General features: G+C 48.3%; 1 protein-coding gene across 1 annotated transcript; it reads left to right on the top strand.

Annotated features, from left to right (window-relative positions):
* Positions 1-18,649: 18,649 nt before the first annotated feature.
* Positions 18,650-44,598, top strand: EAPP (E2F associated phosphoprotein). Its single transcript, XM_069209105.1, has 6 exons — positions 18,650-18,855; positions 29,995-30,176; positions 32,102-32,212; positions 40,086-40,206; positions 40,521-40,643; positions 43,884-44,598. The coding sequence occupies exons 1-6, from the start codon at positions 18,755-18,757 to the stop codon at positions 44,146-44,148; spliced, it is 903 nt and encodes a 300-aa protein (XP_069065206.1). The 5' UTR covers positions 18,650-18,754; the 3' UTR covers positions 44,149-44,598.
* The last annotated feature ends 27,177 nt before the right edge of the window (positions 44,599-71,775 follow it).

Genomic DNA, 71,775 nt, shown 5'->3' with positions numbered 1-71,775 from the left:
ACTGGTGATTAATAGGCTTAAATACTGAATAATACGTACTGGTAATGAATAGGCTTGTACTAGTGGATGAATGAGCTTGTACTAGTAATTAATATATTTGTAATTGTGATGAATAGGCTTGTACTTGTGGTGAATGGGCTTGTACTAGTGGTGAATGGGCTTGTACTAGTGGTGAATTGGCTTGTTCTACTGATGTATGGGCTTGTTCTACTGATGTAAGGGCTTGTTCTACTGATGTATAGGCTTGTACTAGAGATGAATGGGCTTGTACTAGTGATGAATGGGCTTGTTCTACTGATGAATGGGCTTGTAATGGTGATATATAGGCTTGTACTAGAGATGGACGGGCATGTAATAGTGATGTATGGGCTTGTACTAGTGTATGAATAGGCTTGTAATGGTGATAAATAGAGTTGTACTGGTGATGAATGGGCATGTACTGGTGATGTATAGACACGTACTAGAGATTAATAGACACGTACTAGAGATTAATAGGCTTGTTCTAGTGATGTATATGCTTGTACTAGAGATGAATAGGCCTGTACTAGTGATGAATGGGTGTGTTCTAGTGATTTATATGCTTGTACTAGAGATGAACCGGCTTGTACTAGAGATGAATGGGCTTGTACTAGTGATGTATGGGCTTGTACTAGCGATTTATGGGCTTGTACTAGCGATTTATGGGCTTGTACTAGTGATGAATAGGTTTGTACTAGTGATGAATAGGCTTGTACTAGAGATGAATAGGCCTGTACTAGTGATGAATGGGCGTGTTCTAGTGATTTATATGCTTGTACTAGAGATGAACCGGCTTGTAATAGAGATGAATAGGCTTGTACTAGTGATGTATGGGCTTGTACTAGTGATGTATGGGCTTGTACTAGCGATTTATGGGCTTGTACTAGTGATGAATAGGCTTGTACTAGTGATGAATGGGCTTGTACTGGTGATTAATAGGATAGTACTAGTGTATGAATGGGCTTGTACTAGTGTATGAACGGCCTTGTACTAGTGTATGTATAGACTTGTACTAGTGATGTATAGACTTGTACTAGTGATGAATAGGCTTATACTAGTGATGAATGGGATTGTGCTAGTGATGTATAGGCTTGTACTAGCGATAAATGGGTTTATTCTAGTGATGTATAGGCTTGTACTAGTGATTAATGGGCTTGTTCTAGGGATGTATAGGCTTGTTCTAGTGATGTATAGGCTTGTATTTGTGATGGATAGGCTTGCACTGGTGATTAATGGGCTTGTTCTAGTGATGTATAGGCTTGTACTAGTGATGTATAGGCTAGTGCCAGTGATGAATTGGCTTGTTCTAGTGATGTGTAGGCTTATACTAGTGATGAATAGGCGTGTACTAGTGATGAATAGGCGTGTACTAGTGATGTATAGGCGTGTACTAGAATTAATAGGATTGTACTAGTGATGACTAGGCTTGTACTGGTGATGAATAGGCTTTTACTAGTGATAAATAGGCTTGCACTGGTGATTTATAGGCTCGTACTGGTGATTTATAGGCTCGTACTGGTGATTTATAGGCTCGTACTGGTGATGAATAGGCTTGTACTGGTGATGAATAGGCTTGTACTAGTGATTAATAGGCGTGTACTAGTGATGAATGGGCTTGTTCTAGTGGTGCTTAGGCTTGCACTAGAGACGAATGGGCTTGTACTAGTGTATTGATGGGCTTGCACTGGTGAATACTAGGCGTGTACTAGTGATGAATAGGAGTGTACTACTGAATAATATGTACTAGTGAATAATAGACTTGTAGAAGTGAATAATAGGCCTGTACTGTTGAATAATAGGCTCGTACTAGTGGTTAATAGGGGTGTACTAGTATTAATAGGCTTTTACTGGTGATTAATAGGCTCGTACTAGTGGTTAATAGGCGTGTACTAGTATTAATAGGCTTGCACTGGTGATTAATAGGCTTGTATACTGAATAATACGTACTGGTAATCAATAGGCTTGTACTAGTGGATGAATGAGCTTGTACTAGTAATTAATATATTTGTAATTGTGATGAATAGGCTTGTACTTGTGGTGAATGGGCTTGTACTAGTGGTGAATGGGCTTGTTCTACTGATGTATGGGCTTGTTCTACTGATGAATGGGCTTGTAATGGTGATGTATAGGCTTGTACTAGAGATGGACGGGCATGTAATAGTGATGTATGGGCTTGTACTAGTGTATGAATAGGCTTGTAATGGTGATAAATAAAGTTGTACTGGTGATGAATGGGCTTGTACTAGTGATGTATAGACACCTACTAGAGATTAATAGGTTTGTTCTAGTGATGTATATGCTTGTACTAGAGATGAACAGGCTTGTAATAGAGATGAATAGGCTTGTACTAGTGATGAATGGGCTTGTTCTAGTGATGTATATGCTTGTACTAGAGATGAATAGGCTTGTACTAGTGATGTATGGGCTTGTACTATTTGTACTAGTGATGTATGGGCTTGTACTAGTGATGTATGTGCTTGTACTAGTGATGAATGGGCTTGTACTGGTGATTAATAGGATAGTACTAGTGTATGAATGGGCTTGTACTAGTGTATGAACGGCCTTGTACTAGTGTATGAATGGGCTTGTACTAGTGATGTATAGACTTGTACTAGTGATGTATAGACTTGTACTAGTGATGAATAGGCTTATTCTAGTGATGAATGGGATTGTGCTAGTGATGTATAGGCTTGTACTAGCGATAAATGGGTTTGTTCTAGTGATGTATAGGCTTGTACTAGTGATTAATGGGCTTGTTCTAGTGATGTATAGGCGTATACTAGTGATGTATAGGCTTATACTAGTGATGTATAGGCTTGTATTTGTGATGGATAGGCTTGCACTGGTGATTAATGGGCTTGTTCTAGTGATGTATAGGCTTGTACTAGTGATGTATAGGCTTGTGCCAGTGATGAATGGGCTTGTTCTAGTGACGTGTAGGCTTTCACTAGTGATGAATAGGCGTGTACTAGTGATGAATAGGTGTGTACTAGTGATGTATAGGCTTGTACGAGTGATGTATAGGCTTGTATGAGTGATGTATAGGCTTGTACTTTGGTGAATGGGCTTGTACTAGTGATGAATAAGCTTGTTCTAGTGATGAATAAGCTTATACGATGTTCTGTCTTCCTGAGATTTTCTTGGAGTTGAAGCTCCGGAGCTCTTGTGAGGACTTTGAAGAGTGAAGTTGTACCCAGTGATGAGACCAAACATTGGGGAGGTCTGTGTGAGCAAGCCAGGTAGGTCCTGGTGACAAAGAGGACTTGCAAATGAGTGTGTGAGAAGAGGTCACAGCCAATAGATGTGGGTTTGTGGGTAGTGTGTGCTGTTACCAGCACTAATCAGTGTGTTTGGGAGAGGGTAGTGTAACTAAATTAAAATGTCTACCTTAGATAAGTGATGATCCATTAGAGTGGGTGTTCAGGTTTATGAGATGATGGGCTGTGGGACTGGGGAAGGATGGTGCAGGCCGCTTGCCTCTGAAGCAGGATTGCTGCCATAAGATGTAACGAGCATGGCAGGACTGGCAGAGTGAAAAGGCAAACAGTGTACGTGATCCTGGTTCTGTGGGGGGGGGGGAGTGCAGAGCTTATGTGGACACTAACAGCAGCAGTTGGAGATAATATCATAGCAGATAACCTTTAAGAAAGATGTCGCCGCACTCGAACAACCCATCCACCAGTGTGGCAAAACTTAAGTAATTCTGCATCTACTTAAGAAACAATACATCGAGGTCCTTGTATATTGTACTTGTCATCACATAACCTGTCCATATATTTTTTTTACATCAGACCATTATGGTAATTGTAGTTCAGCTGGTCCCACTACACTTTTGTGCTCGTTAGAAGTCTAAAACGTTTAGGTTTTGTGCCAATGTGTATTTAATAGCATTTAAAGACTATAGTCTTTATAACTTATGTGAGACAACCTAAGTTCCACTGTAGTGATGCACTCTCATATAAATAAATCCAGGATCTGTAAAACGCTGCAAATCACCCGTGAGGGTCTCAAGGCGCTGAATTATGGGCACAGGGAGATTAAGTGATTTGCCCAGAATCACAGGATGTTGAGCCGACGCTGTGACTCGAAACCTGCTTCCCTCAGCTCCAAAGTCTGCAGCTCTGGCCGTTACACCACATCCTATCGAATGTCCAGCATCCTCGTCTCTCCTGTTTTGCTGGGAAGATATATAATCTAGACGGCTTGCACCGAGGGGACTCTTACCTTACAGAGTGGGTTTTCAATCCACAGGTCCCTCTGACACTCATCCTGTGAACATACCCATGCACACAAACTAAATACTGCACTTTTCTAAAGCACTTTAAGAAGCTCGATGGCTGCTGAAGGGTTGCAAGACTTGGGGATGCATCTAAATGTTTAATAGATTTCCTAGAGTAAAAATTGGCAGATATTCTTAGTGTTTTTGATGCAGATGTATGAGATATGGGTCCCCTTTGAAGTCGAATGGTACCTCGTTTACTAGAGGGGTGGGTAGAGGCTTTGAGGGGAAATCTGTATCCTGCAGCTGATGTTCAGATACAACAGACATTCAGATTGCCAATCTGGGCTCAGGGCAGTCAGTTTCTTTTTCTTCAGAGAATACAGAACCTGTGGTGCCTCTGTCGTCCTAGGCAGAGCCTAGCCCTGTAGTTCACGGCAGCACAGGGCCATACACAGTACACACATTCTTTAAAGCAAGTGTTTCACAAGCATTTCGAAAATACAACCGAGAAGATCAGTTATGGGTCTTTGGCAAGCACACCAAAGGACCAACTTATCAATTATGAGTTTGAAGGAACAGGCAAGTTATGACAAGCAGATCTCACTCGGATTACCTGCACACAATGAGTATCAGGCATGTAGCTGTGTCAGACAGGGCTATCTCGAGGATTTTGGTGGCCCGGTACACACGTATTTTAGGGGCCCCTATTCATAACAGCTTTGACTTTATGATCCAGTTTCAGCTCTTTCCTGCCCTCTTTGGCCAGGTCACTGACCGTGCACAGGCACACTCGTCCAAATTGTTAATGTGTTTACATCTAATATTCAGGGATAGTGGTGTGTCCTTTTAATACTGTAACAGAGCAGCAGCTCACTAATATTACAGCAAATAATCTCTATGACACTGTAGGAGGCTGGACTGGCTTGTAGTGAGTACCAAGGGGTACTTGCACCTTGCACCAGGCCCAGTTATCCCTTATTAGTGTATAGGGTGTCTAGCAGCTTAGGCTGATAGATAATGGTAGCTTAGCAAAGCAGCTCAGGCTGAACTAGGAGACGTGTGAAGCTACTACAGTACCACTTAGTGTCATATGCACAATATCATAAGAAAACACAATACACAGTTATACTAAAAATAAAGGTACTTTATTTTTATGACAATATGCCAAAGTATCTTAGAGTGTACCCTCAGGGAGAGGATAGGAAATATACACAAGATATATATACACAATAGAAAAAATATGCAGTATAGTCTTAGAAAACAGTGCAAACAATGTATAGTTACAATAGGATGCAATGGGGAAACATAGGGATAGGGGCAACACAAACCATATACTCCAGAAGTGGAATGCGAACCACGAATGGACCCCAAACCTATGTGACCTTGTAGAGGGTCGCTGGGACTATTAGAAAATAGTGAGAGTTAGAAAAATAACCCTCCCCAAGACCCTGAAAAGTGAGTGCAAAGTGCACCAAAGTTCCCCTAAGGACAAAATAGTCATGTTAGAGGGAAAATGCAAGGAAAACACAAATCAGCAATGCAACAACGATGGATTCCTGACTGAGGGTACCTGTGGAACAAGGGGACCAAGTCCAAAAGTCACAAGCAGCTCGGAGATGGGCAGATGCCCAAGAAATGCCAGCGGTTGGTGCAAAGAAGCTCTTACTAGGCTGAAGAACTGTGAATACTGCAGGAACGACAAGGGCTAGAGACTTCCCCTTTGGAGGATGGATCCCCCACGCCTTGGAGAGTCGTGCAGAAGTGTTTTCCCGCCGGATGGACGCCAACAAGCCTTGCTACACGCAAATCGTGCGTTTGGCGTTTTTGGACGCTGCTGGGGCCCAGGAGGGACCAGGAGGTCGCAAATTGGACCTGCAGAGAGAGGGGACGTCGAGCAAGACAAAGAGCCCTCACTGAAGCAGGTAGCACCCGGAGAAGTGCCAGAAACAGGCACTACGAGGATGCGTGAAACGGTGCTCGCCGAAGTTGCACAAAGAAGTCCCACGTCGCCGGAGACCAACTTAGAAAGTCGTGCAATGCAGGTTAGAGTGCCGTGGACCCAGGCTTGGCTGTGCACACAGGATTTCCGCCGGAAGTGCACAGGGGCCGGAGAAGCTTGCAAAGTCGCGGTTCCCAGCAATGCAGCCCAGCGAGGTGAGGCAAGGACTTACCTCCACCAAACTTGGGCTGAAGAGTCACTGGACTGTGGGGGTCACTTGGACGGTGTCGCTGGATTCGAGGGACCTCGCTCGTCGTGCTGAGAGGAGACCCAAGGGACCGGTAATGCAGCTTTTTGGTGCCTGCGGTTGCAGGGGGAAGATTCCGTCGACCCACGGGAGATTTCTTCTGAGCTTCTGGTGCAGAGAGGAGGCAGACTACCCCCACAGCATGCACAAGCAGGAAAACAGTCGAGAAGGCGGCAGGATCAGCGTTACAGAGTTGCAGTAGTCGTCTTTGCTACTATGTTGCAGGTTTGCAGGCTTCCAGCGCGGTCAGCGGTCGATTCCTTATCAGAAGGTGAAGAGGGAGATGCAGAGGAACTCGGCTGAGCTCATGCATTCGTTATCTAAAGTTTCCCCAGAGACAGAGACCCTAAATAGCCAGAAAAGAGGGTTTGGCTACCTAGGAGAGAGGAAAGGCTACTAACACCTGAAGGAGCCTATCACAAGGAGTCTCTGACGTCACCTGGTGGCACTGGCCACTCAGAGCAGTCCAGTGTGCCAGCAGCACCTCTGTTTCCAAGATGGCAGAGGTCTGGAGCACACTGGAGGAGCTCTGGACACCTCCCAGGGGAGGTGCAGGTCAGGGGAGTGGTCACTCCCCTTTCCTTTGTCCAGTTTCGCGCCAGAGCAGGGGCTAAGGGGTCCCTGAACCGGTGTAGACTGGCTTATGCAGAATTGGGCACCTCTGTGCCCAACAAAGCATTTCCAGAGGCTGGGGGAGGCTACTCCTCCCCTGCCTTCACACCATTTTCCAAAGGGAGAGGGTGTCACACCCTCTCTCAGAGGAAGTTCTTTGTTCTGCCATCCTGGGCCAGGCCTGGCTGGACCCCAGGAGGGCAGCTGCCTGTCTGAGGGGTTGGCAGCAGCTGCAGAGAAACCCCAGGAAGGGCAGTCTGGCAGTACCAGGGTCTGTGCTACAGACCACTGGGATCATGGGATTGTACCAACAATGCCAGGATGGCATAGAGGGGGCAATTCCATGATCATAGACATGTTACATGGCCATATTCGGAGTTACCATGGTGAAGCTACATATAGGTAGTGACCTATATGTAGTGCACGCGTGTAATAGTGTCCCCGCACTCACAAAGTTCAGTGAATTGGCTCTGAACAATGTGGGGGCACCTTGGCTAGTGCCAGGGTGCCCTCACACTAAGTAACTTTGCACCTAACCTTTACCAGGTAAAGGTTAGACATATAGGTGACTTATAAGTTACTTAAGTGCAGTGTAAAATGGCTGTGAAATAACGTGGACGTTATTTCACTCAGGCTGCAGTGGCAGGCCTGTGTAAGAATTGTCAGAGCTCCCTATGGGTGGCAAAAGAAATGCTGCAGCCCATAGGGATCTCCTGGAACCCCAATACCCTGGGTACCTCAGTACCATATACTAGGGAATTATAAGGGTGTTCCAGTAAGCCAATGTAAATTGGTAAAAATGGTCACTAGCCTGTCAGTGACAATTTTGAAAAAAATGAGAGAGCATAACCACTGAGGTTCTGATTAGCAGAGCCTCAGTGAGACAGTTAGTCACTACACAGGTAACACATTCAGGCACACTTATGAGCACTGGGGCCCTGGGTTACCAGGGTCCCAGTGACACATACAACTAAAACAACATATATACAGTGAAAAATGGGGGTAACATGCCAGGCAAGATGGTACTTTCCTACACAACCCCCCCCCCCAAACGAAGGACAATAAGACTAGCCATTACCTGATGAGTCTTCATTGTCTAAGTGGAAATATCTGGAGAGTCCATCTGCATTGGAGTGGCTACTCCCAGGTCTATGTTCCACTGTATAGTCCATTCCCTGTAGGGATATGGACCACCTCAATAATTTAGGATTTTCACCTTTCATTTGTTTTAGCCAAAGTAGAGGTTTGTGGTCTGTCTGAACAATGAAGTGAGTGCCAAACAGGTATGGCCTCAACTTCTTCAGAGCCCAGACCACAGCAAAGGCCTCCCTCTCAATGGCAGACCAACGCTTTTCTCTAGGGGTCAACCTTCTACTAATAAAAGCAACAGGTTGATCCTGGCCCTCAGAATTAAGTTGTGATAGGACTGCCCCTACTCCTAATTCAGATGCATCAGTTTGGACATAGAATTTTTTAGAGTAACAAGGGCTTTTCAGGACAGGTGCAGAGCACATGGCCTGCTTCAGCTCCTCAAAAGCTTTCTGACAGTTTGCTGTCCATAATACCTTTTTAGGCATTTTCTTGGATGTGAGGTCATTAAGAGGGGCTGCAATGGAGCCATAGTTCTTAATGAACCTCCTGTAATACCCAGTGAGGCCTAGGAAGGCTCTCACCTGAGTCTGAGTGGTAGGGGGAACCCAATCAATAATAGTTTGGATTTTCCCCTGAAGTGGTGCAATCTGTTCCCCACCAACAAGGTGTCCCAGATAAACCACCTTACCCTGCCCTATCTGGCACTTTGAAGCCTTGATAGTGAGGCCTGCCTTTTGCAGGGCCTCCAAAACTTTCCAAAGGTGGACCAGGTGATCATCCCAGCTGGAGCTAAAGACAGCTATATCATCCAAATATGCTGCACTGAAAGCTTCCAGCCCTTGCAGGACTGTGTTCACCAACCTCTGAAAAGTGGCAGGTGCATTTTTCAGACCAAAAGGCATTACAGTAAACTGGTAATGTCCTCCAATGGTAGAAAATGCAGTCTTAGATTTAGCATCTTCTGACAATTTGATCTGCCAATACCCTGCAGTCAAATCAAAAGTGCTTAGATACTTGGCAGATGCCAGTGTATCTATAAGCTCATCTGCCCTGGGTATAGGGTGAGCATCAGTTTTGGTTACCAAGTTGAGACCTCTATAGTCTACACAAAACCTCATTTCCTTCTTTCCATCTTTAGAATTGGGTTTTGGTACCAGTACCACAGGAGAAGCCCATGGACTGTCAGAGTGCTCAACCACTCCTAGTTCCAACATCTTCTGAACTTCTTGCTTTATGCAGTCCCTGACATGGTCAGGCTGCCTATAGATCTTACTTTTGACAGGTAAACTGTCTCCAGTATCTATAGTGTGCTCACACCAAGAAGTGGTGCCTGGCACAATGGAGAAGAGTTCTGAAAATTGTCCTAGGAGATTTATGCAATTATCTTTCTGCTCAGCAGTAAGACAATCAGCCAAAACTACACCTTCCACAAGAGCATCTTGTTCTGTGGAAGAGAAGAGATCAGGTAGAGGATCACTGTCTTCTTCCTGTCCCTCATCTGTTGCCATGAGCAGGGTGAGATCAGCCCTGTCATAGTAGGGTTTCAGGCGGTTGACATGGAGCACCCTAAGGGGACTCCTGGCAGTGCCTAAGTCAACCAAGTAGGTGACTTCACCCTTCTTTTCAACAATTGTGTGGGGTCCACTCCATTTATCTTGGAGTGCTCTTGGGGCCACAGGCTCCAAGACCCACACTTTCTGCCCTGGTTGGTACTGAACCAAAACAGCCTTCTGATCATGCCATTGCTTCTGGAGCTCTTGGCTGGCCTGAAGGTTTTTACTGGCCTTTTTCATGTACTCAGCCATCCTTGATCTGAGGCCAAGTACATAATCCACAATATCCTGCTTAGGAGGTTTTAAAGGTTGTTCCCAACCCTCCTTTACAAGTGTGAGTGGACCCCTAACAGGGTGTCCAAAAAGAAGTTCAAAGGGGCTGAAGCCCACTCCTTTCTGGGGTACCTCCCTGTAGGCAAAAAGGAGGCATGGTAGAAGGATATCCCATCTCCTGCGGAGTTTTTCAGGGAGTCCCATAATCATGCCTTTGAGAGTTTTATTAAATCTCTTCACCAGTCCATTTGTTTGTGGATGATAGGGTGTTGTGAACTTGTAAGTTACACCACACTCCTTCCACATGGCCTTTAAGTATGCAGACATGAAATTGCTTCCTCTGTCTGATACTACTTCCTTTGGGAAGCCCACCCTGGAAAATATTCCCAGGAGGGCCTTTGCCACTGCAGGAGCTGTAGTGGTCCTTAAAGGAATAGCTTCAGGATATCTTGTGGCATGGTCCACTACCACCAAGATAAACCTATTGCCTGAAGCAGTAGGAGGGTCAAGGGGGCCAACTATGTCAACCCCTACCCTTTCAAAGGGAACCCCAACCACAGGCAGTGGGATAAGGGGTGCCTTTGGAGTGCCACCTGTCTTGCCACTGGCTTGACAGGTTTCACAGGACTTGCAAAATTCTTTTGTGTCCTCAGACATCCTAGGCCAATGAAACAATGGTACCAATCTGTCCCAAGTTTTCATTTGACCCAGGTGCCCAGCTAAGGGAATGTCATGTGCCAGTGTTAGGAGGAACTTTCTGTACTCCTGAGGAATCACTAATCTCCTGGCAGCTCCAGGTTTAGGATCCCTATGCTCAGTGTACAAGAGGTTGTCCTCCCAGTAAACTCTGTGTGAGTCACTGACATCCCCATTAGCCTGTTTGACAGCTTGCTGTCTGAGACCCTCTAATGTGGGACAGGTTTGCTGTGCCACACTCAGCTCCTCTCTGGCAGGCCCCCCTTCACCCAAAAGCTCAGCAGTGTCTGCTTCCAGCTCCTCTGGTGTAGGTTCTGCACAGGGAGGGAATTCTTCTTCCTCAGAAGTAGAATCCACTGTAGAGGGAGGGATAGTAGGAAGTGGTTTGCTTCTACTAGCCCTAGCTTTAGGGAGCACTTGGTCCATTGTTCCAGGATCCAAGCTTCCCTGTCCTTTTTGCTTTTTGGCCTGAGCCCTTGTCAAAGCAAAAATATGCCCTGGGATGCCCAGCATTGCTGCATGGGCCTCCAACTCCACATCTGACCAAGCTGATGTCTCCAAATCGTTCCCTAATAGACAGTCTACAGGTAAATCTGAAGCTACCACAACTTTCTTTGGACCAGATACCCCCCCCCCCAGTTGAGATTTACAACAGCCATGGGGTGGCTTTGTGTTATGTTGTGAGCATCGGTTACTTGGTACTGGTGTCCAAGTATGTGTTGTTCAGGGTGCACCAGTTTCTCAATCACCATTGTGACACTGGCACCTGTGTCCCTGTAGGCCTGGACCTCAACACCATTTTTTAGGGTTAGTTGCTTGTACTTATCCAAGTTATGGGGGCAAGCAACCAAAGTGGCTAAGTCAATAGCCCCTTCAGAGACTAAAGTAGCCTCTGTGGTCTCCCTAATTAGACCAACCCCAACTAAATTACCAAAAGTGAGCCCAGCTACTCCCTTGGATTGGCTATTAGTAGGTTTGCTCCCACCACCACTGCTATTAGTAGGGACACTAGGTGTAGCAGTAGGGGTTGTAGTGGTAGGAGCTGTGGTGCCTTTCTTTGGACAACTGGGCTCTGTTGTCCAATGGCCTTTTATCTTACATAAATAGCACCATGGTTTCTTTTCCTTGTTCTGATTAAAGGAGGATTTGGGTCCACCACCCCCACCAGAGTGTTTTTGTGGGCCTGATGAAGACTCATTTTTAGATTTGTCCCCACCCTTGTCAGAAGACTTACCATCCTTCTTTTTGTTGCCATCTTTGTCACCCCCTGTATGAACTTTTCTGTTCACTCTTGTTCTGACCCATTTGTCTGCCTTCTTTCCCAATTCTTGGGGAGAGGTCAGATCAGAGTCCACCAAGTACTGGTGCAACAAATCAGACACACAATTATTAAGAATATGCTCTCTCAGGATCAAGTTATACAGGCTGTCATAATCAGTAACTTTACTGCCATGTAACCACCCCTCCAAGGCCTTCACTGCCTGGTCAATGAAATCAACCCAGTCTTGTGAAGACTCATTTTTGGTATCTCTGAACTTTATCCTGTACTGTTCAGTGGTTAAGCCATAACCATCCAGGAGTGCATTCTTAAGAACTTGGAAATTGTTAGCATCATTTTCTTTTACAGTAAGGAGCCTATCCCTACCTTTTCCAGTAAATGATAGCCATAGGATAGCAGCCCACTGCTTTTGAGGGACATCCTGTACAGCACAGGCCCTCTCAAGTGCAGCAAACCACTTGTTAATGTCATCCCCCTCCTTGTAAGGGGGAACTATCTTATGCAGATTCCTGGAATCATGCTCTTTTGCAGGATGACTATGGGGAATACTGCTGCTGCCACCATGGGTATCTAAACCCATTTTCTGTCTTTCCCTCTCTATTTCTAAAGACTGTCTATCCAAATCCAGCTGTTGCTTCTTGAGCTTCAGTCTGGTTTGCTCCACTCTCAATCTATTGAGCTCCCTTTCTAACAATCTGTCATCAGGGTGGGTGGGAGGGACATTTCTAGATACAGAGGTGTGATGGGAATGAACAGAAGGAGACCTGTCCCTTACCAAGGGCACCCTAACAGCTTGGCTACCAGAATAATGTGAGAGCACATCATCAGTATGATGTGATTCAACCTCTGTACCAACTATGCTAGACTGTCTAGTAATGGGCAGGCTGAGAAGTTTCTTTCCTGAACCTTTTCCTGGGGGAGTCCCTGGATCAGATTGAGAACCATTAGCTACTTTTTCTACAGATTGGGCACTTATGGCCTTATCCTGTACTCTAAGCATATTAATTAACAGTTCTAAGGAAGGATTCTTCCCTACACTCAAACCTCTCTCTATGCAGAGACTCCTTGCTCCTTTCCAGCTAAGGTGATCATATGCAAGTTTGGACAGTTCAACTTTTTGGCCTGTGCCAGACATTTTTAGAGAGAGTTAAAGTGATAGACAAAGAGAAAAAAGTTTTCAGAACTTTTTGGAAAGACAGAAAAAACTTTTTAAACTTTTAAGAACTTTTTGAAAGTTTAGAAGTACTTTTCAGCACTTAGAAAAGAGTGAAAAGAGGAAATGCAACTTTTTGGCTATGTGTATATTTTTCTCTTATGAAAAGTACAATGACAAGAGTGGTAAGTAGTCTCAAAGCACTTATCCCACCGCTGCACAACCAATGTAGGAGGCTGGACTGGCTTGTAGTGAGTACCAAGGGGTACTTGCACCTTGCACCAGGCCCAGTTATCCCTTATTAGTGTATAGGGTGTCTAGCAGCTTAGGCTGATAGATAATGGTAGCTTAGCAAAGCAGCTCAGGCTGAACTAGGAGACGTGTGAAGCTACTACAGTACCACTTAGTGTCATATGCACAATATCATAAGAAAACACAATACACAGTTATACTAAAAATAAAGGTACTTTATTTTTATGACAATATGCCAAAGTATCTTAGAGTGTACCCTCAGGGAGAGGATAGGAAATATACACAAGATATATATACACAATAGAAAAAATATGCAGTATAGTCTTAGAAAACAGTGCAAACAATGTATAGTTACAATAGGATGCAATGGGGAAACATAGGGATAGGGGCAACACAAACCATATACTCCAGAAGTGGAATGCGAACCACGAATGGACCCCAAACCTATGTGACCTTGTAGAGGGTCGCTGGGACTATTAGAAAATAGTGAGAGTTAGAAAAATAACCCTCCCCAAGACCCTGAAAAGTGAGTGCAAAGTGCACCAAAGTTCCCCTAAGGACAAAATAGTCGTGTTAGAGGGAAAATGCAAGGAAAACACAAATCAGCAATGCAACAACGATGGATTCCTGACTGAGGGTACCTGTGGAACAAGGGGACCAAGTCCAAAAGTCACAAGCAGCTCGGAGATGGGCAGATGCCCAAGAAATGCCAGCGGTTGGTGCAAAGAAGCTCTTACTAGGCTGAAGAACTGTGAATACTGCAGGAACGACAAGGGCTAGAGACTTCCCCTTTGGAGGATGGATCCCCCACGCCTTGGAGAGTCGTGCAGAAGTGTTTTCCCGCCGGATGGACGCCAACAAGCCTTGCTACACGCAAATCGTGCGTTTGGCGTTTTTGGACGCTGCTGGGGCCCAGGAGGGACCAGGAGGTCGCAAATTGGACCTGCAGAGAGAGGGGACGTCGAGCAAGACAAAGAGCCCTCACTGAAGCAGGTAGCACCCGGAGAAGTGCCAGAAACAGGCACTACGAGGATGCGTGAAACGGTGCTCGCCGAAGTTGCACAAAGAAGTCCCACGTCGCCGGAGACCAACTTAGAAAGTCGTGCAATGCAGGTTAGAGTGCCGTGGACCCAGGCTTGGCTGTGCACACAGGATTTCCGCCGGAAGTGCACAGGGGCCGGAGAAGCTTGCAAAGTCGCGGTTCCCAGCAATGCAGCCCAGCGAGGTGAGGCAAGGACTTACCTCCACCAAACTTGGGCTGAAGAGTCACTGGACTGTGGGGGTCACTTGGACGGTGTCGCTGGATTCGAGGGACCTCGCTCGTCGTGCTGAGAGGAGACCCAAGGGACCGGTAATGCAGCTTTTTGGTGCCTGCGGTTGCAGGGGGAAGATTCCGTCGACCCACGGGAGATTTCTTCGGAGCTTCTGGTGCAGAGAGGAGGCAGACTACCCCCACAGCATGCACAAGCAGGAAAACAGTCGAGAAGGCGGCAGGATCAGCGTTACAGAGTTGCAGTAGTCGTCTTTGCTACTATGTTGCAGGTTTGCAGGCTTCCAGCGCGGTCAGCGGTCGATTCCTTATCAGAAGGTGAAGAGGGAGATGCAGAGGAACTCGGCTGAGCTCATGCATTCGTTATCTAAAGTTTCCCCAGAGACCCTAAATAGCCAGAAAAGAGGGTTTGGCTACCTAGGAGAGAGGAAAGGCTACTAACACCTGAAGGAGCCTATCACAAGGAGTCTCTGACGTCACCTGGTGGCACTGGCCACTCAGAGCAGTCCAGTGTGCCAGCAGCACCTCTGTTTCCAAGATGGCAGAGGTCTGGAGCACACTGGAGGAGCTCTGGACACCTCCCAGGGGAGGTGCAGGTCAGGGGAGTGGTCACTCCCCTTTCCTTTGTCCAGTTTCGTGCCAGAGCAGGGGCTAAGGGGTCCCTGAACCGGTGTAGACTGGCTTATGCAGAATTGGGCACCTCTGTGCCCAACAAAGCATTTCCAGAGGCTGGGGGAGGCTACTCCTCCCCTGCCTTCACACCATTTTCCAAAGGGAGAGGGTGTCACACCCTCTCTCAGAGGAAGTTCTTTGTTCTGCCATCCTGGGCCAGGCCTGGCTGGACCCCAGGAGGGCAGCTGCCTGTCTGAGGGGTTGGCAGCAGCAGCAGCTGCAGAGAAACCCCAGGAAGGGCAGTCTGGCAGTACCAGGGTCTGTGCTACAGACCACTGGGGTCATGGGATTGTACCAACAATGCCAGGATGGCATAGAGGGGGCAATTCCATGATCATAGACATGTTACATGGCCATATTCGGAGTTACCATGGTGAAGCTACATATAGGTAGTGACCTATATGTAGTGCACGCGTGTAATGGTGTCCCCGCACTCACAAAGTTCAGTGAATTGGCTCTGAACAATGTGGGGGCACCTTGGCTAGTGCCAGGGTGCCCTCACACTAAGTAACTTTGCACCTAACCTTTACCAGGTAAAGGTTAGACATATAGGTGACTTATAAGTTACTTAAGTGCAGTGTAAAATGGCTGTGAAATAACGTGGACGTTATTTCACTCAGGCTGCAGTGGCAGGCCTGTGTAAGAATTGTCAGAGCTCCCTATGGGTGGCAAAAGAAATGCTGCAGCCCATAGGGATCTCCTGGAACCCCAATACCCTGGGTACCTCAGTACCATATACTAGGGAATTATAAGGGTGTTCCAGTAAGCCAATGTAAATTGGTAAAAATGGTCACTAGCCTGTCAGTGACAATTTTGAAAAAAAATGAGAGAGCATAACCACTGAGGTTCTGATTAGCAGAGCCTCAGTGAGACAGTTAGTCACTACACAGGTAACACATTCAGGCACACTTATGAGCACTGGGGCCCTGGGTTACCAGGGTCCCAGTGACACATACAACTAAAACAACATATATACAGTGAAAAATGGGGGTAACATGCCAGGCAAGATGGTACTTTCCTACAGATACCCTCCAGTTTCTCATATGTAAGGTCCCCTGTTTTTATGAATATTGCTTGAAACATAAACACATTTCTCTGCAAAGTGTCTATAATAGCGTCTCACACATCACCCGCATTAAAAATAAATGAAAGGAAAATGGTATTTAAAACAATCTGTTTAAGAATTATTCAAGGTCATCATGGCAAGACTCTCTGCAGAACAGACCTGGCTCTATCAGGGGCCCCTGGAAGGCTGGGGCCCTGGGCTAAAGCCCACTTTACCCACGCCTTACAACGTCCCGGTGCCAGAGCCCATCAGGAAAATGTATTTATTCTTCTGGGTTTTGTCAACCTTTTGCCACAAGTGCGCATGCGCACAAGAAAACAACAGTGTTATTAAGGGCTTTATTGGAAGATACCTGTAGTACAGAGACTCCACAGTGTTATTTTCAAGGGCTTTATTGAAGCCAAGTTTAGTGAAGAACAAATTAAACTAAATATTTGCATAAATTGTTAAAGTTGTAGCAATAGATTAAGAAAAAAATCTAAATATGGTAATAGGAAACATAGTATGTCTGTTGCATTTTTAAGAACGCCTATATGCGGAACACACTTTCGTACCTGCCCAACTTGGAGCCACAGCTTGAAGTGCTGTCTGGAGCGTTCAAGTCCAAATCTCAGCACTCATGGGGAGAGCAGTGAACAGCTATTTACTTTTCCAACCTTGTGATATCAGGTGAAAGAAATACCATGAGCATTCCCTTGCATACTTCTGCCAAAACTTAAAGCCAATTTGCTTTCTGCTAAGGAATTTCTACTTCCAACTCAAGCATCTGGTGATGGCTAGCAGCCTTGCTGGTTCACTGTCAGACCCATGCCTGACACACAACTTCTAGAACATACTTCTTTCCTTAATTGCTGCCCCCACAACAAAGATCTTGGTCTACAACTTTCTTAGATTCAGACAGCTAACCCTCCAGTCTCAAGATCTTTTACAAAGGAACATTTATGAAGACAAATGTAGATGCAGTAAACTGGCCAGCTGTGGAACCAGCTTTAATGACCCATTCTTAGGCAAAGTGATGCATAGAAGAGTTTGTACTACCATGTACAACTTTCTGAAAGCAAACAATCTACTTTGAAACCATCAAAATATGTTCCACTTTGGGAGAGCCACTGATACGTCTCCGATGACCTGAAGACCATGGTTGAAAAAAAATGGAGTCGCTACATTTCTGCTGCTGGACCTGACCACTGCATCTTTCAGCCCAACACCACTCCCCCACTACTGACACTACTGTAATCTGGCATCAAAGGACACAACCTGAACTGGACATCCTCCTACCTCTGACAGATCTACTATCTTCTCTCTGTTGCCATGCACACAACCTTCAACAGCACCAGTACTTGCCCACCTCAAGACTTGATCGCTGCACCCCTCCCCAATGCAGACCTCAGCCCACTAGTGGCTGTCATCAAGTCCTTCACCTCGCATGCTACAACTCTGCAGGAACACTGACATCTGCCTTATGCTGAGCGTCCTACAGAAGGAGACAACTGGGGGCTAGATCACTAGCTCCAAGCCGCTGACCAATGGGTGCTGAGGCATAACCTTAAACTTAATTCTTGGAAAACAGATATCCTAACCTGTGGAGAATGCAAGCACTGCCAGCCTTCAACCGGCTGGGCACAGGTGCTAAGTGCGCGACGAGCAAGAGTGGCCAGTGAGAAACCTAGGAATGATCATAGACTGCAGCCAGCTCCTGGACCCTGTGTGACCCAAAGCACCTGAGGTGTCTTCTGCTCCATGCACAAGCCTGGTCTTTGTGCAATCTAGTGTTCTTGAGTAATTCCAGGCACCTGATGCCATTATCTTATATTACCTAAGCAAGGGGCCTGTGCCTGCAGACCCTGCAGTTTTTAGGAGGGGTTGCTAGGTAGTCACTTTGAAAGGGACAGAGGATGCCTGTGGATGCAGCTCAGGGCAGAATCCCAGGGATGCCTCAGTGCAAGGCCCCTTGTCTGGTCCTTCTTCTGTGTTTATAGCACAGTCTGCTCACAGTCCTTTCTTTGTTTCCAGCTCCCCGGTGGTGTTGCTAGTCCTTCTTCTGTGTTTATCACGCTGTTTACTGTCCCATTTTTGTTCCTAACTCCCTGGTGTGTTGCAAGTCCTTCTTCCGTGTTTGTCACATTGTTTACAGTCCTTCCTCTGTTTCCATTGTCTGGCGTGAGTGTGTCCAGTCCTTCGTCAGTGTCAGTCTTCCGCCCGGCGCCTTCGCTAGTCCTCTTTCTGTTTCCGGCGGAGGCGGTGCCCGGCCTCCGAGGGTGGTTTGTGGGGATACCCTATGTCCTCGCGCGAAGAGTGTGTCCGGTAGTGACGTCAGACGTGGGAGGCAGGACCCGGAAGTGCAGCCGCCATGGAGCCTGGGGTCCCGCTGCCCACCCTGAGCCGCCTCCTGCGGGACTCGGACCCCTACGAGCTGGAAGAGCCGAGCGACGAGGAGCGCGGCCAGAGCAGGTGGAGTGGGGGGCTGCGGGGAGGGGGCCTCGAGGAGGAGGCGGGGGGTACTGAGAGCCCCCCAGGGAGAGCAGACACCCGGGGAGAGCCCCATGCACACAGGGAGACCCGACACCCAGGGAGAGTCCACACCCAGGGAGAGGCCTTCACACGCTGTGAGGAGGGAGACTACTGAGAGTACACCCAGGGAGAGCCCCATGCACACCTACAGAGGAGGCAGGGTACTGTGAGTGCATCAGAGAGAGCCCCTACACCCAGGGGGACCCCACACCGAGAGAGAGCCCACACCCAGGGAGAGCCCTTCACACTCTGTGAGGAGGGAGACTACTGAGAGTACACCCAGGGAGAGCCCCTACACACCTACAGAGGAGGCAGGGTACTGTGAGTGCATCAGAGAGAGCCCCTACACCCAGGGGGAGCCCTTCACACTCTGTGAGGAGGGAGACTACTGAGAGTACACCTAGAGAGAGCCCCATGCACACCTACAGAGGAGGCAGGGTACTGTGAGTGCATCAGGGAGAGCCCCTACACCCAGGGGGAGCCCACTCCTAGAGAGAACCCACACCCAGGGAGAGCCCTTCACACGCTGTGAGGAGGGAGACTACTGAGAGTACACCTAGAGAGAGCCCCATGCACACCTACAGAGGAGGCAGGGTACTGTGAGTGCATCAGAGAGAGCCCCTACACCCAGGGGGACCCCACTCCTAGAGAGAGCCCACACCCAGGGAGAGCCCTTCACACTCTGTGAGGAGGGAGACTACTGAGAGTACACCTAGAGAGAGCCCCATGCACACCTACAGAGGAGGCAGGGTACTGTGAGTGCATCAGAGAGAGCCCCTACACCCAGGGGGACCCCACACCGAGAGAGAGCCCACACCCAGGGAGAGCCCCATGCACACCTACTGCGGAGGCAGGGTACTGTGAGTGCATCAGAGAGAGCCCCTACACCCAGGGGGAGCCCACTCCTAGAGAGAGCCCACACCCAGGGAGAGCCCTTCACACTCTGAGGAGGGAGACTACTGAGAGTACACCTAGAGAGAGCCCCATGCACACCTACAGAGGAGACAGGTACTGTGAGTGCATCAGAGAGAGCCCCTACACCCAGGGGGAGCCCACACCGAGAGAGAGCCCACACCCAGGGAGAGCCCCATGTACACCTACAGAGGAGGCAGGGTACTGTGAGTGCATCAGAGAGAGCCCCTACACCCAGGGGGAGCCCACTCCTAGAGAGAGCCCACACCCAGGGAGAGCCCCATGCACACCTACAGAGGAGGCAGGCTACTGTGAGTGCATCAGAGAGAGCCCCTACACCCAGGGGGACCCCACACCGAGAGAGAGCCCACACCCAGGGAGAGCCCCATGCACACCTACTGCGGAGGCAGGGTACTGTGAGTGCATCAGAGAGAGCCCCTACACCCAGGGGGAGCCCACTCCTAGAGAGAGCCCACACCCAGGGAGAGCCCCATGCACACCTACAGAGGAGGCAGGCTACTGTGAGTGCATCAGAGAGAGCCCCTACACCCAGGGGGACCCCACACCGAGAGAGAGCCCACACCCAGGGAGAGCCCTTCACACGCTGTGAGGAGGGAGACTACTGAGAGTACACCTAGAGAGAGCCCCTACACACCTACAGAGGAGGCAGGGTACTGTGAGTGCATCAGAGAGAGCCCCTACACCCAGGGGGACCCCACACCGAGAGGAGCCCACACCCAGGGAGAGCCCCATGCACACCTACAGAGGAGGCAGGCTACTGTGAGTGCATCAGAGAGAGCCCCTACACCCAGGGGGACCCCACACCGAGAGAGAGTCCACACCCAGGGAGAGCCCTTCACACTCTGTGAGGAGGGAGACTACTGAGAGTACACCCAGGGAGAGCCCCTACAGAGGAGACAGGGTACTGTGAGGGCATCAGAGAGAGCCCCTACACCCAGGGGGATCCCACTCCTAGAGAGAGCCCACACCCAGGGAGAGCCCTTCACACTCTGAGGAGGGAGACTACTGAGAGTACACCTAGAGAGAGCCCCATGCACACCTACAGAGGAGACAGGTACTGTGAGTGCATCAGAGAGAGCCCCTACACCCAGGGGGAGCCCACTCCTAGAGAGAGCCCACACCCAGGGAGAGGCCTTCACACTCTGTGAGGAGGGAGACTACTGAGAGTACACCTAGAGAGAGCCCCTACACACCTACAGAGGAGGCAGGGTACTGTGAGTGCATCAGAGAGAGCCCCTACACCCAGGGGGACCCCACACCGAGAGGAGCCCACACCCAGGGAGAGCCCCATGCACACCTACAGAGGAGGCAGGGTACTGTGAGTGCATCAGAGAGAGCCCCTACACCCAGGGGGACCCCACACCGAGAGAGAGCCCACACCCAGGGAGAGCCCCATGCACACCTACTGCGGAGGCAGGGTACTGTGAGTGCATCAGAGAGAGCCCCTACACCCAGGGGGAGCCCACTCCTAGAGAGAGCCCACACCCAGGGAGAGCCCTTCACACTCTGTGAGGAGGGAGACTACTGAGAGTACACCTAGAGAGAGCCCCATGCACACCTACAGAGGAGGCAGGCTACTGTGAGTGCATCAGGGGGAGCCCCTACACCCAGGGGGACCCCACTCCTAGAGAGAGCCCACACCCAGGGAGAGCCCTTCACACTCTGTGAGGAGGGAGACTACTGAGAGTACACCCAGGGAGAGCCCCTACACACCTACAGAGGAGGCAGGGTACTGTGAGTGCATCAGAGAGAGCCCCTACACCCAGGGAGAGCCCTTCACACTCTGTGAGGAGGGAGACTACTGAGAGTACACCTAGAGAGAGCCCCATGCACACCTACAGAGGAGGCAGGGTACTGTGAGTGCATCAGGGAGATCCCCTACACCCAGGGGGACCCCACACCGAGAGAGAGCCCACACCCAGGGAGAGCCCCATGCACACCTACTGCGGAGGCAGGGTACTGTGAGTGCATCAGAGAGAGCCCTTACACCCAGGGGGAGCCCACACCCAGGGAGAGCCCTTCACACGCTGTGAGGAGGGAGACTACTGAGAGTACACATAGAGAGAGCCCCTACACCCAGGGGGACCCCACACCGAGAGAGAGCCCACACCCAGGGAGAGCCCTTCACACTCTGTGAGGAGGGAGACTACCGAGAGTACACCCAGGGAGAGCCCCTACACACCTACAGAGGAGGCAGGGTACTGTGAGTGCATCAGGGAGATCCCTACACCCAGGGGGAGCCCACTCCTAGAGAGAGCCCACACCCAGGGAGAGCCCTTCACACTCTGTGAGGAGGGAGACTACTGAGAGTACACCCAGGGGGAGCCCCATGCACACCTACAGAGGAGGCAGGCTACTGTGAGTGCATCAGAGAGAGCCCCTACACCCAGGGGGACCCCACACCGAGAGAGAGCCCACACCCAGGGAGAGCCCTTCACACTCTGTGAGGAGGGAGACTACTGAGAGTACACCTAGAGAGAGCCCCTACACACCTACAGAGGAGGCAGGGTACTGTGAGTGCATCAGAGAGAGCCCCTACACCCAGGGGGACCCCACACCGAGAGGAGCCCACACCCAGGGAGAGCCCCATGCACACCTACTGCGGAGGCAGGGTACTGTGAGTGCATCAGAGAAAGCCCCTACACCCAGGGGGACCCCACACCGAGAGAGAGCCCACACCCAGGGAGAGCCCTTCACACGCTGTGAGGAGGGAGACTACTGAGAGTACACCTAGAGAGAGCCCCATGCACACCTACAGAGGAGGCATGGTACTGTGAGTGCATCAGAGAGAGCCCCTACACCCAGGGGGACCCCACTCCTAGAGAGAGCCCACACCCAGGGAGAGCCCTTCACACTCTGTGAGGAGGGAGACTACTGAGAGTACACCCAGGGAGAGCCCCTACACACCTACAGAGGAGGCAGGGTACTGTGAGTGCATCAGAGAGAGCCCCTACACCCAGGGGGACCCCACTCCTAGAGAGAGTCCACACCCAGGGAGAGCCCTTCACACTCTGTGAGGAGGGAGACTACTGAGAGTACACCCAGGGAGAGCCCCTACACACCTACAGAGGAGGCAGGGTACTGTGAGTGCACCAGAGAGAGCCCCTACACCCAGGGGGACCCCACACCGAGAGAGAGCCCACACCCAGGGAGAGCCCTTCACACTCTGTGAGGAGGGAGACTACTGAGAGTACACCCAGGGAGAGCCCCATGCACACCTACAGAGGAGGCAGGGTACTGTGAGGGCATCAGAGAGAGCCCTTACACCCAGGGGGAGCCCACTCCTAGAGAGAACCCACACCCAGGGAGAGCCCTTCACACTCTGTGAGGAGGGAGACTACTGAGAGTACACCCAGGGAGAGCCCCTACACACCTACAGAGGAGGCAGGGTACTGTGAGTGCATCAGAGAGAGCCCCTACACCCAGGGGGACCCCACACCGAGAGAGAGCCCACACCCAGGGAGAGCCCTTCACACTCTGTGAGGAGGGAGACTACTGAGAGTACACCCAGGGGGAGCCCCATGCACACCTACAGAGGAGGCAGGCTACTGTGAGTGCATCAGAGAGAGCCCCTACACCCAGGGGGACCCCACACCGAGAGAGAGCCCACACCCAGGGAGAGCCCCATGCACACCTACTGCGGAGGCAGGTACTGTGAGTGCATCAGAGAGAGCCCCTACACCCAGGGGGACCCCACTCCTAGAGAGAGCCCACACCCAGGGAGAGGCCTTCACACTCTGTGAGGAGGGAGACTACTGAGAGTACACCTAGAGAGAGCCCCATGCACACCTACAGAGGAGACAGGGTACTGTGAGTGCATCAGAGAGAGCCCCTACACCCAGGGGGAGCCCACTCCTAGAGAGACCCCACACCCAGGAAGAGCCCCATGCACACCTACTGCGGAGGCAGGGTACTGTGAGTGCATCAGAGAGAGCCCCTACACCCAGGGGGACCCCACACCGAGAGAGAGCCCACACCCAGGGAGAGCCCCATGCACACCTACTGCAGAGGCAGGGTACTGTGAGTGCATCAGAGAGAGCCCCTACACCCAGGGGGACCCCACTCCTAGAGAGAGTCCACACCCAGGGAGAGCCCTTCACACTCTGTGAGGAGGGAGACTACTGAGAGTACACCCAGGGAGAGCCCCTACACACCTACAGAGGAGACAGGGTACTGTGAGTGCATCAGGGAGAGCCCCTACACCCAGGGGGAGCCCACTCCTAGAGAGAACCCACACCCAGGGAGAGCCCTTCACACGCTGTGAGGAGGGAGACTACTGAGAGTACACCTAGAGAGAGCCCCATGCACACCTACAGAGGAGGCAGGGTACTGTGAGTGCATCAGAGAGAGCCCCTACACCCAGGGGGACCCCACACCGAGAGAGAGCCCACACCCAGGGAGAGCCCCATGCACACCTACTGCGGAGGCAGGGTACTGTGAGTGCATCAGGGGGAGCCCCTACACCCAGGGGGAGCCCACTCCTAGAGAGAGCCCACACCCAGGGAGAGCCCACACCCAGGGAGAGCCCTTCACACTCTGTGAGGAGGGAGACTACTGAGAGTACACCCAGGGAGAGCCCCATGCACACCTACAGAAGAGGCAGGGTACTGTGAGTGCATCAGAGAGAGCCCCTACACCCAGGGGGACCCCACACCGAGAGAGAGCCCACACCCAGGGAGAGCCCTTCACACTCTGTGAGGAGGGAGACTACTGAGAGTACACCCAGGGAGAGCCCCATGCACACCTACAGAGGAGGCAGGGTACTGTGAGTGCATCAGAGAGAGCCCCTACACCCAGGGGGAGCCCACTCCTAGAGAGAGCCCACACCCAGGGAGAGCCTTTCACACTCTGTGAGGAGGGAGACTACTGAGAGTACACCTAGAGAGAGCCCCATGCACACCTACAGAGGAGGCAGGGTACTGTGAGTGCATCAGAGAGAGCCCCTACACCCAGGGGGACCCCACACCGAGAGAGAGCCCACACCCAGGGAGAGCCCCATGCACACCTACTGCGGAGGCAGGGTACTGTGAGTGCATCAGAGAAAGCCCCTACACCCAGGGGGACCCCACACCGAGAGAGAGCCCACACCCAGGGAGAGCCCCATGCACACCTACTGCGGAGGCAGGGTACTGTGAGTGCATCAGGGAGATCCCTACACCCAGGGGGACCCCACACAGAGAGAGAGAGCCCACACCCAGGGAGAGCCCTTCACACTCTGTGAGGAGGGAGACTACTGAGAGTACACATAGAGAGAGCCCCAGGCACACCTACAGAGGAGGCAGGGTACTGTGAGTGCATCAGGGAGATCCCTACACCCAGGGGGACCCCACACCGAGAGAGAGCCCACACCCAGGGAGAGCCCTTCACACTCTGTGAGGAGGGAGACTACTGAGAGTACACATAGAGAGAGCCCCAGGCACACCTACAGAGGAGGCAGGCTACTGTGAGTGCATCAGAGAGAGCCCCTACACCCAGTGGGACCCCACTCCTAGAGAGAGTCCACACCCAGGGAGAGCCCTTCACACTCTGTGAGGAGGGAGACTACTGAGAGTACACCCAGGGAGAGCCCCTACACACCTACAGAGGAAACAGGGTACTGTGAGGGCATCAGGGGGAGCCCCTACACGCAGGCGGACCGCACACCCAGGGGGACCCGACACCTAGGGAGAACCCACCCCCAGGGAAAGCCCCTACACTGAACGTGGAGACAGAGGGGGACTATTGTGAGTAGATCATGGAGAGCCCACATACCCTGAGATACACCTACTGATAGAGCAGACGGATAGCACTGTGAGTCCCTTAAGGATAGCCGACACCTAGGGAGAGTCCCTACACACCCAGTGAGTAGGCAAAGAGAGAATACTATGCGTATATCAGGGAGAGCCCCTCCACATTCAGTAAGGAGGCAAAGGAAGAATACTGTGACTACATCAGTGCGAGCCCCTACACACTCATTGAGGAGGTAGAGTACTGTGAGTACATCATGGAGAGCCTGCACACATGGAGAGCCCCTAAATACCTACTAAGATAGAGAGAGAGTACTGAGAGCGCCTCACGGAGAGTTTACACCCAGGGGGAGTCCCTACACACGCATTGAGGCAGAGGGAGAATATGGCGGGTCTCCTAAGGAGAGCTAAGCAATACCGGCAGTTTTCAAGACATGAACTTTTTTCAGAATTGATACACCATTGGGACACCAGCACAGGCTCCCCAGCAACCCTGGCGCTGCTTTCATGCTAAAGCCAGCATGAAAGGAGCACCAGAATTGGTCTGAGTGACTCGGTCTGCCGCTCAGACACAGCCCCGGGGTCTGTGCCGTTTCTCCAGCCCCACTGTTAAACACAGTCGGGCTGGAGAAACCTTACACTGCATGTGTGTTTGGCTGGCCTGAGACAGCCAGCCAAACACACATGCACACTTAGCTGCCCCTCCAACAGCTGGCCGAGCCAGCAGATGAAAAATAAGAACATTTTAGAACTATTGTTTAATTTTTGATCTCCTTGCTCTAGGCCGGGCGGGGTGGGGGGGAGGGGCAGTGACGCGATGGAGCTGCCCCTGCAGATGATGGCCACCCTCAGTGGGTTGAGCGTAGAATGTGGCGGTAGACCAATGACCGCGACTAACCCCCGCTATAGTGTTTAGCCGGGTTAGCAATAAAGTGTTTTTTAACAGCAAAAACAAGCTGCTTCTTTTGTACAGAAAATCTTACATGCATCTGTGAGGACATACATTTTTTTTTACTGCGCTGTGAGGGTAAACTCCAATTTTAGCTTTGCACTGTCCTAGTAAACATGAATTAGAATTTATTACTACAGCTGCTCTAAATACCAGGTGTTGTTCAGCCACATTTATTTTCACTGCCATGGCCTGTCTGTCATGTTATAGTTTGGTGAACTTATCAGTTAAAACATAACATTTTAAACTCACTCTGAAATTCACCAGTTATAGTTTATGGAGATAACTAGAACCTATGCCACTACCATGCCCAGTGATGTAATTAATGATGTCATTGAAAATGTCTTGAGTGATGCTATCTGTGAGAAAGTAAGCAGAGCATGGTGGGGGCACGAGTTTTAGGTAGCTCACTAAAGTATCACGGGTGAATAGCAGTTAAAAAAAATATATATATTAAATGTCTCGTTTTAACTGACATGCTCAGCTAACTCTAACATGACTAACCTGCAGTTTTTTTTTTTAGTGAACTCAGATTTTTTTTGGGGTGTAAAGTATCATTCCCATACGTAACTATAACGTCACATAAACCTTTGTTTTATTTTCAGTGAATTCAAGTTTTTTTTATTTTAATTAAATAAAGTAAGATCTTACTGTCGTACCCTACTCCCCCAGGGCGACCAACCTACCGCATGGAGTTGGGCACAGGGTCTGGCCACAGGCCAGGGGCTGCAACCCACCCCGCCAAATGTCCCGTACCCTACCCACAAGTGCCAGAGGGGCAGGGTACCCCTACCCTGCCCGCTCATGGTATTTCTTAAACATTTTCAGTACTTGTGGACTGAATCCCTGTGTCCTGTAATGGACCAAATCAATGTGTCCTGTACTGGCTGGTGCAATTTGTTTCCGATATTGCGGCCCACCAATCAGAAAGCTGGCCTTGGCCTGGACTAATCTTGATCCGGCAGAAGTGAACTAACTGATGGGAGAAAGAACCTGCTCTGCCAATCACATTAATTTTTTTTTTTTAATTACTGGTCCCACAGGACTCTTGAGAAACCAACTGTCAATATACCTCTAATTTTTAACCTAAATGTTCTCCAAAACTACTGAATGGATTTAGAGCAAATCACAAAAAGCACACATTCTGGGTAAAGGTGTAGCTTTCTTCCAAATTTGGTGTAATTCTATTTAGCCGTTTATTTCTGTATCATTGTCTAATTTTCGCTATGGAAATTGTGTTTGGAGATCCCTGTCCTTTTTACTGGTTTCCCTCTCACGCTTGACAGATCACCCTCAAAATGCTGCAGGAAGGAGCTGAGGTTGCTGAACCTTTTTTTGGAATGTTTTGTGAAAATGTGTCTAATTGCGTCAAATTTATTAGCAAAATAAAAAAAAACTCTCTTCCTCTGCAAAGTCTGTCCTAACTATAAGTACACAGTGGCAACGCCATAGTGTAATATATTTATTTATTATATCTCACAGTTTGGGTGCTTTGTAGCAAGCTTCTTGTGAATCCATCAAGTGGGCGCCATTTCTCATTTTAATTCCTACAGGATTCTTTGCACTCTGATATGGATACATGGCTGAACAGAGTCAGAATATGTTTGGCATTAAGGTAGAACTTTACTCAGTGATTGTGTCTTTGTTGGTTTGGTGTAAACCCATTCACTAGTTTTGAAGATATTAAAATGTAACCTCTTCATAGACAACCAACCATCTTTTTAAACACTAGCAATGTCTGGAGCATTAATTTATGAACCCTCCACAGATTTGCAAATCAACTGAGAATTTGCAACTCCATAAAAAAAATTGCCACCCCATTGGACCAGGGGGCTTTTTTCTTCCTTCATGCATTGCCTGTTTGTGAATCCATCTCCTGGTTTCCAAATGGAATGTTCTGCTTGTCTGGTCATCACAAAATATTTCTGTTGCGGCTGCCATTACCCTACACGGTGCACTAAACGCTGTTTATGATAAAACGTGCATAAACCTTTCCTAGACCTCAGGCCCATAAATGGAAAAAAAATACTTTTGAGGGATTTGCTGATTCTTTGCTTGATTTGCAGATTGGTGACCTTCCAAGGGTCCCGCAGGTCCTCCTGAGCCTCAAGATTAGCAAAATCCAGCTTGGGTACTGCAAATCCTACAAAAAATGTAAAAACAAATATTCAGAGCACTAAAGCTGATCTTGACCAAAAGCCACACATCTAGGTTTGTGCACATGGCTGGATCTGAGCAGGGCCTGGCTTTGACCATGTGCTGTTGGGGTTGGCTGCCCGAAGTAGGAAAGGGCCAGGGCCTGGCTCTAGGGAAAGCCCTGGGGTCAACCCTCCTGCTGCAGATAGCTGAAGGTACTCTACAGCAGGAGTTCGCTGCCTACGGAGGGTTGGGCACAGCACCTGGCCTGAGGCCAGGCTCTCTAACAAGCTTCCACTGTTCACAGCTTAAGGTGATGTGCTGTGTTTTTTTGCCATTTACGGAGAGTTGGGCACAGTAGATAGCTCAAAGCAAGGCCCCATCCTTGCAGGTACATGGCTAAAGGTTGTGATAAGAGGGGTTGGCTGCCTGTGGTGGGATGGGCACAGCCTGGCTGGAGGCCAGGACCTGTGGTAAATACCCACTGTATAGGGCCAAAGACCATGTGCCGCAGGTTTTGGCCACCTGCGATGAATAGGCTAGAGGGCCAAGAAGTCAGGCCGTGCAGCTATTCTGGTTACATATGGCTATTAGCACTGGGGAAGCTGGCTGTTTGCAGAGGGTGGGGCTAGGGCCAGGAGGCCAACCAAGCTGTGGAAAGCCTTCAACCATGTGCAGCGAAGTTAGGCCACCCATGTGTTGATCGTCTGCCCGGGCCCACTGTCCAACCCCTTCTGCTCACTGTTAAAGAGCTGTGCTGGGGTGGTGGGGGGCTGGGTTAGTTGTCTGGGGAGGGCTGGGCACAGGGCCTGGCTCGAGATCTGGCACTGCAGCCAACCTGCCACTGCGCATTGCTAACGGCTATGCACAGCTCTGGATGGCTTGCTGCCAAACGTTGGGTTCAGAGAAATCACAGATATCGTATATGATATTAAAAAAAAAAAACCAAAAAAAAACAGTTCACTGAAAAAAGTTTAAAGTGAAGTTATGGTTAGCGGTGGCTGTAACACCTCACTGGATGTTAAAAAAAAAAATTAAAAAAAAGTAGAAATTGTCCTAAAAGACACAGTTAAAGTGCAATTATAGTTACAAATTAAAAACAGAAAAAAAAAATGAAATTAGCAAATTATGGTTAGGAGCTCAGTCAATAACTTGCACAGCAGCCATGTAAACCATTACTTTCACACCAAATGCAATGCCCATTGCTGTCACTGGCCTTAAATATACTAGAGTCGCCCCCTTGCACCTGGCCAGGAGATTACTTCCCCTTTGGGAATCTTTCAACTTTGAGTGAAAGCACTTTATAATTCTGTGCTTGATCTTCTGTGTTTGCAGCTCTGAGGATGAAGTGGATGTGCTTCTGCATGGCACGCCTGATCAGAAGAGGAAGCTGATCCGGGAATGTCTGACGGGTGAGAGTGAGTCCTCCAGTGATGATGAGTTTGAGAAAGAGATGGCGGCAGAGCTAAATTCCACCATGAAGGCTCTGGAGGGAAGCTGGAAGTCTCCAGGCACAGGTGAGTGTGCATGGCTTGTACAGACCTCTGAGTACTGGGGAGCAGATGTGGTTTTGTAGGCCCTTTTTAATTTCGGTTATTGGACTATGACCACTTATCAGATAATCAGGATTGTTAATGTCCTGTACATGTCATCCTCACCAATACCTCATGGAAGTCCACAACAGGCCCTTTTCGGCTTTCTGAGGCTATCTTTAAAGTATGGTCCTTAAACAACACATTCTTATTTCAGTACTGGTTTTGCCATGAATCTTCCATCTGCACATTAAACCTTTAGCCACCATCCTAAAACAGGCAGACATCTCATATAATCCCTACACTGGTGTGATTATGATTTATCTCAAAGCCACAATTTTAGAAAATATCCACTAACTTAGCTCCCCTATGTTAACCAAATTCTTGCCGACATCAAATCATGGCTGTTTGCAAATCACCTGAAGCTAAACCCTTTCAAGGCTGAATTCCTCCTCAACCACTCCCCGCGCCCCAGTGCATCTACCCAGATCCAAGAATGGCTAACCTCATTGAACATGCCAGACTGTAACCTCATTAAGTACTTCGAAGCTCTTGGGATCACCCTCAAGAGGAACCTGAATGTTAATTCTCAAGCGAGTAACATTATAAAGAGTGCCCAAGGCAAACAAAGTCCTAAAACACATTAAACCTTTCATTCTGGACTTGGAACTTAAACACATAGTGTAAACCCTAGTCATCGCTATGCCGGGCTACTGCAGCACCCTCCTTAAGGACTTTCCCAAGATGCACCTGGCTCCCATGCAGGCAGTCCTGAGCTCCTAGACTTATTTCCGGAGCAAGGAGTTTGAGTCACATGTCCTCCATGCTCATCGCTCCTATCTGCTACCTGTCATCTTCACAATTGCTTGTTTTACCCAAAGCCCAGCATAAGGGCACCACAGAATCTCTGGCCAAGAAACTCAAACCATCTGTTGGTTGCTGGCCCACACAATGTGAAACACTCTCCTGCTAGAACCACTGATATTTAAGAAGCAAAAGACTGTTTCATGCTCCTAGAGCGCTCCCTAAATATGAAACTCCATCCCACAGAGATCCAGATCATTCCTTTGTTTGAATCTTTTCAAAGAGATCTGAAAGCCCTCATGTTCCAGAGATACTTTGTGACCTTTAACATCTGAAAGACAGATTTTTCCGGAGATACCTTCTGAAGTAAGCCATACCCTCTTTGCTTATTTGGAGAGCTGAATCTTCCCCATCTTTGATCAACTCAGAAATCACGTCCCAGCTGTTGCTCACTGGTCTCTGTCAAAGATAGCTGTTTTCCTTTGATCCAAGCTCTTACCCCCTCTTTACTCATTGGGTAAGCTATTTCTTCAACAGACCACCATGGTTATAGGCTAAACCCCTGCTCCTCCTCTGTGAGCTTTTGGAATGGTGTATGTATTCATTTACCCTAGCTTTTTTGTAATAGCAGTTAATGTTAGCCATTAAGTTGGTCTTTATTGCTGTTCTATATGTGCTTTTGTTTATTGTGTTGTATGTAACTTGCACTGTCCTATTGTAAAGTGCTCTCTGTTGCTGTCATGCAAGGTACGGTGGGTAGACAACCATGAAGTAAATAAAATGAACTGCAGCCTCATGTCCTACCTCATCAGACCACCTAATTAGGTAGTATGGATACCCTCTTAGCCTTACTTGTCAACTGAGAGTGGGCGGCCATTTGTACCCAGGGACTAGAAGTTTACTCTGGTGGGGTGGTGTATTTCAGACCCATCGGCCCTAGTCAAGGTAGACCTATTTCAGACATCTGAGATGAATCCAGGTGTGAAGACCTTGTGCTCTTGTCTTAACCCCAGCAGGAGTTATTCGTAGCATACATGGGCACTTCCATCAGTTGTACCGATGCTGGATCTTATATGCACCAACACTGCTTTCTGTTCTTCCTACAGGGCCTTCCTCTGAGGCTGGGCCAGGATCTGGAGCAGAGCTGACTGAAGGTGGACAGCCTCAGTTCTACGATGAGGTTTACTTTGACTCTGACTCCGAGGATGAAGAACAAGGTAAATATACCTGAAGGTTTGTGAGGAGTATATGTGATGGCGAACACAGAAGAGCGTAAATGTGATTGGGACTATAGAACTGGCAAAGTATTGAGGGTAAATAGTGAGTGACAATCTTTCTATCAATCAGGATTGTATTTCTCGATGTTAAACCCATCCAAAGCTGAATTGTCTCACCCTCTTCCTGGGTTTCACCCTGACCCATTTAGTACTAGCTCTCCCTGTGATCTTGGTTGGCAATGTTTGTAGGGATGACCTCAGTGACACCTTATTTTCATGAATTGGTGCCTCACATTTAAACTTGACATTTCGAGGGTTTTACACTCCGACGAAGCACACGTAGGAAGGCCATGAACTTGTTAACATTTAGTGACTTCAGCTCTTCTCTGCACCCTCTAGACGTTTCTGGGCTTGGATGGCAGTACCGCAGCAGTGCCTTGTCTCCCTCAGGGCATTCTGTATTCTCATACGCCTCTGATAATAGGCTTACATCAATTCTGTATCAGCAGGTTTCCTCTTCCTTCCTCTAACAGATTAATTATTGCTGCCTAACCTAGTGAATCAACTCTAATTATCTTGCCCAAAGGGCCTGGATTTCCAGTGTTGCTGCGGGCACCAGGAGTAAAATCAACTGCTTGACGTACTGATTTCGCTAGTTGGGTGTTCCTACTTAGCATTCTGTTCTGAGAAGGCCTCATGCTCCTCCTTCCTGATTTCTACTCTTTACCTGGGCTTTGAAATCATCATGTCAGCATCTTCAGTTACTTAAATATTTGTGTATAAAAGTCAGTTGAACAACATTATGGTTACGAGCCCACAGTTTAAAACCACTGCGATTTCATAGTTATGGTTAGACTGCAGCCATAGCTCTTTTTTAGCATTGCTCAGATGACATCACAAAGACCACACCGGAGGCACAGCTTATCACATCAGTATTGACATCCCTGATAGCATCAGGGAAGCCACACAAGTGCGCTGGACTCGCACTTACCTTTGATGTCCCCGATTGCTGCTTTGGGTATATTCAGATCAGCTGTGCTTGGAGCTGTCTGGGTATGGCTTGGCATTATTTCCGAAGGGTCTTAGGCTTGGCATTATTTCCGATGGGTCTTGGGCTTGGCATTATTTCCGATGAGTCTTAGGCTTGGCATTATTTCCAAAGTGTCTTAGGCTTGGCATTATTTCCAAAGTGTCTTAGGCTTGGCATTATTTCCAAAGTGTCTTAGGCTTGGCATTATTTCCGAAGGGTCTTGGGCTTGGCATTATTTCCAAAGGGTCTTGGGCTTGGCATTATTTCCGAAGGGTCTTGGCATTATTTCCGATGGGTCTTGGGCTTGGCATTATTTCCGATGGGTCTTGGGCTTGGCATTATTTCCGATGGGTCTTGGGCTTGGCATTATTTCAGTTGGGTCTTGGGCTTGGCATTATTTCCGATGGGTCTTGGGCTTGGCATTATTTCCGATGGGTCTTGGGCTTGGCATTATTTCCGATGGGTCTTGGGCTTGGCATTATTTCCGATGGGTCTTGGCCTTGGCATTATTTCCGATGGGTCTTGGGCTTGGCATTATTTCCGATGGGTCTTGGCCTTGGCATTATTTCCGATGGGTCTTGGCCTTGGCATTATTTCCGATGGGTCTTGGGCTTGGCATTATTTCCGATGGGTCTTGGGCTTGGCATTATTTCCGATGGGTCTTGGGCTTGGCATTATTTCCGATGGGTCTTGGGCTTGGCATTATTTCCGATGGATCTTGGGCTTGGCATTATTTCCGATGGGTCTTGGGCTTGGCATTATTTCCAAAGTGTCTTAGGCTTGGCATTATTTCCAAAGTGTCTTAGGCTTGGCATTATTTCCAAAGTGTCTTAGGCTTGGCATTATTTCCAAAGTGTCTGTGGCTTGGCATTATTTCCAAAGTGTCTGTGGCTTGGCATTATTTCCAAAGTGTCTGTGGCTTGGCATTATTTCCAAAGTGTCTGTGGCTTGGCATTATTTCCGAAGTGTCTGTGGCTTGGCATTATTTCCAATGGGTCTTGGGCTTGGCATTATTTCCAATGGGTCTTGGGCTTGGCATTATTTCCAATGGGTCTTGGGCTTGGCATTATTTCCAATGGGTCTTGGGCTTGGCATTATTTCCAATGGGTCTTGGGCTTGGCATTATTTCCGATGGGTCTTGGGCTTGGCATTATTTCCGATGGGTCTTGGGCTTGGCATTATTTCCGATGGGTCTTGGGCTTGGCATTATTTCCGATGGGTCTTGGGCTTGGCATTATTTCCGATGGGTCTTGGGCTTGGCATTATTTCCAAAGTGTCTTAGGCTTGGCATTATTTCCAAAGTGTCTTAGGCTTGGCATTATTTCCAAAGTGTCTTAGGCTTGGCATTATTTCCAAAGTGTCTTAGGCTTGGCATTATTTCCAAAGTGTCTTAGGCTTGGCATTATTTCCAAAGTGTCTTAGGCTTGGCATTATTTCCGAAGTGTCTGTGGCTTGGCATTATTTCCGAAGTGTCTGTGGCTTGGCATTATTTCCGAAGTGTCTGTGGCTTGGCATTATTTCCGAAGGGTCTGTGGCTTGGCATTATTTCCGAAGGGTCTGTGGCTTGGCATTATTTCCGAAGGGTCTGTGGCTTGGCATTATTTCCGAAGGGTCTTGGGCTTGGCATTCTTTCCGAAGGGTCTTGGGCTTGGCATTCTTTCCGAAGGGTCTTGGGCTTGGCATTCTTTCCGAAGGGTCTTGGGCTTGGCATTCTTTCCGAAGGGTCTTGGGCTTGGCATTCTTTCCGAAGGGTCTTGGGCTTGGCATTCTTTCCGAAGGGTCTTGGGCTTGGCATTCTTTCCGAAGGGTCTTGGGCTTGGCATTCTTTCCGAAGGGTCTTGGGCTTGGCATTCTTTCCGAAGGGTCTTGGGCTTGGCATTCTTTCCGAAGGGTCTTGGGCTTGGCATTCTTTCCGAAGGGTCTTGGGCTTGGCATTCTTTCCGAAGGGTCTTGGGCTTGGCATTCTTTCCGAAGGGTCTTGGGCTTGGCATTCTTTCCGAAGGGTCTTGGGCTTGGCATCATTTCCGAAGGGTCTTGGGCTTGGCATCATTTCCGAAGGGTCTTGGGCTTGGCATTGTTTCCAATGGGTCTTGGGCTTGGCATTGTTTCCAATGGGTCTTGGGCTTGGCATTGTTTCCAATGGGTCTTGGGCTTGGCATTGTTTCCAATGGGTCTTGGGCTTGGCATTGTTTCCAATGGGTCTTGGGCTTGGCATTATTTCCAATGGGTCTTGGGCTTGGCATTATTTCCAATGGGTCTTGGGCTTGGCATTATTTCCAATGGGTCTTGGGCTTGGCATTATTTCCAATGGGTCTTGGGCTTGGCATTATTTCCAATGGGTCTTGGGCTTGGCATTATTTCCAATGGGTCTTGGGCTTGGCATTATTTCCAATGGGTCTTGGGCTTGGCATTATTTCCAATGGGTCTTGGGCTTGGCATTATTTCCAATGGGTCTTGGGCTTGGCATTATTTCCAATGGGTCTTAGGCTTGACATTATTTCCAATGGGTCTTAGGATTGCTGACTGGGATATGGAAAGAGGGTAGGCTAGGACCACAGACTTGATGATAGTACAGTGATGCAAGATGTGGATTAGTATACATGCCTGTGATCTAAGAGGACTCTTACCTCAATGTGAGTTTGTCAGATTCAGGAGCCCTGGCAGATGTACTTTTGGATTGGTTGAAAAGCTTTGTTGGACTGTTTCAAGATCCTGCCCCTAGAGAGTCAGGCATGCATGAGACTGCTGTGGGCTGTCCTGCTATCACCCCTGTTATTTCATACAAAGGTATGTGTTAAAAAGCAAGTAAACTGCACAGATGAGACATGGGTGCTCCGTTGTGTTTGAGTGAGAGAAAGAGGGAAGAAGAGCACAAACAACTGCTGCCTGTCCAATGATCTCGCCTCCCCACCTCAGATTCCAGGGCGCTAACCGAATGCTGGCTGCACTCCAGAAAGACAAGGGCAGCAAGCCAGAGAACAGGAAGGACCGAGCAGTATACTGCATCAATTTGCTTATAGTGCTCATCTTCATTTCACTCTGGAGACAAGAGATTATTTTTTGTTTTGAATTGTGTATGTAAAAGAAAAAAATAGTTTTACATACAATCTGAGGGTGCAGGACTCAAGCTTCAGCCAGGTCATGTAGCTGAGCCCAGCTTCTACTTCCAGTTCTCCACTGTAGTCAACCTTTGCACTGTCTGTTGCTCTGTGGGTGCAGCTGATTAATTCTTTTTGCAAAATATGGCCAATTTTAGATCCCCTCTATACCCTCTGCCCAAGTACAGGTTCTGTGCCAATTTACCAACTTGAGATAGGAAACTGGGTGGACTGTAGCCCACAAATCCCCTTCACGTTACATGGAGATGGGGGGGGCAAGGGACGGTAGAAAGGAACACGTTGAGGTGAACAACATTTAAAAGCTGGTTATAAGTCACATAGAGGGTCATTACAACATTGGCGGGCGGCAAGCGCCACCCGCCAAGTTGTAACCACCGGGCGGCCGCCAATGCAGCCACACTCACGCGGTGCCCATTTTGACATCCCCGCTGGACCGGCGGGGATGTGGGCCGCAACATGGAGCCGGTTCCAAATGGAGCCGGCGGTGTTGCGGCCGTGCGACGGGTGCAGTTGCACCTGTCGCGCTTTTGTCAGGAAAAGGCTGACGGTCGGGGGCTCGTAATCCCCTGCAAGCAGCGCTGCCCTGGCGGATTACTACCGCCGGGGCCATTGTGGCGGAAAACCGCCGGCCCCAGCGGTCGTAAACCGCCGGCGCTTCCGCCGCGGTCGTAATCCCCCAGGAAGCACCGCCAGCCTGTTGGTGGTGCTTCCGTCATTTTAGCCCTGGCTGTCTCGTACCGCCAGGGTCAAAATGACCCCATAGCCTCTTCACATATGGCAGTAAGAAAACAAGTGAGGTCGACATTGAAAGTGATGCTCCTTGTGGGCCACTGAGAACCTTGTTTACTCACCACACAGGTAAGATCTGAAGAGGTACACCTTGAAGCCTTCTCTAAAACTCAGGATGTCTCGGCTGCATTTAAGGTTAAGAGGTGTAGGGAGTTCCAGAAAGTGGGTGCCGCTCCACAAAATGATTCCTTCAGTGCTAAACAGACTTTAATTTAGGTGTTTCTGAAGTTCAGTAGGTCTTGCTTCTAGATAGTCTTATTCTAGATAGTCTTATTCCTCCGGACAGCGTGAGGAGGTTGGCCGAGTATGTAGGTCTGTTGTAGTGCAAGGCTTTGAAGGTGATGCAGCTTAATTGGAGCTTGCTACACTCATCAAGAGGTAGCCATTTGAAGTCTCTCAGAATCAGGAATATATGGTAGAATATTTTTTTTTTTTACAAGATAAGCCTTTTCCGTGGAATGGAAGATGGCTTTGACTGGAGCCAATGTTGATGTGGCAGTTCCTGCTTGCGTGGCATGATAAAGATGATTCTTGAGATATTCAAGGGGGTGACCTGCTATTAGCTGGTAATAATAGGGGAGAAGATGTTTGATTTTCTTAAGATGGTTGTAGGAAAGTAGTTTATCGTGGTGTGGTTGTGACTATCTCCATCAGGTCCAGTTAGTTTTTTTTTCACAAATCCTTTAGCTCCGTCCTGGGTATCTGTGGTACGGAGCAGTCAGGCTTAGTCAAAGGAACAAGTGTAACGCATTTCGAGGTATCAAAACGACGCAACATAATAAAAATCCAACAATAATTTATAAAAATAGTATATTTTTATCTTAAATTAGATACCAAAACAACAACAGTCTATCAAGAGGAACCAGAGGAATGAGTTTTAAATGTAAGTAAATTCTTTGAAGTTACAACAAACCTTTGTAATCGATGTCACGGTTCCTGAGCCAATGGGCTAGCACCACGACTACAACTCCTTTCGTGGACTGGCCACACCGGGTTAAACGCCTGTCACAGGGACCGCATAAGTCCAGGGAGACGGTTATCTCTCTGTCCAGCATTCTCAGTTGTCACAGAAGATTTCACCAGGATCGCAGTTGCAGCCAAGAAGTGGTCCTGATGCTGGAGATGCAGGATGCTGAGAAGAAGCTAAGGATGCTGAAGATGCTGGAGCTGCTGAAGAGATGTCGTGAGTGCTCTTGGGGCTACCCCAGGATCCATGAACTTCAGGGGTCATCTCTGGCCTCAGAACTCGTTCTCCCACAATGCCCCAGTGAAGTCCAGTTGCCTCTGATCAACTGGTCTCTGGTTAAAGCAGTCTTCACCAGTTTCTTGCAGGAGGAATGAGCATGGGTCCCACAGGCTTTTGGATCCTTCTGGCATGTGAGGACTCAGTCTCTTAGCAGGGACTTAGGCATCCAGCAGCGGGCCAGTGATCTTGGGCGCATGGGCTCTCACAAGTGCAGGCTTCCTTCATTTGTTGTTATCCTGAGGCTGGCTGTGGTGGGGCTATCTTCCTAGCCCTTGGAGTCACTTCTGTTCTGTAACAAGTGGATCTTTTTACCACGAGTAGCCGCTGCAGGGACAGGCCTCTTTGCAAGTCCCTCAGGTTCATCAGGTGCAGCCCAATCTTTGTTAGGCCCTGGGAGCAGCAGGGTAATATTCCTTCCGTTGCGGGCACAAGTGGCGCTTTTCTTCCAGAAGTGGGCACAGCAGCTGCCGTCTTCTTTGCCATTCTCTTGAGTTCAGGAGGTGCAGTCCTTCCTTGGTGCTGTTTCTTTTTGCCAGTCCAACATTGATCAGTGGGCCTGGGATGTCGTTTTTATGCCACGTTCTCGTTTTACAAAAACAGCAAGGTGATGGATGGAATGCTTGAATTAATCTCGGCCACTGGCAATTGCTCGGGGCTGCATCCCGGTCCATCGTTTTTCCTCAGTTTGGTCCCAGCTATATACAAATCAGTATTGACCCTGCTCCTCATGGGAACAGTCTATCCCGAACTGGCAGGCCAGGTCCTTCCGGAACCAGAACATAAGCAATCTAGGACAGGTTACGCCCTAGTTAAGGCTCTTCAGCCAGGTATAGCTTGGCTCCAGTGGCACAGTGAGCCCAGGACCCATGTCTGGGCATGCCCAAGCTAGATTTCTCCACAACAGGCGGGCAGCTTTCATGCACTCTTTCCTTCTTCCCAAGTTCAATTGTTTGTTCTGAAAATGCTATCAGGCGTTCTATAGAAACAACTTGAAAACTCTGAAGAGTGCCTTTCTTTTCTGCATGTCTTTCCACTTTCGGATGTGGAGTGAGGGAGCTAACAATGAGTGGTTTACCTCATGAAGACGAGACTCTCTCAAACGATACCCTGCCCCCTGATGTTGTGTAAGATTTGTGTCCTCCGCATCTATAGTATCGCTCGTATTGATTCTCGGACCTCTGTAACTCAAGACCCTGTATGATTTGTGTCTTCTTTATTCATTCCTTCACATACCTGCCCAATTCACCCTATGTTCTGGGTCGTTATTGCCTTTTGGATTCCTTCCTCTGTTGTTCCAGCTGCTTGTTTATTTTTAATTTCTTTGAGTCTTCATAAAATCAGTCATACAAAAAGTGCTTCATTTATTGCATGTCTTGCTCAGAACACATTTTCCTTTTCCTGCCTCCCTCCACTCATAGGCCCCCAATTGTTTCAGCTGCTTGTTTTCTCTCTGCAGCTTATATTTCTACCTGATTGTTGTCCTCCATCAGTCTTGTTGCTTTATTGCCCTTTGCACTCTAAGTTCACTTCTTTTCTGGATCTTTAAAGTTTGAACAATTTCTGCTCTTCACACTAAGGTTCCTTAGGATTTGTTTTCAGTATTAATGCAGTCGCTTTTTTGCCTCTCTGTCTTGGTTTTCTGTGTGGAATTCTGATGTGCTGCGTATCATTCTCCTTGCTCACACCCAGGTCAGACGAAGAACAAGAAAAGACGAAAGCACAAGCATCGAATCCTTACCAACGATGAGCTCTTGTACGACCCCAAAATGGATGATCGGGACCAAGCTTGGGTGGATGCAAAGAGGAGAGGGTGAGAGGCACTAACTGGTTCAAATAAGAGTGTTTTTCATTCAGCCCTGGCTTTCAGTGATTTGACTTGATAAAATGGAAGCAGAACTTTTGTATTTTTTTGTTTTATTTAGTGCTTTTAGTCAAAACTCTTTGCTCCTTCAATCTGCAACAGTGCAGATGGAAGGGCCAGAAGAGAAGGGGGGGCATGGCACTGACATTCGGTAACAAGCCACTGCAGAAGCTTAAATGGTGATGTGTTATCAGTGCTGAAGGGTTTTCTGTTCTGTAGGTAATGATTATTTCTCACAGTGTATTTGAATGTCCCATTAATAGGTACACTAGCTCAAGAAGACAATTTCCTGGACAGTCACAGCTTCAGCCTGAGACTCTTCCCAGCAGTGACGCCATCTTGAATTGTCCCGCCTGCATGACTACACTCTGCCTGGACTGCCAGAGGTGACATTTGCTAATGTGGCTCGTATGTGTGCCTGCTGTTGGAACCGGTGCAGACTATTCACTATGTGGTATCATTTACAACTAACATGGTTTGAGTTTTCCTGAGTACATAGTGTCAGTGAGAAGAGGGAGCCTGCTAATAAACTGCAGCAGCTGCATAAACTCAGAATGTAGTTTTAAGCAAGGATTGCTGTTTGCCCGCTTGTTGTGGGTACTTTTTCAGTCATCCATGGATGATTTTATCTTCAGGCCACTTGTCAGGCTTGGCTTTCACCAACCCTCAGATGCACCACCTTTTGACCCCCCTATTCCTTATGTGCACAATTCTTTTCCCCACCACACACCCTTGCCATTCGTCAAGGTCTTTGACCTGAACACGTTTTCTATCATCCCACGGTTAGCTTTGTAGAGGTCCAACCCTTACCATTCCCTCAGCCATGGCTTTGCCTTTGTGTGCTGCTTCCTCCCTTGCCATGCACTTGTGTTCACGTCTTGCCTCTGCTCTAAGGCATTGCTGCTTTCTCTCCTTTCCCCCAATTGTTGTAACCTTCTGCTTGATTGCATTCTTAAACGTAGCCCCTGCGTCCCCCCACTCTTGAGTGTGATCACCTGAAAGCGTTGGGTTGTGTACAGTTACTCCCTTTGCTGCCCCGCTTTGGACATGACCAACTCCTTATACCTATTTGTGTCCCTGGTTTTGCCCCCTAAATTCATCCTTCAACATGGTCCGGTTCCTCACTCCACCTACAATTAACACCTCTTTTCTATGTTGTCTAGGTGATTTGTCTAGGCTTTTGGAAGATCCCCCCTACAGACTGATGGCATTTCCCTTCCATTATGGCAAAACTTAGGGACTGAGCACGTAGCACTCATCCTCTTGCTGTTAGATATGTCTTGCTTTATTTCAGTCATTTGACACCCTCTATGACTCTCCTCTCCATGTAGATGTTTTTTTTTAAGGGGAGTTTTGTTATTACACTGTCTTAGAGGTTTTCTTATTACTAGAAATCTCACAGATTACTTTTGTGGGAAGGAGTTTGGTGCTTTTCAACACCTCCAGCAAACCCTGGGGTTAGAAGAGTTGCACTGTTTAAATACTTGTTGAGCCCTCCTAGGGGGAGTTGTAGATTATTTTGATAATTGTAATTATCTACATACCTGTAGTTTTGTAACTATATGCTTTCTGGTAAACCGTGTCAGTAGAGTAGGGCTGGTTGTCTATGGTGACAAGCCAGTAACAAAGGCTATAGATTTGTTCATTGGAAAGAGTTACGTTAGATGCTGTAGGTGTGATCTATTTAGTATGAACGTTTACAGCAAAGGCATTAGGCCTGACTTATTGTGAAAAGCATGTTTTAAAGCCAGTAGTCCTTCAAGGGTAGATTGACATTACACTGTGGTAAATGCTAAATACAGGTGTCTTGTTGCATGGTATCTCATGGTTTACTGAAGTGAGCAAGGGGTTTGGAGTTTGTGTCAAATACCTCTTCAGTACTGTTTGTTGTGTTTGCAAACTGAATTTAGTAAAAATCTTTAATCACAGATTGTACAGAGGGGCTTCCCTGCCATCTGCCTGACATTGACGCTCACAGAGAAAAGGTAGCACACACATTTGGACCCACATTTCAGAAGCTTCTAGAAATAATTGAATGTCCTGAAGTTTCACTTTAACAGGCAAGTGATAGAATGTGTTAATGGGAGACAGAAACAGAGAACAAGCTGCCTTTAAAAGTAGCTGTACTTGAGCAAGGGTCATAATTGAAAGTAAAATTTTAAAATCAAACTTTCTGGTGACAAATATATTCCTTGCTTCTGCTGTTAAACAAAAACTTCCAGTTAGTACATTTAGTGATGTCAAGAAGAGATGTCTGTTACAGGTTACACTATTAAAGCTTTATGCTAAGCATTTTACATGGTTCTCTTTGATTGCCTCCTCTGACAACTCTGAGGGTGTAAGATCTGCACTGTAATAATCTGTTTAACTCCTTTTAAAATGGATTGTTTATTATTTAGCCAAAGTAATGATTCACGTATTTTGTTATTTTATACCTAATGTTTAGTTGTGTGTGAATTCATTTTTTAAGTCTTGCCTGGCAGCTTTTTGCCAGCTTCTTGTAATAAAGCAAAAATACATGTATAGCAAGCATGCAAATGGGGATTTGGGGGTCAGCCCTTTTCAAACTGTGCTTTTTTCCAGTGTCTTTAACATTCTTCCTACTGTCAGGACAGTATAAAGTATGGGGCAGTGAGATAGCCTACTTCAGCCATTAGCCCTGTGGCCCAGTGAGTATGGGATTTTACCTGGCCAAATGTGCACACCCGCCTGAAAAAGAGTGTTTCTGTGTCCAGGCTGATTTAGTGCCGGGTAGCTCTCCGACTAATACTGCTACTTCATCTGTAATGTGCCATATCCACTGCTTCTAAACGAAGTGGCTATCTTTGAAAGTTATTGTTAAAAGTCTGTTGTTGTTTACTTAGTGGACTTCTTGGAATGGCATTGCGCACAGCGCAGCATTGTTTTTCTTTTCCAAGATGGCTGACACATTGCTTCTAAATGTGGTGACCATATTTGAACATTTAGACGGCTGCATTTGTGTTATTTAGGTTTTATTGCAGACCTGCTGACATACAAATCTTTCACCTGTGAGAAAGGGGTCAGGCTCGGAGGTTGTGCAGGGCTTTCAGCTCATCACTACCTGTGAGCCCTGGAGGGGCACTCGCAATAAGGCAGAGCTTGGGGCCGTCTTTGAGTAAGAGACTTCTCCTGCTCTCATCACAATACAGAAACACAGACTTGTACCCAGCTCCCATTTCTTTAAGAGGATGCAACATGTTAATGGACTTGAAGGGTGCAGAAATTCCAACATAAACTGACAACCTACTGTGTGTAGGAGTCTGCACCTCAGTGTGATATCTACTATTCATCAGGTGACATACTGTGGCTAAATGTGTGTTGGCTGTTATTGCAAATATATTTAGGCTGTAGCATTTTTCCTTTTAGGCCATGACATTATTCATTCTTTCTACTCACATTCTTTTCATTCATCTTGCATTTTCTCATGTAGTCTGTTGTGAACAGGTGAGTGGATGTATGCAAGGATGGGGCATTGGGTGGATGAATGGATGGATGGATAAGTGCACAAACTGAGTTACTTAGTGCCTAAAGTCACTATTGACTGAAGAATCATATTTGTTTGCAAGACAGACCTGTGTTGCCAATGATTGTTTCTCTTCCCATAGGCACGAATCCTACAGAACTCAGTACCGAGCCATGTTTGTGATGAATTGCACCATCAACAAAGAGGAAGTCCTAAAATACCAAGACGCCTTGGACCGACGGAAGCGGCGCAGGCCAAAAAAGAAGAGCGTGGCAGAGACCCCTGAGAAACCAGCAGAGCAGGAGATCTATCACCCCGTAAAGTGTTCAGAGTGCTCCACCGAAGTAGCTGTCTATGATAAGGAGGAGGTCTATCATTTCTTCAATGTGATTGCAAGCCACTGTTAGAGTGGAGCAGTCTGCTGGGAGAAGGGCTCGGCAGTTCCATGGACCTTATGCACTTCCCCCTGTTAATATTGTAAAAAGTCTGCGTTGCTCTACTTGGAGACTTCTTTATGTGGCATTGAGTTGGGAGCTTTGTTCGCCATTTTGTGACCCAAGGAGGACTGTTGAAACTATGTATAACCCACACCCAGAGATGAAATGCCCTCAGCTCTTATTCTACTGCAGAGGAGTGGGACTGACAAAGGGTTTTTGCTGCAGGACATGGTGCTTTTGTAATGGGTCAACAGCTGGAGACTGATGCCAGGAATACAGTCCTTTTTACTGGTTTGGTCTTGCCACAGGTTGTCGGTGTTTCCATCCAGTGAATCCAGGCACACCAAGAAAAGTGTACGCCACAGTGAACAGAAGCTCTCCTTCTGCCTGCAATTAAATATGTTTTATAGTCCTACAAAAGTCAGTGTGTATTAATTGTGTGAGAATTCTCTCTGTGTGCACATATAAAGCAGAGACATACACTCCTAAAGAGGTATCTTGGGGCTATAAAAGTACTATTGCATAAAATCAATTGGCAGCTAAACATCTTCATCTTCACCTATTTTAAGCTTTTACCTCAATTTCGGCATAGTTTCCAGAGGGTAGCACCTTGAGGTTTGAAATGTCTTCCACCCCAAATGGACAACTTATATTTGGGTACTGCTAAATGTCTGTGAAAAGCGCAATAAAGTTTTAAGGCACACAGGTAGCAAAGGAGGTTGGTTTGGTCCGTACTGCCGATTTTATGTACCAGGCAGAGAGACTTAAAAATAATCCTCTTTTTAATGACATGCCAAAGAGGTGTTCTAAGACATGGAGATATTTGCAGAAGCCAAAGGTGGTCTTGTTCGCAGCATTTTTAAGATGCTGAAGTCTGATAATGTTTTTGCAGAACTTCCGGGAAAAGTGGTGCTGCAATAATCCATGCACAACTGTACAGAGGCATTGATGATGGTCACCCTTGTGGCCCATAGATAAGAAAGGGAAAATGCACCCACAGGTTTGCAACAGTGTAGGAAGTTGGCTCTGTATGTGCTATTTCAAAGTAAGGAATAGCATGCACAGAGTCCAAGGGTTCCCCTTAGAGGTAAAATAGTGGTAAAAAGAGATAATACTAATGCTCTATTTTGTGGTAGTGTGGTCGAGCAGTAGGCTTATCCAAGGAGTAGTGTTAAGCATTTGTTGTAATAAATGAGGTACACACACTCAGAGACAAATCCAGCCAATAGGTTTTGTTATAGGAAAATATATTTTCTTAGTTTATTTTAAGAACCACAGGTTCAAATTTTACATGTAATAGCTCTTTTGAAAGGTATTGCAGGTAAGTACTCTAGGAACTTTGAATCATTACTTTAGCATGTATACTTCTTACATAAAACACAATAAGCTGTTTTAAAAGTGGACACAGTGCAATTTTCACAGTTCCTGGGTGAGGTAAGTTATTGTTAGTTTTCACAGGTAAGTAAGTCACTTACAGGTTTGAGTTTTTGGTCCAAGGTAGCCCACCGTTGGGGGTTCAGAGCAACCCCAAAGTTATCACACCAGCAGCTCAGGGCCGGTCAGGTGCAAAGGTCAAAGAGGTGCCCAAAACACATAGGCTATAATGGAGAGAAAGGGGGTGCCCCGGTTCCAGTCTGCCAGCAGGTAAGTACCCGCGTCTTCGGAGGGCAGACCAGGGGGGTTTTGTAGGGCACCGGGGGGGACACAAAGTAGCACAGAAAGTACACCCTCAGCAGCGCGGGGGCGGCCGGGTGCAGTGTGCAAACACGCGTCGGGTTTCCTTCAGGTTTCAATGGGGGACCAAGGGGTCTCTTCAGCGATGCAGGCAAGGGGGGGCTCCTCGGGGTAGCCACCACCTGGGCAAGGGAGAGGGCCTCCTGGGGGTCACTCCTGCACAGAAGTTCCGTTTCTTTAGGGGCTGGGGGCTGCGGGTGCAGGGTCTTTTCCAGCCGTTGGGTAATGGAGTTCGGACAGTCGCGGTCAGGGGGAGCCTGGGGATTCCCTCTGCAGGCGTCGCTGTGGGGGCCCAGGGGGGACAACTTTGGTTACTCAGTCGTAGAGTCGCCGGAGGGTCCTCCCTGAGTTGGTTGTTCTCCACCAGTCGAGTCGGGGTCGCCGGGTGCAGTGTTGAAAGTCTCACGCTTCTTGCGGGGAGTTGCAGGGGTCTTTAAATCTGCTCCTTGTAACAAAGTTGCAGTTCTTTTGGAGCAGTGCCGCTGTCCTCTGGAGTTTCTTGTCTTTTTCGAAGCAGGGCAGTCTTCAGAGGTCACTGGTCCCTTGGAAAGCGTCGCTGGAGCAGGTTTCTTTGGAAGGCAGGAGACAGGCCGGTAAGTCTGGGGCCAAGGCAGTTGGTGTCTTCTGTTCTTCCTCTGCAGGGGTTTGTCAGCTCGGTAGTCCTTCTTCTTGTAGTTGCAGGAATCTAAATCTTTAGGTTCAGGGAAGCCCTTAAATACTAAATTTAAGGGCGTGTTTAGGTCTGGGGGGTTAGTAGCCAATGGCTACTAGCCCTGAGGGTGGGTACACCCTCTTTGTGCCTCCTCCCAAGGGGAGGGGGTCACATCCCTAATCCTATTGGGGGAATCCTCCATCTGCAAGATGGAGGATTTCTAAAAGTTAGTCACCTCAGCTCAGGACACCTTAGGGGCTGTCCTGACTGGCCAGTGACTCCTCCTTGTTATTCTCATTATTTTCTCCGGTCTTGCCGCCAAAAGTGGGGGCCGGAGGGGGCGGGCAACTCCACTAGCTGGAGTGTCCTGCGGTGCTGTGACAAAGGGGTGAGCCTTTGAGGCTCACCGCCAGGTGTTACAGCTCCTGCCTGGGGGAGGTGTTAGCATCTCCACCCAGTGCAGGATTTGTTACTGGCCTCAGAGTGACAAAGGCACTCTCCCCATGGGGCCAGCAACATGTCTCTAGTGTGGCAGGCTGCTGGAACCAGTCAGCCTACACAGATAGTCGGTTAAGTTTCAGGGGGCACCTCTAAGGTGCCCTCTGTGGTGTATTTTACAATAAAATGTACACTGGCATCAGTGTGCATTTATTGTGCTGAGAAGTTTGATACCAAACTTCCCAGTTTTCAGCGTAGCCATTATGGTGCTGTGGAGTTCGTGTAAAACAGACTCCCAGACCATATACTCTTATGGCTACCCTGCACTTACAATGTCTAAGGTTTTGCTTAGACACTGTAGGGGCACAGTGCTCATGCACTGGTACCCTCACCTATGGTATAGTGCACCCTGCCTTAGGGCTGTAAGGCCTGCTAGAGGGGTGTCTTACCTATACTGCATAGGCAGTGAGAGGCTGGCATGGCAGTGCAGGGGAGTGCCATGTTGACTTACTCATTTTGTTCTCACTAGCACACACAAGCTGGTAAGCAGTGTGTCTGTGCTGAGTGAGGGGTCTCCAGGGTGGCATAATACATGCTGCAGCCCTTAGAGACCTTCCCTGGCATCAGGGCCCTTGGTACCAGAGGTACCAGTTACAAGGGACTTATCTGGATGCCAGGGTGTGCCAATTGTGGAATCAAAAGTACAGGTTAGGGAAAGAACACTGGTGCTGGGGCCTGGTTAGCAGGCCTCAGCACACTTTCAATTCAAAACATAGCATCAGCAAAGGCAAAAAGTCAGGGGGTAACCATGCCAAGGAGGCATTTCCTTACAAACAGGAAAAGGCAATTTGTTTGACTCCAGCATTTATCATCATAGTCAAAGTTGCCACTGCGGACACATTCAGGACACAAGGGGACCGCAGTTTCATGCCCTAAACATTTGGGGAAATGCAGTTCAATCAATCAGCATTTCTGAAGCACAGCACTGTCACCCCTGTGGGTATCTGGGTGCCAAGTCTTTGTCGAACAGCTAGCTCTTTCACTTTTTTCAGAAGTCTGTCAGGGAGAGTTCTGTTTGGAGGTGAGGTCGGTGGAAGGGGGTCGTTCCAGGTCTTGGCAGCGATGTAGGCGAAGGAGCAGCCCCCTCTGCAGCTAAGACAAATGAAGGGGTGTGTGCGGGGGCTAGAGAAGAGGAGCCCAGGTGTCCTGTGGGTAGATTGGTGTTCAGTCGGTGGTTGACATAGGGAGGTCTTTGATTGTGTAGAGCTTGTAGGCGTGCATGAGGATCTTGTACTGACATCTCTTCTGGATGGGGGGCCAGTGGAGTTTTCTGAGGTGGAGGGTGATGTTGGTCTGTTTGGGGAGGTCCAGGATGAGTCTTTCTGCTGCATTCTGTATGGTCTGGGGTCTTTAGAGGCGCTGGGAGGAGATTCCTTTGTAGAGAGCGTTGCCATAGTCGATGCGGCTAGTGATGATGGCCTGTGTGACGTTTTTTCTCGTGTTGACTAGGATCCATCTGAAGATTCTGCAGGGCAAGCGAAGGGTATGGAAGCACGAGGAGGTGACTGTTGACCTGTTTCATGGTCAGTTTGTTGTCGGTGATGCCTAGGTTGCATGCATGGTCTGTGGGTGTTGGTCCAAGTTCTGCTGGCCACCAGCTGTGGTCCCAAGCGCAGGTGCTCTTTCCGAACAGCAGTACTTCTGTCTTGTCGTAGTTGAGTTTGAGGCTGTTGTCTCTTATCCAGTTGGCTACGTTAGTCATGGCGTCGCAGAAGTTGGTTTTGGCGATAGGAGGGGTCCTTGGTGAGTGACGGGATTAGTTGTGTTGTCAGTGTAGGAGATTATGTAGAGTCTGTCAGATCTGACATGGTCTGCGAGGGGTATCATGTAGTTGAACAGCGTGGGGCTGAGGGAAGATTCTGGGGGTATGCTTAATATGATGTCCTTTGGTTTGGAGGTGAAGGGAGGCAGCCAGATGTTCTGTGTGTGACCTGTAAGGAAAGAGGCAAACCACCTGAGGGTGTTTTGCTGTATGCCGATGTTGTAGAGTCTGTCGAGGATGTGGCGGGAGACAGTGTTGAATGCAGAAGAGAGGTCGAGGAGGATCAGGGCCACAGTTCACTGTAAAGGAGAGATCTGATGATGTCTGTGGCACTGATCAGCATGGGCTCTGTGATGTGGTTGGCGCGGAAACCTGATTGTGAGGTGTCAAGTAGATGGTTTTGTTACAGTTATTCAGTGAGTTGTTGGTTGATGGCTTTCTCAAGAACTTTGGCCAGGCAGGGGAGCAGGGAAATCGGTTGATAATTTTAGATTGCTGGGGTCGGCGGAGGGTTTCTTTAGGAGAGGTCTGACCTCTGCATGTTTCCATCTGTCTGGGAAGGCTGTCAAGGAGATGGCGTTGTTACCAAGGCTTGTGAGTTCGGTGCTGATTGAGATGTTTCCGAGGTTGAACAATCTGTGAGTGCAGGAGTCTGTGAGTGCACTGGAGTGGATGGAAGACATGATGGCCATGGTGGTCTGAGTGGTGAGCGGAGACCAGGTGATGATAATTCGGCTGCTGTGCACTGGTTGGTTGAGGTTGAGAAACGTCGGTGAAGGGTCTAAATTGTTGTAGGTGATCTTGATGTGGAAAAATTCCAAGAGGGAGTCGCAGAGCTCTTGGGAGAGGTGGGTGGTGTTCTCTGTGGCTGTCGGTTGGAGAATTCCTTGGCTATTTTTGAAGAGTTTGTTTGTGTGGTTGGCTGCTGTGTCGATGCGGGCTGTGATTGCTGCTCTATTGGCTTCCTTGATGCATAGGTGGTAGTTGCTGAGGGCTGCTTTATGGGCAGATCTGTCGGAGGGGTTCCTTGTGGCATGCCATCATTTCTCGCGTCGGTAGCAGTTGTGCTTGATGGTTCTGAGCTTTGGGGTGTAGCAGCTGGTGTGTTTTGAGGTTTTGCTGGTTTCAACGGGGCGACTGTCGGTGCAGTGGGTGAATCATGCGGAGAAGTTCTGGATGGCTTGGTCAAGGTCTGATGATGCTTCAGGTTGGGTGGCGCTGAGGGTCTCTGTCCACTGTGTCTCGGTTACCTTGCTGGGGTGTGGGGAGCTGTGATGCTTGGAGATTGTGTGCTGAGTGTCTGAGATTGTGAAGTGGACGATGGCGTGGTCGGTCCAGGTGAGTTCGGTGACGTGGCTGAAATTGCTGGCAGTGAAGGTGGCGTTGAGTGTGACTGGCTATGTGCGTGGGTTCAGTGACCAGTTGAGTGAAGCGAGTGTTCAGGTTCTCGAGGAGGGTGGTGGAATTGGCATAATCATTGATGTGGAAATTGAGGTCACAGTGTAGAACATAGTGGTTGGAGTCCATTGATAGTGGTGCAATGAGGTTAAAGATGGCATCGCAGAAAGCTGGTCGGGATCTCGGGAGGAGTGGGGTGGATCTTATTGGTCTTGGTGTCTGTCTATAGTTGGGGTATTCCATGAGAGGTGACGATGCATCAAATGGTTTCTTTGAAGATGATGGCAATGCCTCTGCTGAGTTTGTTGGGGAGATCTCAGTTTATCATCTTTCAGCCATTGGGAGTTGGGGTACTGATGTTGAGATTCAAAGAGGGGTTTTGCCAGGTTTCAGTGATGAAGGCAACGTGAAGGGAGAGGTTGGTGATGGTGTCCCAGATTTTCTTGGTGTGCTTGCAGAGGGATCAGGTGTGAAGGAGGATGCATTGGAGTGGTTTCAGGTTGTTTGAGGTCTTGTGGGTGGAAGTGACGCAGGGACCTGTGTGGGATGGCAGACCTGTTCTGCATGAGAAGTGGCAGCGGCAGCCGGGAAGGTTCCTTGGATTGCAGAGAGGGCATTGTGGCATCAGTCGTTCTGGGGGCCAGGATCTCCTTGTAGTGGTGGATTGGCAGGAGAGCCAGGGATCCTGGTGCTGTTAATGGTCTGGGTGCAGAAGGGCTTACCTCACTTAAGTTATTCTGGGGGGGGGGGGTCGGGAGGAGGAGGAACATGTTGAGAAAAGAGGGAGCAGAAAGGCAAGCTAGGGCAAAAAAGAGAGAAAGGGAGCAGAAAAGCAAGCAGGAGAGAGGGGGAAAAGCAGAAAAATGAGCAACTGAGAAAAGTAGAGAAACAAGCAGAAGAGGTAAAAAAAAAAAAGGATCAGAAAAATGAGCAGATGAGAGGGGGAAGGAGAAGAAAAATTAGTAGAAGAGAGGGGAAAAAGGAGCAGAAAAGCGAGCAGAAGAGAGGGAGAAGAAGCAGAAAAACGAGCAAGAGCGAAGCAGTGGAGGCACCGATCAAGGCCACAGAGTGTGGCTGCAGGCAAGCTGGACAGGAGGACTGTCCAAGGGGGGAGCTGGCATGAGGACCTGCTCCAGTTGAATAAAATAACTGATTTACCAGGAATAAGTGAGGCAGTTTAATGCCAACCTCTGTAGAACTCTATCCAGAGCCAGGCACATGATCTAGTCCTCTCACGTGTCCATTAGAAGTTGTCTTGTCTACATACATTAAGGATAGAGCCGCCCCAGGCAGTGCACTGGGCAGAAGGTGCAAATAGAGATTTAACAATGCCTTTGCTCTCAGTGGCCACACACTGGATTCTGCTGAACCAGTGCAGCATTTGTAAGAACCTCCCTTGTGTGGTAGTTCACAGACCTACATGTTTTCTAATTTGGGTTTCACCAAGTTGTTCCTTAACATACTCCATCCTTGATTTTAAAGGCTGTTCTTAAGCCATTAAACCTATTTTCTTTGAATTAAGTTAGCCAAACTGCTGCAACAAAATCCTGCTAGTCATAGCTGTCACTTGGCTGTCGTTGACTCCTAAACACTGTGGTGTACATTTGTAACTTTTCAATCCATCTGACCCTAGTTGTATTTTGCCAGTTGCCAGCCCTCTCAGAATCGTGCCTTGTGCTTTCCAAGTGGATTGACTAGTCCACAACCATATTCTCTGATTTTGTACTTTTACTTATTTTTTTCTTGGGGTGTAGGGGTTACTGTTCTTCTGCAGCTTTACCTTATCTTCAAGGCACTTTACTGGTTGGCAAGAAGGGACAGATAGAGAACCAATATTGTGGTTTTTTTTTTAAATTTTAATTCAGATTCACCCAAAGCACTTAACAAGTGAGTTGTGCTCAAAATTGCCCAGTTGAGCGTGTCTGGGTGAAATCTGCCCCTTAAAAAGTTGTATAGGCACTGAACATCTCGCCAACCGTGATTAATGTTACCGTTGTAATTATGGTCACTTGGTGGAAATATAGACCAGTGATTTGTATCCCTGCCCTGAAAAAGTTAAATATGTTGCCGATCCCAGCTCCATCTGAATTATTGGCCCAGTCTGCTATGACACTTTTCTTTTTTCTTTCTTTTTTATTTTGCACACTAGACAGCTCATGTGCTGCCTGTTGCCATATGTATTGTTAGCTTACAGTGGGCTTAGAGACTGTTCACTGCTTACTATCGGTTGGCTCCATTGTCACTCATTTGCTTGCTTCTTATTCATGCGCTTCTGTTGGCTTTCCTTCCTCTTCTTGTTTGTCCCTCCCCCAGAGCTAGGATGCATTACTAGTGTCCTTTCACTGCTCATTTTTCATGCGCTAGTTTTTCCTTTTGAAGCACTCCATGCGAGTGCATGTGTGTCCCTAGCGTGCTTCTCGGCCCCGTCTGCATTCCATGTTGCACTCGCTGTCTTGCCTGTGTACTTCTCCCCTGCATGCTCCTTTTGAGTTCTTGCCCGTTTAATTTTCCTCTCCAGCTCCATGTTGCTCTCTCCCCATCACACAACAGCAAACATACGTCTGAAACAAACCAGAACTGTTGGCTTTGTGAATGCTTGTAAGCAGTTTGATATAAATGAGGAACAACAATGATTTTGTTGTAAATGATAATAATTAGTAATTACAAATGGTACATATGTGACCATCACTATTTGCGCACTGGAGAGAGGCCAAAGATTGGACGATCCTGTAGCCGTAACACTGTTATGGGCCCACCCTGCCTTCAGCCTCATCGCCAGTGCTCTCAATCATGCTCCATTATGAACAACTTCCTTCCATCAGAACTCATCTAAATGTGACTCGACTGACATGTACCGTGCAAGCACTGGAAAACCCAATAATTCAGCAAAGAGTTTACCAGGGTTAACAAAATCAAAGTCTTTACTTGCATGAAATATGCAATGTGTGTAGGAAGTTGGCTCTGTATATACTATCTCAAAGTGAGAGACAGTGTGCACAGAGTCTAGGGGTTCCCCCCAGAGGTTGATAGTGGCAATAATAGATAATACTAATGCTCTATTTGTGGTAGTGTGGTCGAGCAGTAGGCTTATCAGAGGGTAGTGTTAAGCATTTGTTGTACACACACAGGCAATAAATGGGAACACACACTCAGACTTACTGCAGGCCAATAGGTTGTTACATAGAAAAACATTATTTTCTCAATTTATTTTAGAACCACAAGATTCAGATTTCAAGTAAGTACATAAATTGTAAGGTACTTGGCATAGGTAAATATAGAACTTAGAATCAAAACAGTAATGTACACAGTTTAGCATAAAATGGCAATAAGCTATTTCAAAAGTGGACACTGCAAAATTCCAACTGTTCCTGGGGGAGGTAAGTAAAGGTTAGTTTGCCAGGTAAGTAAAGCACTTACAAGTTCAGTCTCTGGGGCATAGGAAGCCCACCGTTAGGGGTTCAAGTTAACCCCAAACACCCAGCAACACAGGGCCGGTCAGGTGCAGAGGTCAAGGTAGAGCCCAAATAGCGTAGGCTCCTATGGAGAACAGGGGTGCTCCGGTTCCAGTCTGCTAGCAGGTACGTACCTGCGTTCGGGGGAGCAGAACAGGGGGCTTTAGTAGAGCACTGGGGGGGTCCCGAGTAGGCACACAAAGCGCACCCTCAGCGGCACAGGTGCGGCCAGGTGCAGTGGGCAAACAAGGTGTCAGGTTTGTAATTGAAATCAAGGGAGAGACCTGGGGGGTCACTCTGGCGATGCAGGCCGGGCACAGGGGGCTTCTCGGGCCAGCCACCGACTGGGCAAGGATGAGGGCCGCCTGCTGGTCACTCCTGCACCGGTAGTTGGTTTCTCTCCGGCCTGGGGGCTGCAGGTGCAGTGCTTCTTCCAGGCGTCTGGTTCCTTTGTTACCGTGCAGTTGTGGCCGGGGGAGCCTCTGGATCCTCTATGCAGGCATCGCTGTGGGGGTGCAGGGAGGTAATCTCAGGGTGTCCACGTCGTTGAAGTTGCCTGGGGGTCCTCTCTGCAGTGTTAGTTCCTCTGGACACGACCTAGTGGCATCTGGTGCAGAGTGTTGGGGACTCGCGCTTCTGGAGTGAGGCTGGATTCCCTTAAAGATGGTTGTTTCTTGGACAGAGCCGCTGTCCACTGGAGTTTTTTTGGTCCTTTGGTTGAGTTCTCAGAGGTTGCTGGTCCCGCTGGATGTGTCGCTGTGCAGGTTCTTTGTCTGGAGACAGGCCGGTAGGGCTGGGGCCAAGTCAGTTGTTGTCTCCATCGTCTGAGGGGCTTTCATGTCAGCAGTCCTTCTTGTTGTAGGTTGCAGGAATCTGTTTTCCTCAGTTCAGGGTCGCCCCTTAATACTAAATTTAGGGGTGTGTTCAGGGCTGGAGGGCAGTAGCCAATGGCTACTGTCCCTGAGGGTGGCTACACCCTCTGTGTCCCTCCTCCCTTTGGGGAGGGGGCACATTCCTAATCCTATTGGGGGGAATCCTCCAAAACAAGTTGGAGGATTTTCTAAGGAGTGGGTCACATCAGCTCTGGTCACCTTAGAGGTGGACCTGGCTGAGGGGTTGACTCCTCCTTGTTTTTCTCATTATCTCCCTGGACTTGCTGCCAAAAGTGGGGGCTGTGTCTGGGGAGCGGGCATCTCCACTAGCTGGAGTGCCCTGGGGCATTGTAACATGAAGCCTGAGCCTTTGAGGCTCACTGCTTGGTGTTACAGGTCCTTGGGGACCTTCCCTGGTCACAGGCCCCTTGGTACCACTGGTACCTTTTACAAGGGACTTATCTATGCGCCAGGGGTGTGCCAGTTGTGGAAACAATGGTACATTTTTTAATGAAAGAACACTGGTGCTTGGGGCCTGGTTAGCAGGATCCCAGCACACCTCTCAGTCAAGTCAGCATCAATATCGGGCAAAAAGTGTGGCAAGTGCAACAAGGAGCCATCTTCCTATTATGTGCATACAGTCACTTACTGCTAAAACCAATAGCAAATCCAGCTACATTGCTTTTCTTGCATAGTATGTGCTATTTGGTTAAATCTATAAGGTGAACTCAAAATACTAGTGATAATGAACTCACACGTAGAGTAGTACACGTTTAGATTCAACATCCCATGCAGTCCCAAAAGTTGGCCTGTACTTCTTAAGCAGTCTATCATGTTGCTCCTACCAGCACTTTCCACCAAGAAATACCCTGGACCTGTGTTCACATAAGCAGTAACACAAGGCCTATCCCACCTCCAGTTGCTAGTCAGTGGCTGCTACTTGCCTAAGAGATGCGTAAGCAACTAGTAAATGCCCTCCTGCAGACTTTTCATGTACCAAAATCACATGCTTGCTTCTCATTGAACATGGCCGTGCCACCCAACTAGAGAGAGACTAGAACACCATAATCAGAGCACAAAATCACAGGAATGGCTGACTCCAGGCTGAAATGGAAACCTTGGCATCCCCTCCTGAGTCACCTCCAGATAGCTTGCACTACTACAACATCATACTATTGGCAAACTGTGTGCCTTACCCAGCAGTATCCGGCTCTCAGCAACAAGGCGCTGGCAGATGCACCTACCAGTGATTGGGACAATAACGGAGAAGATGCACTGTAAGAAATGATAATCATTACACCTGTTTCCAATCTGAAGAAGAGATGTCCTACCTTAATACAGATTTTAAAGAGATTTTACTGCCATCATGCTTTAAAAAAATGGATGCTTGCGTCAAGTTCCAAACCGGTTTTTGATACCAGGTTTCAATTTTTCAAAATCAGCATCTTCGCTACATTCCCATAAGACATTTTTCTCAAGGACCATATTAGGTCTGCTGTTGACAGCTGTGACTGTGCACTGGAGCAAAGAAAAAATGGCAATGTCAGTAGCCTGAGCTCTCTCTTCTGAATGGAGGTACCACTCTACAACCAAGCAAGAACCAACAAGCCAGTAACGGTCACTTCACGGACCGGCAGATATCTCTGGAACCGGACGTCACAGCTGGACCCGATGACACACAGACGACCACGAGAACCAACCCTGCAAGGGTGCCAAGATTGGTGGCACTGCGCCTTCCAGTGGCCGGACCGTCCCAATACCCTAGGTACTGGTCAGTGGACGTTGGACTCCAATAAATCCAGCTCCCCCAGAGCAGAAACCGGACCAGGAGGAAGCCCCAGTCAAGGGACTTCAGGGTCTCCGGATCTCCTGCCAGAGTTCCCTTGTTGTCCTGCAAGTGACCCTGAAAGCGACTAGCCTCTGGACCGAAGAGGCACCTTTGTGCACAGCCCTTGAATAACTAACTCGCACTACACCCGGCTGCCCAGCGCCCTGCAACGAGGAACCGGCTGTGCCCGGAGGGTCCCTCACCCCTCGCGACCTCTACACCCCAGGGCACCACCTTTAACTTTGCAACTACAGACCTTTTGCAAGTGGTCCCTCGCAGAGGCCCAGCACCAGCTCCAGGAGACTTTTCAACGCTGCTCCTGGCGGAACCAGGAGCCACCCGAACTTCTCCTGCTGGCAAAGCATGCCCACCAACAACCTTGACCAACCTGCAAAAGCGGAACGTGGTAAAGCAACTGTACCATTTTATATGCATTTTTGAAAGTGACTGCCTATTGATTCCAATGGTGTGTAATTACGCACAGAAAGACTGTATTTATTAAAAGTTCAGAGAATCATAACTTTAAAAAGTACTTAACCAATCTTAACGATTTTGGTCTTAAACTTTATATAAAAAGTTAAGTATTTTTATAAATTGGTCTTGAGTTATTCCTTTGAGTGTGTGTGATGCATGACTGATACTGTGACTACAACAAATACTTTCCACTTCTCTAAGATCAGCCTAACTGCTCGAATAAGCAACTTAAAAAATTAGAGCATTATGTGATCTGGCTTTTGCCTCTGGAAACCAACGTGTGGTTGCCTGGTCCCCCTGCACAGTGTGCCTAGTTTTGCGCACTACTTAAAAGGCCAGCCTCCTACATTTGGTGTATCAGAGGTGGTATAAAGACTTTGCATTTGCTGAAACCACTTTGTCAATTTTGTGAGCACACGGATAACTCTCCAAATTGACTTTAGTTAATTGTTTTTTAGTTTTAATTGACTAAATATTTTTTGAAATTGTTTAAAATAATTGTTAGGGCCCTGGTTAGGTCCCTGCAACTCTAGCAAAAAGTTTTAAAGTCCTTACTTTAGCTGGCCCATCCAAACAGGGGATTCCAAATTTCTAAAAAGGTCCCAACTTTGGTAAAGTAAATATGTCTGATACAGAGAACAGGAGCTCAACCTGGAACCTTATGAGGCATATAGTTATGACCAATTAAGGAAACTCTGCAGACTATACAAAATTCAGACTGGAAAGAGACCCAAAACAGAGAAACTTGAGTTTCTGGTGGCCTAGTTTGAAAAGAATACCCCCCCAAAGATTAAATAAATGAAGATGCATCTGTGGTGGGTAAAGATCTTGTGGAGAATGGGGATGAGGGTAGCTCATGTTCCCTCAGCAGCTCTACAGCACCCACAGACACAGACCTGGATATTGCCAGGCTAAGAGACTGGCCTTAGAGAGGCAGCTCTTGGAAATAGAGAAACAAAGAAAGAGTTGAGCCTAGGACCCATCTCTGCTGGCAGCAAACTAATAAATAGGGAGGAAGAGAAACATTTCAACCTAAGACTCCCTAAAGGAGTTGGCCCTCCTACCATGAAGGAGATGATATCCAAAAATGGTTAATTGCCTTTGAGAGAGCCTGCATTGGGAGGGATATCCAAAAGAAGCTGTGGAGCACTCTATTATGGGTATTGTCCTCCGGGAAGTGCAGTGATAGGCTGCTGACACTGAGTGAAACAGATGCTAAATCCTATGACCCCATGAAGGGTTCCCTGATTGAGGGCTTTAGATTTACCACTGAGGAATACTACATAAAATTCAGGGGGACTCAAAAATCCCGGAGTCAGTCCTGGGTAGAATTTGTGGATTTCTCAGTAAAAATGCTAGGTGGGTGGTTAGAAGCCAACAAGGTGCATGATTATGAATGGCTGTACAATTTAATGATGAAATAACACCTTTTGAGTAATAGTGTCCATGACAAGTTGCACCAGTACCTAGTAGATTTGGGGACAATCTCCCCACAAGAGTTTTGGAGGAAGGCTGATCATTGGGTAAGAACTATGGTGTCTAAAACGAGAACTGGAAGGGTTGACAAAAAGGAAGTGTTGGGGAAGCCCCCCCCCCCCCCCCCCCCCCCCAAGAGAAAAAGATGGAGCACCCTAGAAATAAAGAAAATCAGTCCTTACGCCCCCAAAAATCTATTCAGGAAGATGGGCCCAAAGACACCTCACAAAACAAAGGTGTGTACCGGGGTAAAAACTGGGATGCCACTAAGGCATTGGTGCCACAATTGTCAAAAGACAGGGCACCACACCAAGGACACTTCTTGTCCCAGGAACAGGCCCACTAGTAAGCCCCCAGGGGTAACCAGTGTAGCCATTGGGGATGACTCCTGAGATGAGGAGGTCCTCATAGCCTTTAACTGGAAAGTAGCCCTCACAGGTGAGTTGGAGATTCTAGAGGGGGTAGACACTTCCACCATGTACTGGTGAATAGAATCCCAGCAACTGCCCTGAGAGACACCTGTGCCAGTCACACAATTCTGCATGACAGGCTGGTGCTCTCAAACCAGTACATCCCAGGAGACGCTGCCAGGGTAAGGGTTATCCCAGGGAAAGTCACTGATAGGGCAGTAGCTGCAGTGCCTATAGAGATAGATGGGTCCCTTAGCTGGAGAAGGGTGGTAGTCAGTACAGACCTCCTCCTTGACTGACTCCATGGAAATGATCACCCAGAGGTTGGTCAGAGCCCAAAAGAGGAACTGACCCAATGCCAGTCCTCTTCCAAGGATTCTGGAGGTGGTGCCCCTGCAATGAGTGCAAGTAGGCTCCCATAAGAAAAAGGGGAAGCAGAAAAAAAGGAAAGGTGGGCAACCTTTAACTAAGGCACCAGAGAGCCAAGGGATTTCTACTCCATTAGGGAAGAACTCCACTGTTGGAACTGGTGAAGCCCCGCTTGACCCCCAAGAAAGCCTGACTAGTCAGGCACCTGCTGAGCCTGAGTTGGTAGCTCCTCGGCTGGCAGAAAAGAGATGTAGAGATCCCCCACTCCCTTATAGCAGACAGGCACCCTGAACCCAAAGAAGCCTGTAAGTTAGCCCTGTCACCTGTGGGCATGGAGCTAAAGGTGTGGTTCTGGGTACTGGCAGCTGTCAGTGGTGCTTGGTGTTAGCCTTGTTGGCTGCCTTGTCTTTAGCATGGTGGTCTGACCCCATACAACATAGCAAGTTAAGCCCCCTGGCCCTGTTGGTCATGGTGGGGTTACTCCAGTTATGGGAAGCCTCTTTGGGTAAGCTAGGTGTTGCCCTGGCTAAGATAGGGATATCAGAATACCTCTGACCCCAAGACAGAAGGGAAAAGTGCAGACACTGGAAGTACAGGTATAAGATATCTTATATTGGGCCCTGTAGCTGTTGAGGTGGGTCAGTTCCCCAGAGGGAATGACCTGGACAGTAGGATGTGAGGCAGAAGTAGGCCCTGCAACTAGCTAGCCTGTTTCCCTTCTCTTCCTCGCCTGGCAGACTAGGAAGCATCTCCCAGATATTGGCTGAGTCTCCTGGCCTGTGGGCTGCAGGGGAGGGGGAGAGTTGTGTTGGAAACTGACATCTTGTTGCAGTACTCCACCCTCCGCACACATACTTCTTGCCTGCTTTCTGAATGCAACTTGGACTGGAGTGCACTAGGATCCTGCTACCCAGGTTCCCAGTGTCAGTGTTCTTTCCCTAAAATTGTAAAGGTAATTGGAAACACTCTTAACTACCACTATAAATCCCTAGTAAATGGGTATCTATGTACCCAGGGCATGGGGTACTAAGGGTAGGCCCCTGAGGGCAGCAGCGCTGATTGTGCCACCCTCTAGGGCCATGCATCCAGATGCACCCAGCACTGCCATTGCAGGCTGAGTGTCCTGGTTCAAACCTAAAACAGAAACTCAACATGGCACACTACCTGTGTGCCCTGTCTATCTTACACTGCATACACTATGGGTAAGATCCCTCTGGCAGGCCTTACAGCCCTAAGGCAGGGTGCACCATACTATATGTGAGGGCGTAGCTGCATGAGCAATATGCCCTCACTGTGTCCTTGCCAAGCCTGGGACATAGTGAGTGAACAGAGCAGCCATTTTAATACATGTGCTGGACACTGGTCAACACAAGTTTCCCAGCTATGTGATGGCCACTCTGAACCCTTGGTTGTTTGGTATCAAACAACTCAGAATGATAAATCCAAACTGGTACCAGTAGTAGATCTATCCCTGAATGTACCCAGTGGTCACTTTAGAGGTGCCCCCAGCATGGTTGCTGACTGGTCCTATCCAGCTGCCACCTCCAGACAGCCAATATACAAACCTTGGGGGAGAGCCCTGTCTCTCCAGTTTGTAGGACAATGCCCTTCCTGGGTGGAGCAGCTAATACCCCCTCCCTCCGGAATGTGCACTGTCCTGGTGCTGATCTTCAAATGGCTTACCACCCTTGAAACTCGACCCCCAAGCCTGCTGCTAGCAGCAGATGGCCTCCCCCTTTGAAAACTCCCAATTTTGGTGGGAGCAAAGGCGGGAAACATAACAAAGGGTAGGGAGAGTGGCCCCATCTTGCATGGACAACCCCTAAGGTGTTGCCTGCGAGGTGGACCTTCTCTTTCATTTTCCTCCATCTTGGATGGAAGGAAAATAGCCAATTAGGTTTAGGGCAGTGACCCTTTCCACAGGAAGTGGTCACTTTAGTGGGTGCAGCCACCCAAGGTTAGGTGTCTCACTGGACACTACCAGGTTCCCTCTAAAACGCCCACTTAAATAAGTATTTAGTGGGTGATCAGTATAGGGAAAGGTGCGGAAGAAATTGTGACGCAAAGGGTTTATTAGCTTGAGCAGTGTAGATGGGTGTGATGCCTGTTGAACCCACCCCCCCCTAAACAACGTGGAAAAGTTCATGATATTATTTTCAAGCTTGTTTGTGTAGAAGACTCCGTCTCAACCTTGAGAACGAGAGTACAGGGAGAAGATGGAATGAAAACAAAGGCTGGAGAAGGGCAGAGCAGCCAAGTACTGATAACATAGCTAGAAAATGCCAGAATGAGATAGAATCCAAGCTTCTGGTTATTTAAGCACTGAAGTGTGGGTGAGGGATTGGAAGCTCGCAGATGGAATTGTGAAAGCTGCCATGGCCCAGCGCTGCCTCCCTGTTTTGCTGACCGTGATGCTTGAGGGGGAAAGAGGTCCAAGCAGGCGGTAGAGGGCTCCCCAGCATTTTGTGGAGTAAGTTAAGTTCTTTATTTCTCTGCTCTATTATTATGACTGATTATTTATGCTTGCACTGTGTTTATAATCTGAAGTATTCAGTTCGTTTATATTTTGCTTTCTAAACCTCGTAGTATGAACCTGCTACAGTAACTGAAACATGCATTTTGGTGTGCAGTAAATCAAAGCTTATCTGAAGTATTCAGTTCATTTATATTTTGCCTCCTGAACATCGTAGTGAGAGCCTGCTGCAGTAATTGAAACATGCATTTTGGTGTGCAGTAAATTAAAGCTTACCTGAAGTATTCAACTCAACTCATTTATTTTCTGCTTCCTGAATATCGCAGTGTGATGCATTTTGGTATACAGTTAATCAAAACCTATATCTGTCAATTAACTCTCTGCTTATATATATATATATATATATATATATATATATATATATATATATATGCAAAGATGCTCTTTGTAGTGTACTTATCTATAAATAGATGCTTTTCATTGATATTCTTATTCTACTATTGTTAATGTACTAAATGCCTACATTTACCTGCAATTCTAGTAAAGCTAAATTGTATTTATACGGAACAGGTATCAACCAGTCACCTGGATAAGACAGTGGGCATCCCTAGACCAAGATTCCAGATTCAAAAGGAAGATAATAAGTATTTAGTGGGCATCCCTAGACCAAGATTCCAGATTCGAAAGGAAGAAGAGAAGACACAAAGAACCAAAGCCCAAGATCTGTGGACCTGCTGCACAAGGCGCCAAACCCTGCCTGCCGTAGCAGGACCCAACATTCGCCGCTGCAGAGGAGCGGACCATTGGACTGACCTCGACAAACACTGAGGACCTCCAGGCTTCGCCTATAGCCCGAGGTCTCCCTTCTGAGTGGAGGTACCACTCTACAACCAATCAAGAACCAACAAGCCAGTGAGGGTCACTTCATTGACCGGCCGATATCTCCAGAACTGGAAGTTGCAGCCACACCTGATAAAACACAGACGTCCACAAGGACTAACCCTGCAAGTGTGCCAATTTTGGTGGCACTGCGTCCTCCAGTGGCCCAACCATCCTAAATCCTGGGTACTGGTCAGTGGACATCAGACTACAAGAAAAACAGCTCCCCCAGAACTGAAACCAGACCAGGCGGCAGCCCCAGTCAAGGGACTTCAGGTACACCCAAGCCCTCCAGCGAGAGTGCCCCTGTTGTCCTGCAAGTGACCCTGAAAGCAACTAACCTCTGGACCTGAGAGGCACCTTTGCGCACAGCTCTTGGATCACCAACTAGCACTGCACCCGGCAGCCCAGCGCCCTGCAACAAGGAACCAGCTGTGCCCTGAGGGTCCCTCACCCCTTGCAACCGCCACACCCCAAGGCACCACCTTTAACGTTGAAATTACAGACCTTTTGCAAGTGGTCCCTCGCTGTGGCCATGCACCAGCTCCAAGAGACTTTTCAACTATGCTCCCGCCAGAACCCGGCAGTGTGCCCACCGATGACCTCGACCAACCTGCGAAAGGTGAACTTGGTAAAACAACTGTACGAATTTATATGCATTTTTGAAAGTGACTGACTATTGATTCCTGTTGGAAATGGCCTTTCTGCAGGGTCACCCCCAAACTTTTTGCCTTCCTCCTACTCTTTTTCTGACCTAATTCTTGCTGGTTTTAGGACTCTCCGCACTTTACCACTGCTAACCAGTGGTAAAGTGCATTTACTCTCTCCCTTAAAACATGGTGACATTGGTTAATACCCAATTGGCTGATTTAATCTACTTGTAAGACCCCGGTAAACTGCACTACATGTGCCCGGGCCTGTAGATTAAATGTTACTAGTGGGCCTGCAGCACTGATTGTGCCATCCACATAAGTAGCCTCTTAACCATGCCTCAGGCCTGCCATTACAAGGCCTGTGTGTGCAGTTTCACTGCCACTTCGACTTGGCCTTTAAAAGTACTTGCCAAGCCTTCAACTCCCGTTTTCTACATATAAGTCACCCCTAAGGTAGGCCTTAGGTATCCCATGGGGCAGGGTGCTATGTATATAAAAGGCAGGACAGGTACCTGTGCAGTTTATATATCCATATTTAGTATGGCTAGAATAGTAATACAAAATCCTGCTGACTGGTGAAGTTGGATTTAATATTACTATTTTAGAAATGCCACTTTGAGAAAGTGAGCATTTCTCTGCACTTAAATCCTTCTGTGCCTTACAATCCACGTCTGGCTTGGTTAGTAGACACCTCCCTTGTGCAGTCCACTCAGACAAACCCCAAACACATGATGCTCAGCTACACTTCCACACATCTACATATTGAATGGGTCGTCCTGGGCTGGGAGGGTGGAGGGCCTGGCACTTACATGTCAAAGGACAGTAGCCTGCCCTCACACAAAGGACTGCCACACCCCCTACTGGGACCCTGGCAGACACGATGGAACTGAAAGGGGACCTTGTCACTTCTAAGCCACTCTCTGAAGTCTCCCCCACTTCAAAGGCACATTTGGGTATTTAAGCAGGGCCTCTGACCCTCCCAACTCAGACACTTCTGGACAAGATACCACTGGTGAAGAATCCCTGAATCAAAACCTGCAACTTTGCAAGAAGAACTGCCTGGCTGCTGTAGGAGGCTGGACTGGCTTGTAGTGAGTACCAAGGGGTACTTGCACCTTGCACCAGGCCCAGTTATCCCTTATTAGTGTATAGGGTGTCTAGCAGCTTAGGCTGATAGATAATGGTAGCTTAGCAAAGCAGCTCAGGCTGAACTAGGAGACGTGTGAAGCTACTACAGTACCACTTAGTGTCATATGCACAATATCATAAGAAAACACAATACACAGTTATACTAAAAATAAAGGTACTTTATTTTTATGACAATATGCCAAAGTATCTTAGAGTGTACCCTCAGTGAGAGGATAGGAAATATACACAAGATATATATACACAATAGCAAAAATATGCAGTATAGTCTTAGAAAACAGTGCAAACAATGTATAGTTACAATAGGATGCAATGGGGAAACATAGGGATAGGGGCAACACAAACCATATACTCCAGAAGTGGAATGCGAACCACGAATGGACCCCAAACCTATGTGACCTTGTAGAGGGTCGCTGGGACTATTAGAAAATAGTGAGAGTTAGAAAAATAACCCTCCCCAAGACCCTGAAAAGTGAGTGCAAAGTGCACCAAAGTTCCCCTAAGGACAAAATAGTCGTGTTAGAGGGAGAATGCAAGGAAAACACAAATCAGCAATGCAACAACGATGGATTCCTGTCTGAAGGTACCTGTGGAACAAGGGGACCAAGTCCAAAAGTCACAAGTAGCTCGGAGATGGGCAGATGCCCAAGAAATGCCAGCGGTTGGTGCAAAGAAGCTCTTACTAGGCTGAAGAACTGTGAATACTGCAGGAACGACAAGGGCTAGAGACTTCCCCTTTGGAGGATGGATCCCCCACGCCTTGGAGAGTCGTGCAGAAGTGTTTTCCCGCCTGATGGACGCCAACAAGCCTTGCTACACGCAAATCGTGCGTTTGGCGTTTTTGGACGCTGCTGGGGCCCAGGAGGGACCAGGAGGTCGCAAATTGGACCTGCAGAGAGAGGGGACGTCGAGCAAGACAAGGAGCCCTCACTGAAGCAGGTAGCACCCGGAGAAGTGCCAGAAACAGGCACTACGAGGATGCGTGAAACGGTGCTCGCCGAAGTTGCACAAAGGAGTCCCACGTCGCCGGAGACCAACTTAGAAAGTCGTGCAATGCAGGTTAGAGTGCCGTGGACCCAGGCTTGGCTGTGCACACAGGATTTCCGCCGGAAGTGCACAGGGGCCGGAGAAGCTTGCAAAGTCGCGGTTCCCAGCAATGCAGCCCAGCGAGGTGAGGCAAGGACTTACCTCCACCAAACTCGGGCTGAAGAGTCACTGGACTGTGGGGGTCACTTGGACGGTGTCGCTGGATTCGAGGGACCTCGCTCGTCGTGCTGAGAGGAGACCCAAGGGACCGGAGATGCAGCTTTTTGGTGCCTGCGGTTGCAGGGGGAAGATTCCGTCGACCCACGGGAGATTTCTTCGGAGCTTCTGGTGCAGAGAGGAGGCAGGCTACCCCCACAGCATGCACAAGCAGGAAAACAGTCGAGAAGGCGGCAGGATCAGCGTTACAGAGTTGCAGTAGTCGTCTTTGCTACTATGTTGCAGGTTTGCAGGCTTCCAGCGCGGTCAGCGGTCGATTCCTTATCAGAAGGTGAAGAGGGAGATGCAGAGGAACTCGGCTGAGCTCATGCATTCGTTATCTGAAGTTTCCCCAGAGACAGAGACCCTAAATAGCCAGAAAAGAGGGTTTGGCTACCTAGGAGAGAGGAAAGGCTACTAACACCTGAAGGAGCCTATCACAAGGAGTCTCTGACGTCACCTGGTGGCACTGGCCACTCAGAGCAGTCCAGTGTGCCAGCAGCACCTCTGTTTCCAAGATGGCAGAGGTCTGGAGCACACTGGAGGAGCTCTGGACACCTCCCAGGGGAGGTGCAGGTCAGGGGAGTGGTCACTCCCCTTTCCTTTGTCCAGTTTCGCGCCAGAGCAGGGGCTAAGGGGTCCCTGAACCGGTGTAGACTGGCTTATGCAGAATTGGGCACCTCTGTGCCCAACAAAGCATTTCCAGAGGCTGGGGGAGGCTACTCCTCCCCTGCCTTCACACCATTTTCCAAAGGGAGAGGGTGTCACACCCTCTCTCAGAGGAAGTTCTTTGTTCTGCCATCCTGGGCCAGGCCTGGCTGGACCCCAGGAGGGCAGATGGCTGTCTGAGGGGTTGGCAGCAGCAGCAGCTGCAGAGAAACCCCAGGAAGGGCAGTCTGGCAGTACCAGGGTCTGTGCTACAGACCACTGGGATCATGGAATTGTACCAACAATGCCAGGATGGCATAGAGGGGGCAATTCCATGATCATAGACATGTTACATGGCCATATTCGGAGTTACCATGGTGAAGCTACATATAGGTAGTGACCTATATGTAGTGCACGCGTGTAATGGTGTCCCCGCACTCACAAAGTTCAGTGAATTGGCTCTGAACAATGTGGGGGCACCTTGGCTAGTGCCAGGGTGCCCTCACACTAAGTAACTTTGCACCTAACCTTTACCAGGTAAAGGTTAGACATATAGGTGACTTATAAGTTACTTAAGTGCAGTGTAAAATGGCTGTGAAATAACGTGGACGTTATTTCACTCAGGCTGCAGTGGCAGGCCTGTGTAAGAATTGTCAGAGCTCCCTATGGGTGGCAAAAGAAATGCTGCAGCCCATAGGGATCTCCTGGAACCCCAATACCCTGGGTACCTCAGTACCATATACTAGGGGATTATAAGGGTGTTCCAGTAAGCCAATGTAAATTGGTAAAAATGGTCACTAGCCTGTCAGTGACAATTTGGAAAGAAATGAGAGAGCATAACCACTGAGGTTCTGATTAGCAGAGCCTCAGTGAGACAGTTAGTCACTACACAGGTAACACATACAGGCACACTTATGAGCACTGGGGCCCTGGGTTACCAGGGTCCCAGTGACACATACAACTAAAACAACATATATACAGTGAAAAATGGGGGTAACATGCCAGGCAAGATGGTACTTTCCTACACAACCCCCCCCCAAACGAAGGACAATAAGACTAGCCATTACCTGATGAGTCTTCATTGTCTAAGTGGAAATATCTGGAGAGTCCATCTGCATTGGAGTGGCTACTCCCAGGTCTATGTTCCACTGTATAGTCCATTCCCTGTAGGGATATGGACCACCTCAACAATTTAGGATTTTCACCTTTCATTTGTTTTAGCCAAAGTAGAGGTTTGTGGTCTGTCTGAACAATGAAGTGAGTGCCAAACAGGTATGGCCTCAACTTCTTCAGAGCCCAGACCACAGCAAAGGCCTCCCTCTCAATGGCAGACCAACGCTTTTCTCTAGGGGTCAACCTTCTACTAATAAAAGCAACAGGTTGATCCTGGCCCTCAGAATTAAGTTGTGATAGGACTGCCCCTACTCCTAATTCAGATGCATCAGTTTGGACATAGAATTTTTTAGAGTAACAAGGGCTTTTCAGGACAGGTGCAGAGCACATGGCCTGCTTCAGCTCCTCAAAAGCTTTCTGACAGTTTGCTGTCCATAATACCTTTTTAGGCATTTTCTTGGATGTGAGGTCATTAAGAGGGGCTGCAATGGAGCCATAGTTCTTAATGAACCTCCTGTAATACCCAGTGAGGCCTAGGAAGGCTCTCACCTGAGTCTGAGTGGTAGGGGGAATCCAATCAATAATAGTTTGGATTTTCCCCTGAAGTGGTGCAATCTGTTCCCCACCAACAAGGTGTCCCAGATAAACCACCTTACCCTGCCCTATCTGGCACTTTGAAGCCTTGATAGTGAGGCCTGCCTTTTGCAGGGCCTCCAAAACTTTCCAAAGGTGGACCAGGTGATCATCCCAGCTGGAGCTAAAGACAGCTATATCATCCAAATATGCTGCACTGAAAGCTTCCAGCCCTTGCAGGACTGTGTTCACCAACCTCTGAAAAGTGGCAGGTGCATTTTTCAAACCAAAAGGCATTACAGTAAACTGGTAATGTCCTCCAATGGTAGAAAATGCAGTCTTAGGTTTAGCATCTTCTGACATTTTGATCTGCCAATACCCTGCAGTCAAATCAAAAGTGCTTAGATACTTGGCAGATGCCAGTGTATCTATTAGCTCATCTGCCCTGGGTATAGGGTGAGCATCTGTTTTGGTTACCAAGTTGAGACCTCTATAGTCTACACAAAACCTCATTTCCTTCTTTCCATCTTTAGAATTGGGTTTTGGTACCAGTACCACAGGAGAAGCCCATGGACTGTCAGAGTGCTCAACCACTCCTAGTTCCAACATCTTCTGAACTTCTTGCTTTATGCAGTCCCTGACATGGTCAGGCTGCCTATAGATCTTACTTTTGACAGGTAAACTGTCTCCAGTATCTATAGTGTGCTCACACCAAGAAGTGGTGCCTGGCACAATGGAGAAGAGTTCTGAAAATTGTCCTAGGAGATTTATGCAATTATCTTTCTGCTCAGCAGTAAGACAATCAGCCAAAACTACCCCTTCCACAAGAGCATCTTGTTCTGTGGAAGAGAAGAGATCAGGTAGAGGATCACTGTCTTCTTCCTGTCCCTCATCTGTTGCCATGAGCAGGGTGAGATCAGCCCTGTCATAGTAGGGTTTCAGGCGGTTGACATGGAGCACCCTAAGGGGACTCCTGGCAGTGCCTAAGTCAACCAAGTAGGTGACTTCACCCTTCTTTTCAACAATTGTGTGTGGACCACTCCATTTATCTTGGAGTGCTCTTGGGGCCACAGGCTCCAAGACCCACACTTTCTGCCCTGGTTGGTACTGAACCAAAACAGCCTTCTGATCATGCCATTGCTTCTGGAGCTCTTGGCTGGCCTGAAGGTTTTTACTGGCCTTTTTCATGTACTCAGCCATCCTTGATCTGAGGCCAAGTACATAATCCACAATATCCTGCTTAGGAGCTTTTAAAGGTTGTTCCCAACCCTCCTTTACAAGTGTGAGTGGACCCCTAACAGGGTGTCCAAAAAGAAGTTCAAAGGGGCTGAAGCCCACTCCTTTCTGGGGTACCTCCCTGTAGGCAAAAAGGAGGCATGGTAGAAGGATATCCCATCTCCTGCGGAGTTTTTCAGGGAGTCCCATAATCATGCCTTTGAGAGTTTTATTAAATCTCTCCACCAGTCCATTTGTTTGTGGATGATAGGGTGTTGTGAACTTGTAAGTTACACCACACTCCTTCCACATGGCCTTTAAGTATGCAGACATGAAATTGCTTCCTCTGTCTGATACTACTTCCTTTGGGAAGCCCACCCTGGAAAATATTCCCAGGAGGGCCTTTGCCACTGCAGGAGCTGTAGTGGTCCTTAAAGGAATAGCTTCAGGATATCTTGTGGCATGGTCCACTACCACCAAGATAAACCTATTGCCTGAAGCAGTAGGAGGGTCAAGGGGGCCAACTATGTCAACCCCTACCCTTTCAAAGGGAACCCCAACCACAGGCAGTGGGATAAGGGGTGCCTTTGGAGTGCCACCTGTCTTGCCACTGGCTTGACAGGTTTCACAGGACTTACAAAATTCTTTTGTGTCCTCAGACATCCTAGGCCAATGAAACAGTGGTACCAATCTGTCCCAAGTTTTCATTTGACCCAGGTGCCCAGCTAAGGGAATGTCATGTGCCAGTGTTAGGAGGAACTTTCTGTACTCCTGAGGAATCACTAATCTCCTGGCAGCTCCAGGTTTAGGATCCCTTTGCTCAGTGTACAAGAGGTTGTCCTCCCAGTAAACTCTGTGTGAGTCACTGACATCCCCATTAGCCTGTTTGACAGCTTGCTGTCTGAGACCCTCTAATGTGGGACAGGTTTGCTGTGCCACACTCAGCTCCTCTCTGGCAGGCCCCCCTTCACCCAAAAGCTCAGCAGTGTCTGCTTCCAGCTCCTCTGGTGTAGGTTCTGCACAGGGAGGGAATTCTTCTTCCTCAGAAGTAGAATCCACTGTAGAGGGAGGGATAGTAGGAAGTGGTTTGCTTCTACTAGCCCTAGCTTTAGGGAGCACTTGGTCCATTGTTCCCGGATCCAAGCTTCCCTGTCCTTTTTGCTTTTTGGCCTGAGCCCTTGTCAAAGCAAAAATATGCCCTGGGATGCCCAGCATTGCTGCATGGGCCTCCAACTCCACATCTGACCAAGCTGATGTCTCCAAATCGTTCCCTAATAGACAGTCTACAGGTAAATCTGAAGCTACCACAACTTTCTTTGGACCAGATACCCCCCCCCAGTTGAGATTTACAACAGCCATGGGGTGGCTTTGTGTTATGTTGTGAGCATCGGTTACTTGGTACTGGTGTCCAAGTATGTGTTGTTCAGGGTGCACCAGTTTCTCAATCACCATTGTGACACTGGCACCTGTGTCCCTGTAGGCCTGGACCTCAACACCATTTATTAGGGTTAGTTGCTTGTACTTCTCCAAGTTATGGGGGCAAGCAACCAAAGTGGCTAAGTCAATAGCCCCTTCAGAGACTAAAGTAGCCTCTGTGGTCTCCCTAATCAGACCAACCCCAACTAAATTACCAAAAGTGAGCCCAGCTACTCCCTTGGATTGGCTATTAGTAGGTTTGCTCCCACCACCACTGCTATTAGTAGGGACACTAGGTGTAGCAGTAGGGGTTGTAGTGGTAGGAGCTGTGGTGCCTTTCTTTGGACAACTGGGATCTGTTGTCCAATGGCCTTTTATCTTACATAAATAGCACCATGGTTTCTTTTCCTTGTTCTGATTAAAGGAGGATTTGGGCCCACCACCCCCACCAGAGTGTTTTTGTGGGCCTGATGAAGACTCATTTTTAGATTTGTCCCCACCCTTGTCAGAAGACTTACCATCCTTCTTTTTGTTGCCATCTTTGTCACCCCCTGTATGAACTTTTCTGTTCACTCTTGTTCTGACCCATTTGTCTGCCTTCTTTCCCAATTCTTGGGGAGAGGTCAGATCAGAGTCCACCAAGTACTGGTGCAACAAATCAGACACACAATTATTAAGAATATGCTCTCTCAGGATTAAGTTATACAGGCTGTCATAATCAGTAACTTTACTGCCATGTAACCACCCCTCCAAGGCCTTCACTGCCTGGTCAATGAAATCAACCCAGTCTTGTGAAGACTCCTTTTTGGTATCTCTGAACTTGATCCTGTACTGTTCAGTGGTTAAGCCATAACCATCCAGGAGTGCATTCTTAAGAACTTGGAAATTGTTAGCATCATTTTCTTTTACAGTAAGGAGCCTATCCCTACCTTTTCCAGTAAATGATAGCCATAGGATAGCAGCCCACTGCTTTTGAGGGACATCCTGTACAGCACAGGCCCTCTCAAGTGCAGCAAACCACTTGTTAATGTCATCCCCCTCCTTGTAAGGGGGAACTATCTTATGCAGATTCCTGGAATCATGCTCTTTTGCAGGATGACTATGGGGAATACTGCTGCTGCCACCATGGGTATCTAAACCCATTTTCTGTCTTTCCCTCTCTATTTCTAAAGACTGTCTATCCAAATCCAGCTGTTGCTTCTTGAGCTTCAGTCTGGTTTGCTCCACTCTCAATCTATTGAGCTCCCTTTCCAACAATCTGTCATCAGGGTGGGTGGGAGGGACATTTCTAGATACAGAGGTATGATGGCAATG

The sequence above is a fragment of the Pleurodeles waltl genome, chromosome 9 (genome assembly GCF_031143425.1).
Source record: "Pleurodeles waltl isolate 20211129_DDA chromosome 9, aPleWal1.hap1.20221129, whole genome shotgun sequence".
NCBI classification, from domain to species: domain Eukaryota; kingdom Metazoa; phylum Chordata; class Amphibia; order Caudata; family Salamandridae; genus Pleurodeles; species Pleurodeles waltl.
Note: the sequence above shows the minus strand (reverse complement) of the source record. Positions and strands in the feature narration are given on the sequence as shown.

Coding starts and splice junctions, on each gene's coding strand:
- EAPP (XM_069209105.1), top strand. CDS start 18,755: ATGGAGCCTGGGGTCCCGCTGCCCACCCTGAGCCGCCTCCTGCGGGAC. Junction 32,213..40,085: donor CTCCGAGGATGAAGAACAAG/GTAAATATACCT, acceptor GCTCACACCCAG/GTCAGACGAAGAACAAGAAA. Junction 40,207..40,520: donor GTGGATGCAAAGAGGAGAGG/GTGAGAGGCACT, acceptor TCCCATTAATAG/GTACACTAGCTCAAGAAGAC.